Here is a 72,089-nt window from a genome sequence, read left to right on the forward strand (position 1 = left end):
GAATTCGATATCTACGTGTCCTACATTGGGTGCGTTCAGCCAATACTTTGCTAGCCTAGCAATCGTGAGCAGTTGCTCGTTTTCGCTCGTTTCCTCTCTTTTGACCTACTGAATTAAAAAGAAAGGAAACGAGCAAAAACGAACGACTGCTAGGCTAGCGGAGTATTGGCTAAACGCACCCATTCAGATTTAAAATTATTAATACACCTAGACACCAAAAACTATGAAGCGCACTATGTGGATCTCGTCATCAGCAACCTGGGACACCTAGACATCAATTTCAAGGTATTAATACACGTAGACACCGAAAACTACGGAGCGCAATATGTGGACTTCGTCATCGGCAACCTGGGACACCTAAACATTGAATTCAACATATTATTACACCTCGACACCGAAAACTACAAAGCACATTATGTGGACCTCGTCATCGGCAACCTGGGACACCTAGACATCAAATTCAACGTACGATTACACCTGGACACCGGAAACTATGAAGCGCACTATCGGGATCCCGTCATCGGCAACCTGGGATACATGGACATCGAATTCAAAATATTGATACACGTAGACACCGAAAACTACGGAGCGCGATATCTGGACCTCGTCATCGGCAACCTGGGACACGTAGACATCGCATTCAACGTATTATTACACCTGGACACCGAAAACTACGAAGCGCACTATGTGGACCTCGTCATCGGCAACCTGGAACACGTGGACATCGAATTCAAGGTATTAATACACGTAGACACCGAAAACTACGGAGCGCACTATGTGGACCTCGTCATCGGCAACCTGGGACACCTAGACATCGAATTCAACGTACGATTACACCTGGACACCGAAAACTATGAAGCGCACTATCTGGATCCCGTCATCGGCAACCTGGAACACGTGGACATCGAATTCAAGATATTAATACACGTAGACACCGAAAACTACGGAGCGCACTATGTGGACCTCGTCATCGGCAACCTGGGACACGTAGACATCGAATTCAACGTATTATTACACCTGGACACCGAAAACTATAAAGCGCACTATCTGGACCTTGTCATCGGCAACATGGGATACATAGACATCAAATTCAAGCTTGTTTCATAAGAATCGACTTAAAAATTCCCTAGCGGCACTTTCTGCCAAGCGTAGAGAACCTTCTTTTCCGTTAACTCAATACACCTGAACACCGAAAACTATGAAGCGCATTATCTGAATCCCGTCATCGGCAACCTGGGACACGTGGACATCGAATTCAAGATATTAATACACGTAGACACCGAAAACTACGGAGCGCACTATGTAGACCTCGTCATCGGCAACCTCGGATACGTAGACATCGAATTCAATGTATTATTACACCTGGACACCGAAAACTATAAAGCGCACTATCTGGACCTCGTCATCGGCAACCTGGGATACGTGGATATCGAATTCAAAATATTAATACACGTAGACACCGAAAACTACGGAGCGCACTATGTGGACCTTGTCATCGGCAACCTGGGACACCTAGACATCAAATTCAACGTACAATTACACCTGGACACCGAAAACTATGAAGCGCACTATCTGGATTTCGTCATCGGCAACCTGGGACACGTGAACATCGAATTCGAGATATTATTACACTTAGACACCGAAAACTACGGAGCGCGATATCTGGACCTCGTTATCGGCAACCTGGGACACGTGGACATCGAATTCAAGGTATTAATACACGTAGACACCGAAAACAACGGAGCGCACTGTGTGGACCTCGTCATCGGCAACCTGGGACACGTAGACATCGAATTCAACGTATTATTACACCTGGACACCGAAAACTATGAAGCGTACTATCTGGACCTCGTCATCGGCAACCTGGGATACGTGAACATCGAATTCAACGTATTAATACACGTAGACACCGAAAACTACAGAGCGCACTGTGTGGACCTCGTCATCGGCAACCTGGGACACGTAGACATCGCATTCAACGTATTATTACACCTGGACACCGAAAACTACGAAGCGCACTATGTGGACCTCGTCATCGGCAACCTAGGACACGTGGACATCGAATTCAAGGTATTAATACACGTATACACCGAAAACTACGGAGCGCACTATGTGGACCTCGTCATCGGCAACCTGGGACACCTAGACATCGCATTCAACGTACGATTACACCTGGACACCGAAAACTATGAAGCGCACTATCTGGATCCCGTCATCGGCAACCTGGGACACGTGAACATCGAATTCAAGGTATTAATACACGTAGACACCGAAAACTACGGAGCGCACTATGTGGACCTTGTCATCGGCAACCTGGGACACCTAGACATCGCATTCAACGTACGATTACACCTGGACACCGAAAACTATAAAGCGCACTATCTGGACCTCGTCATCGGCAACCTGGGATACGTGGATATCGAATTCAAAATATTAATACACGTAGACACCGAAAACTACGGAGCGCACTATGTGGACCTTGTCATCGGCAACCTGGGACACCTAGACATCAAATTCAACTTGTTTCATATAGAATCGACTTAAAAATTCCCTAGCGGCACTTTCTGCCAAGCGTAGAGAACCTTCTTTTCCGTTGACTAAATATTTATTATATATATACCTAATTTACACCTAAATAGAAATCTTCCTCCTGACCGATAAGTCTATCGACCTAATTTCGAAATACGCGCGCGATATCGAAACTGGCGATACCTGCGCCGCCAGCGTCGAAAAAGTGAAAGTAACGTTTCTGATTATGACGTCATCATATTGTGCGGAATCCGCACCCTAAGGGCACCCTTAACGCTATTCGTGCACTACCTCTTTGGCAAGAGCGTCGGTAGCGCGAATTATGACGTCAAAACGCTACCGACAGTGACGTCACGATGGCGTTGGTTGGATTGGTAGCGTGCTCCCCGAACACCGATAGTGCCGAATAGCGCTAATAGCGAGCTCCCCGAACGCACCAAAATTTTCGCATTTGGACTTTGCGTCGCAATATCTCCGCTCGTAGGGCACGTAGCGGAATATTATGAGAGAAACCCCCCCCCCCCCTAATTGGACCCCAAGCTATCGATCAAGCCTACTTAGAACTTGATTCGTTCACTCGTTATCAAGATCTCAACATCTCGGTACTCGCAACCCGTCGCGTCGCGTAAAAGAGTCACGGGTCGGTCTCGCTCCGCGTGTACTTGGCGCGAGACACTACCGTGTCTCTTGATTTAAATGTGAAAAGAAATTAAATTATTTCAATGAGTTCTCGAATCGTCCCCAATCAGAAATAGATATAGTCACGTAGAAACGGATTTTCTAATTCGTCTGAGTTATTCGATACAAATGTTCTAGTTTAAATGTGACACTACTTTGTAAAATGTTAAGTTATTGTTTCTCTACTCTACGATCAATATAGCAATCTTTATAAATTTCTTTCTTTCTAAATATAAATATTCTACACAATCGGAAAACTATTTTACAACATGAGTAAAAAACGAAGTCAAAAAGCGAAATAATTAATTTTGACGCGATTAAAAGGGATCATCAATGGCGATTTGTATTAAACTCTAATCTGTACTGACTAAGAATCACGGATTTTGCGTAAAAATTGTAGAGTTTCTTGACAACTCTTATGGGGAGGGCTCCGGTTGCCTACAAGACGATTGCCTACAGCTTCATTTGCACACACCCATTGCACACAATCTCGATAGCACACATTTCAATTTACCCACAGAGCGATTGCCTACAGGCATTATTGCGCACATATCTCTTTGTCACACGACCGTATTGCACACAGCGCATTGCACACACGACCGTATTGCACACAGCGCATTGCACACATGGCTGTTATTGCACACCCGACCGTATTGTACACAGTGCATTGCAAACACGGCTGTATTGCACACAGCGTATTGCACGCAGCGCATTGCACACATGGCTGTATTGCACACAGCGCATTGCACACACGACCGTATTGCTCACAGCGCATTGCGCACACGACCGTATTGCACACACGGCTGTGTTGCATACACGACCGTATTACACACACGGCCGTGTTGCACACATGGCCGTATTGCACACACGGTTGTATTGCACACACGGCCGTGTTGCACACACGGCCGTATTGCATACACGGCCGTATTGCACACACGGCCGTGTTGCACACAACGGCCGTATTGCATACAGCGTATTGCGCACACGGCCGTATTCCATATGTACATACACGGGAGAGGGTCCCGTTTGACCAGGTTGCGATTAATCAAGAGACACGGTAGTGTCTCGCGCCAAGTACACGCGGAGCGAGACCGACCGTGACTCTTTTACGCGACGCGACGGGTTGCGAGTACCCGAGATGTTGAGATCTCGATAACGAGTGAACGAATCAAGTTCTAAGTAGGCTTGATCGATAGCTTGGGATCCAATTAGGGGAGGGTTTCTCTCATAATATTCCGCTACGTGCCCTACGAGCGGAGATATTGCGACGCAAAGTCCAAATGTGAAAATTTATTTGTAAGATACGAATACTTCTACGTCGACCGTCTTTCATCTCAATATTATTATGATTATCAGAGAAACGTCACTTTTACTTTTTCGACACTGGCGGCTAACGGCGTTAGGCGTTAGTATTGGTTAGTATCGCAGTGCAGTGCAGTGTAGACAGTGCGTTCGTTTAGCGCGCTGTCAGTCAGTTCCTATTCATGCTCGAGAGCACTCGAGAGACACGGTAAGTACGAAGTACGCGCGGAGCGAGACCGACCGTGACTTTTTACGCGACGCGACGATTAATTACTATTATACTTATTTTATTTACTGTTTATTATTACGTTTACGAGAGTGTTTATACATACAGGTTATTAACCTATTTACTGTTTACTACGTTTACGTGAGTGTTTATACATACAGGTTATAACCTATTATATTATTTTTTATTTTTATATTGACGGCAGAGAACTGAGGATACTGAGATCAAGGAGCCTGTTCACACAAAGCGTTTCTGCCGCGCGATTGCGGCCGCGCGTGAATAACGTTTGCACGAGCCGCACGCGCGTACGCGAAACGGCAGTAACACCGTATAATTGTGCCGGCGATATACTGAATTTGAATTGCTTCGTGCTCTTATCTGGAGATTTCGTATCCCTACATCGTGTTACCATTGCACCGCTGCCGGAACAGAAGGTTCTCTACGCTTGGCAGAAAGTGACGACTGACACGTTCGATCACGACTTCGTTGATCGCAGAAGAGCTGGACTCGAGGTACGTTTCCGATTTGCAATTAAGATAAATATCGTGCGATGAATGTTGTACCCAATTATAACCTCAAATAAAGTTGTGCACGTTGCTAGTAACGCTGTCTAAAAATTTGCGTGAAAGATGATATATAATCATATTAACATATTACATAATTTTTAGACGTAGCTGTGATGAAAGAGAATAGTGACTTAATTTTGGGAGATATAGGTCAAGGATTGCCATTTAAAGCTGGTACGTTTGATGGGGCTGTCAGTATTTCTGCGCTTCAGTGGTTGTGCTATGCAAGCAAAACTTTGCACAATCCTACAAAACGTTTATATCGTTTCTTCTCAACGTTGTATGCATGCCTGTCAAGAAGCGCAAGAGCAGTGTTACAATTTTATCCAGAGAACGGTGAACAGGTTGAATTAATCACGGCACAAGCCACAAAACCTGGCTTTATATATAACATGATTTTGCAACATTTTGTTATATCGTGATATAACGAAACAGTTACTCAACTCATTTATATTAAGAACAAGGTATGTTTATTATCTCTATATAGAATAGAATTTATAAATATTAAATAATATATATAAAATATGTATATAAAATATATAGATAAGTAATATCAAATTTTTATTATTACATTGGATTAGTATAGCGTCTACATTATCACAAGACAGCTTGCTGCGTTCTTAAGAAATTTGACGTTATTCCTATTTCTTATACATCTTATACTTTTAACTACACGATCTCCATAAATAGATACCAAAAATAATACTTTATATTATTACAGATAGAAATAAATAAAAATATACAGGAACTCAGTATGGATGAGAGGGAAGTGTATGAATTGTCATCTAGAGAGGTAATTTTTCTCTTCAAATATGATATACTATTGGAATCATATTTACATACATACATACAGAAACATAAGAATTTAATTGATTATACATAATGATCCTTGAAGTTATTTTCTTTAATCAACCGAATTACAATATAGTATAGGTATATAGTTCTATAAAATTACGTAACAATTTTTTTGTTAAATAAATTTCTTATTTTTAAGTAATATTATATTCTTGTGATTGTACAAAATACAATATTTATTTTATCAACAATGTATTTTTAACACTGTACAAAATACAATATTTGTTTTATCAACAACGTATAAAACCGATAATGCTTTTAGATTTCTTATCGAATTTTCAAGCCGTCTCTCTTTCTCTTTTCTTTATTGATTCTTTCAAACATATTCTCTTACATCATCGTCATTCAAATGATTAATGATGTTGCATTGTAAAACAAATTGCTTGTTTCTTTAACCGCAACTGATGAAGATTTTAATATACTAGACACTACAGACGCGCGCTTCGCGCGCGCTATTTAGCTTTAACATTATGCTATTACTATGACACTATTAACCCTTGATACACACAACTGTCAAAATATACAAGAGAACCAATCGGCATCGCGGAAAAGTGACAACAATACCTACGCCATGCCCTTTTTAGAAAGGGATTTATTGATAATTTCCAGAACGGTGCGAGAATTGTATTTGCTACTAATGATTATTTCGGTGTGGCCAAAAATTTACTTAAGGTAAGTGGTGTTGATAGCAAGAAGTATGCGCACAATATTAATATATTCATTATTGTTTATTTTTTATTTTAGGAAGAAGAACCTGTGCAACAGGAGGGCTTTACGAATTTTGGTAAAGGAATTATGGATGGATGGGTAACCAAAAGTAGACACGAAAAAAAACTTGATTTTGCGATTATCGAGTTCACAGCTGACGTTAAAATAGATTTTATTTGCATAGACACGGCTTTCTTTACAAACAATTTTCCGATCCAGTTTTCCATACAAAGCGCTAGGAGAGATTGTTTATTTGAGATAACTTTTTAGAATTTCATGTATTTAGAGAAATTGATATTAATTTCTACATATTACAATTAATTTATTACGCAGCTATACCTGTTCATATTCAAAACCGGACTGATAGATTAGGCCAAAACGCTACCTTGCCTGAGATGAAACGTATCAATCAAATTCATTTAGAGGTAGGCATCTAAAAAAATACAACTATATTATAAAATCTGTATTATTGAAATTTTTATTTTTTTGCAATTTTAATTTTTATGAAATTAACTTCTAAATTAATGTCTGTGTGTTTAATTGAAAATATTGAATATAAATGAAGAAACACATATTTAAATTATTTTTACAATTTAATTATTTTATTCTGTTATATATATATATATATATATATATATATATATATATTTCTACAATCTATCACCTTTGCAGTCTGCAATATTCTAGCAGTTTATTTTCAAAACTGATCTTTACAAGAGAAGTAACTTCTCCTACGTATAAAAAATGCGTTCCCTTTGCTTTGTTTTCGTCGCATATGATAAATACAATTTCAGGCCTGGCCAGATTTGCTCACGACGACAAATCTAGAACCCGGTTATCCGTCAGTTAGTAAAAAATTCTTTGTCAAATGTAATACGAATTGGCCAAGTGTTACTCATTTGCGGCTCAACATCTTCCCCAACGGTGGTGTCGCCAGACTACGCGTTTATGGAAAGACAGTGCATGGACTTTACCAGCAACCAGACTCTGTGCGATTTGATCTGATCTCCAGGATTTATAATGGTCGTTGTGTATCCTACAGTAGCAAACACTCCGGGCATCCCAATAACTTACTGAAACCTGGAAGCCCCATAAACTCGGATGATGGATGGGAAACTGCGAAAAATATGCCAAATATGAAAAATATACCACTCATGGCACAAAAATCTGAACAATCCGTAGTGGGAAAGGCTAGAGATGATGTGGTACGCAAGAAAAAATGCACTAATCGTAAAATTGTAACAAATGGTCTGAAAATTATTTTCTTTCAGTACTTCGTACAATGTACATTAATTTTAACGTGTTCGTTAGATTGCATAGAATAATTATTTCCCCAAAATATTATCTTTTTCTAATATTTTTGTGCCATCTCTCTCTCAATAGTAGCAATTACAAAATAATTTATTATCAATTTTTGATTCAGGAATGGGCTATATTTATGTTGGGGCATATTGGTAAAGTCCATTACGTTATAATCGATACCACATATGTTAAAGGAAATGCTCCAAGCTTTGTACATGTCGAGGGATTATCATTTCCTGCAATGACTTGGCTGACTCTTATACCAGAAACCAAGGTAAAGTTCGATTGAATTTTTGAATTTAGGACTTACTTAATTTATGAAATTACACTATTATTTTTTATTCAGAAGTTATAGCCAAAAAATGAAAATTTGGTCAATTTTTTCGAAGGATGATTTCACCTTTTAAACACTTGCTTGCCAATAAAAAATACATATCGAATATTTCAACTCTCTACGAAGCTATCAAGTTTCATTAAAATTGAGAGAGGGACGCCTGGGAGCTTTTTCTTGATTTGTCCTCTTTGCTTCGATTGTTCACTTTTTTTATTTGTTGTCTTGTATTATTTCAATAAAGTGTATCACTTTATAAAAATAATGTATTTTTTTTGCAAGTGCAAAAAATTTACTAACAAATGCATTAACGTGAGTAGGAATTCTAATTAGAGGGATATTTCTTATAATTCGTATAATTTTTATACAGGTAATAGAGGGCACTGAGCAAATTATTCTTACGTTAGAAAATACAGATGTTTGTGACTGAAGTAAAACTAACAATTAAGCCGAGCGCCAGTATAAACAGATTTCGAGCTTTTGGAACATGTCTATTTCATGAGACTGAACAATCTTGTGCAAATTGACGATGGTGCTTTTCAGACAATCGCGTTCATCAAGACGAGAAGATACTTGTTATTGATACTTCAATGATCAACCTTTTTTATTTCTTGAGCGAGTTAACTTTGAAAAAAAAAAAATTATTTTTTGTTCATTTTCTATGACGATTAGCGTTTTACTGATATTACATATGTTAAAAAAGTTTACAAAAAAATCACTCGCTACAGGCTTATTAAACTCGCTTTCGCAAAAAACTTGGCGCTGCTAGACCTCAAAATTAGGTCAGCCTGGTGCGTGTGCGTGTGCGTGTGCGTGTGCGTGCGTGCGTGCGTGCGTGCGTGCGTGTGCGTGTGCGTGTGCGTGTGCGTGTGCGTGCGCGTGCGCGTGCGCGTGCGCGTGCGTGTGTGTGTGTGTGTGTGTGTGTGTGTGTGTGTGTGTGTGTGTGTGTCAAAACAACTCTCTTACCGTATTCCTTTTCGAGAGTGTAGATGTGTAGCCTAGTGTCAGTCGCATATATCGGTTCTTATGAACAACCAATAGGTTGTTTCGTATAGCTGACAGCGCCGACCTGCAGTCTGACATGATGATAACATGATCATCCTTATACTCTCGTTGAGCTATCATAAGTTTTAAAATAGCATTTATTGCAAAAACTTCCGCCGTGTACGATGAACATTGCTTAGGCAGGCTGATTTTATATGCAGTGTTCTGGTTTTCAATAACCAAGCTAGCCCCTGTGGCGCAGCAATCTGGGTCGTACGATCTATCCGTGCATATGACCTCTGAGGTCTCATTCAACTCGTATTTGGATATTATATCATTAACCATTGCTTCATCCGTGTATTTGTTGTCCGACTTTCTGATCATCCCGAAAGAAAAATCTATTGTGGGGACAAAAGTGTGAGCCTCAAACGGTCCCCTAAATATCTCATGCCTTCTCGGTGGGCCAATAAACGGCCTAACGGTGGTACTGTTCTTCCAAACTTGAGACACCAAGGACATCACATACGTCGCCAGACGATATCGCACAAGGCCTCGCAGTCATACGTCCTCTGTAGCCTGTCATATAGTCCGGTGGTGTTGTAAGCGATAGATCTATATATAAAATTTCTGGCCAGCATCTCCGCACGATCCTTCAACAGTCTAACCTTTGCCTCGGCAATAATGACGTTGTTCGGGGTGCTGCTCCTATAGCCCAGGGCAGTCCTAATGCCCTTGTATTGCGTCCTTTCCAATTTAAGTTGCGAGGATGCGTCTCTAGGATGATAAACAAAGCTGCCATAGTCAGTAACAGATCTTACAAGACTCGTGATACAACATAAGAGCCGTATTGACGTCCAAACCTTTCGATATTCTATATAAGTATTTTACAACAACATTGGCTCTATCTTTACCTCTCACCTCCTGAATCTGGCGAGAGAATTTCAGCCCATTGTCGATCCAAATGCCCAGAAACTTTGACTCCTCGCTATTGAAAACCTCGCAGCCCTGGACCATTATACTCTGAGATTTGTCACATAGGCCATATTTGCTAAACTCCACCAGAACAGTCTTTTGAGACGCTATATCCAATCCAATGGCACGCAGTCTTTCCGCGATCAAATTAACGGCTTGTTGAAGCAAGGCCCGATTGCGCTGTCTGTTAGGGCCAGACACATACAGGCCGACATCATCGGCAAACTCACAGGAAAGCACACCCTTCGGCAAGTCAGAACACAAGTTCCTCGTGTAGAGGGAGTACAAAGCTGGGCTGAGGACAGCGCCCTGCGGGAGTTCCACGTAGACGAGACGTTCAATGAATTCCTGCGAATTTACAAATAAATCTGACAATACCTGTGGAACAATCAAGCGCTATCAGAGTATCAATCATGATGCGAAAGTCTACGATGTCATACGCTGATGACACGTCGAGAAACGCAGCAAGCGTGTATTCCCTTAAGCACATTGTAGGATACGCGACTTGAGAACACTGTGTAATACGCAACGTTGAGAACACCGTAATACAGGACTTTCCGAACACACCGATTTGGTTCCGCCTAGTAACAGAGGCGCTGTAGTAATTCTTCTTCTTCTTCCGGTAGGCTTCCCGTGCGCAAGCAGTCTTCCGCTGTATGGCGTTAAGAACACGTGTATACGTCTTGCAGAATAAAGAGTCAGTCGTGATTAAATACGCGTGTCTTTCCTTGCCTCCCGCAATCCCGATAATCCCCAAAGAAAGAACCGTATATCCAACAGTGGTGTCAGAAGTGGGATTAGCGGAATCAAAGCAAGTGAAGTGCATGAGCGGAAGCCAGTATAATCGCAGCACGAGAAGATGGCTCAGCCGCCGACAAATATCTCGCCAGAACTGCTGCAGGCGATATCCGCCATGATGGCTAACGCCATCCAAGCATCGGTCTGGCGAATCTGGGCGCCGAACAGTCTGGGAACGGACCCGCGACGACGATTCAACAACGACCGCCATCGTTCGCGATATCGGAATACCGCTCGTCTAATAACACGACGATAGCCGACTACTTTGAGAGATTTCAATGGGCGCTCGAGCTCAGTAAAATTCCGGGAAACCAGCACGCCAATTACGCACGCGTCCACATGGGCGCGGAACTGAATAACGCGCTGAAATACTTAATCAGCCCGCGAGTGCCGGAAGACCTCTCGTACGAGGAAGTGAAAACAACGCTGGTCTCACATTTCGACAGAGCCCGGAATAAATACGCGGAAAGCATCAGATTCCGCCATATTACTCAGCAAAGTGGGGAAACGATCGCCAGTTTCGCCTTACGTCTACGGCAAGGGGCAGCACATTGTGAGTACAAGGAATTTCTGGACAGGATGTTAACGGAGCAGCTACTCTAGGGGCTGGAATCCCGCGAGATGTGCGACGAAATCGTGGCAAAGAAACCGGCGACATTCGCGGAGGTTTACGAGATCGCGAGCACGCTCGAGGCAACACAGAAGACGACGAATGAAGTGAAGGAATCCGGCTCGTCGACTCAAGAAAATACGCACAAGTTAGGCTATGGTCCGCCCAAGTTTAAGAGAGAAAAAAGGCTACCGCGTCAGCGTTCGTCATCGCGGGGACGTAAGCAACAATCGAGTTATCACGATTCATCGAATCGACAGGACTCGAAAGAACAAAGTGACGGTAGTGTATGTAACGGCTGCGGGGGTAAACACGCGCGGAGCCAGTGTCGTTTTCGTGACGCTGTGTGTCACTCGTGTAGTAAAAAAGGGCATGTCGCGAAGGTATGTAGATCGAAAGAACCGCGTACCGAGACGCGAACAGTAGCGGCGCTGCAGCCCGCCGAAAATATTGACACGATTCGAGTTATCGACAGAGTGAACGCGATGAACGCGCATAGCAAACACATGATTGACGTTATCATAGACGGTAACATGCTACCAATGGAAGTAGATTCGGGCGCACCGTGCGGCATCGTGAGTGTAAATACGCTGCGTAAAATCAAACCGCGGTTCGCATTAGAAAAGACGAACAGACAGTTTGTTAGTTATACCGGGCACCAGATCCTGTGTATTGGCCGCCTTCCCGTAAAGGTTACTATCGGACAAACCACTCGTGAACTTAACCTATTTGTGGTGAAAAGTCCTTTTGACGCGCTATTCGGTAGAGAATGGATCGCGCATTTTGTACACGAAATCGACTTTAAAAAACTCTTTTCCGCGCCGGAAACAATGCATGCGATCAGTACCGCCGCGCCAAGTTTAACGCAAAGTCAGAAAGCGCAGTTAGAGCAACTTTTAGCAAAATATAAAGATATTTTCAGCTCAACAGCAGGAACTCTTACGGGTCCACCCATATCGTTACACCTGAAGCCAGGCACAACACCAGTATTCGCAAAAGCTAGAGAGATACCAATCGCACTCCGGAACGCGTACGCTAAAGAATTAGATAAGAAAATAGCGTCGGGTTTTTATAAAAGAGTAGAATCGTCTGAATGGGCTTCTACGACGCACGTGGTCGTCAAGAAAAATGGTCAGTTACGCATCACAGGGAACTACAAGCCAATTGTCAACCCTCGCTTAATTATAGACGAGCACCCTATCCCAAGAACCGAGCATATATTCAGTCAACTAAAGGGGGCAAAATTCTTCTGTCATCTCGACATTACGGATGCGTATTCTCATCTCGTCCTTGATGAAGAATCTAGTCATGTACTAACACTAAATACGACGCATGGACTAATCCGCCCAGCCAGAGCAGTTTATGGTGCCGCCAGCATCCCTGCTATATGGCAACGCAAGATAGAAGCTGTCTTACAAGGTCTCGAAAACGTTAAGAATTTTTTGACGATCTGGTTCTTTACGCAGAAGATTTCAAAAGTCTACAAAAAATTCTGGATCTAGTTCTACAAAGACTCAGAGAGCATGGCCTACATCTCAATAAGGATAAATGTGTATTCGCGACATCAGCGATCAAATTTTTAGGACACAAAGTAGACTCGCAGGGAATACACAAATCGGAGAAGCACGTGCAAGCTATCAGAAGCGCACCAAAGCCAAGCACGCCAGATGAACTGCAATTGTTCCTCGGGAAAGCAACGTATTACAGCTCTTTTATCCCAGATCTATCAACAAGGGATAGAAACATGCTACTCGTCAAGCCATTCAAATGGACTCCAACGGCTGAGAAAGCATTTGACGACATCAAAAACATCTTAGTTTCTCCACAAGTTTTGATGCCATATGATCCAACGCGACCACTACTACTCGCAACAGACGCCAGCAAGACAGGATTAGGCGCTGTTTTGTCTCATAGACTCGACAACAGTCAGGAACGACCAATCGCATATGCAAGCAGAACGATGAGCGCGACAGAGCAACGTTATCCGCAAATAAATAAAGAAGCATTGGCAATAGTCTGGGCTGTTCAAAAGTTCTTTTATTACCTGTATGCCCGACACTTCACGATTATAACGGATCATAAACCGTTGACGCAGATCCTGCATCCAGAAAAATCGTTGCCAACCCTTTGCATCAGTCGCATGGCCAACTATGCCGACTATCTGTCACATTTTGATTTCGACGTCATATTTAAACCAACGAAGGCAAATATCAACGCTGATTATTGCTCGAGAATACCGGTGTCCCCAACGAAGACCGTTACGCATCAAGTGACACTAGAAGAGAGAGAAGAGATAGAGTACGATGGATTCGACCATTTTGTGCTACATCAGATAAAGCAACTTCCGGTGGACGCTGAGAGAATCGCACGTGAAACGCGTAAAGACCCTCACTTGGGAAAGATTCTGCAGCAATTGGAAGCAGGTCAAGAATTAGCTCGTTCCGGTTACAAAGCACCTGAGGCTAATTATAGACTAGGAAGCAACTGCTTAGTCTTAGAGCATCGAGTTGTCATTCCACCAGTGTTCAGAGAGACGATACTGAAGGAACTGCATACTGCGCACTTAGGGATTGTTAAAATGAAAGGTCTGGCAAGATCCTTTGTTTTTTGGCCCGGCATCGACTCCGACATCGAGGGAGAAACCAAAACGTGTTCTGAGTGTGCAAGGAACGCGCATGAACCGCCGAGGTACCGTAGTCATCATTGGGAGTACCTCAAGAGCCCTTGGGAAAGAATTCATATTGACTACGCTGGACCCGTAGCGGGAAAAATGCTACTCATTATCGTCGACGCCTATAGCAAGTGGCTCAAAGTAAAAGTTACCAGCTTTACAACTGCATCAGCAACGATTGCCATCATGGAGGAATTGTTTGCTGCCTACGGAACTTCAGTCACCATCGTATCAGACAATGGTCCGCAGTTTGCAGCCATTGAGTTCAAATCATTTCTGCAAGGAAACGGTGTTAAATTTCATAAATTCATAGCACCGTATCACCCGGCTACGAATGGTCAAGCCGAGCGCTGTGTCCAGGCAGTAAAGGACGCATTAAAGACAATGGCGACGACACCAGGATCGCTACAACACAATTTTAACAAATTCTTGTGTCAGTATAGGAAAGCACCTCATGCTACAACAAGCCAATCTCCAGCACAACTTTTCTTAGGACGCACTATACGGACTAGACTGGATCTAGTAAGGGCAGACGAAGTAGACGTGAAGGCCACGCAGAAGCGGCAAGCTGTAGCTGATTCAACGTTCTGTGAATTCCATCCCACCCAAAAGGTATACTTCCTATCAGGCAATCCTCGCATGGATAAGTGGATACCAGGTACAATTGTCACACGCCTGGGAGATCTTCACTATGAGATCGACTATTAAGGTAAACGATTCAGACGATATGTAGACCAGATGAGACCACGCTGGATTAAAAAAGATCATCAGCGAGGGATCAATTCGCAAGATCAAGGGGCTGATCGCACCGGCCCTCGCCGAATTCGTTTCTATGGGGATTCTGAAGCTAAATCAACAGCGTCCCCAACATCAACACGAGACTCCTTGTCAAGCAGCAGTTCGGATCCGTCTAACTATAATATGGGACACTTTTTATCATTGTCAAACAGCAGTTCGGATCCGTCTTGTGTCACACTCTCGTTCGGATCAGACACTCCTCCAGCCAGCCCTCCGCAGAAACGGAAAAGAACAACCGCCACCGCCTGCACCTCGAAGGACAACTCGCGTAACTCGCGCGCCTCAAAGATTTGTACCGGAAAGGAATCGCCGTCGTGAAAGGAGAGAGGAAATGTAGGATACGCGACTTGAAAACACTGTGTAATACGCAACGTTGAGAACACCGTAATACAGGACTTTCCGAACACACCGATTTGGTTCCGCCTAGTAACAGAAGCGCTGTAGTAATTCTTCTTCTTCCGGTAGGCTTCCCGTGCGCAAGCAGTCTTCCGCTGTATGGCGCCAGAGAGAAGAATGAGAGACGACACGGCCCGGTTTTAGGTGATCCGCGAACGCGATACGCCCTCTGGGATCGACGTAAAACGTGTACATGAACTACGTAGCCACCGTCCACGTTTGGGCCACGGGGTAACACATACGTGCACGATTTAGGTTGCGTTCCGTGCTAATGTCGGTAACGCAAAGTTATTGATTTTTCGTTATGTGAGCGAGCGAGAAGGTATAAGAGTGAGCGAGATGACAATAAGAGCGAGCGAGACAGTAATTGGAGTGAGCGAGATGAGAATAACACATGCAGAAGGCTCGGGGGTGGGGATCTGATCGAGGATCGAGCATCGAGTCTTTTCCTTGCGCGCCGTTGTTCTTATCTGGCTCACTCCTGTTACTGTCCTACTCGCTCTTATTAACGAATTAATTACGAACTTATTACTTCTTATAGTACTACTGTGACACTTATATATTATACTGTTTATATGTTGCATCCAGTCGTCCACCGGTCATACTTTTTCTAACGCGACGATGTATGTACACGCATTTTTTTTTTTTTTTTTTTTTTAAGCAGGGAGGGGAAAATGCCTGACGCACACCCGCGTCGGCCGTCCGGCGGGGTAGTGTGGGGCTTGCACCCACTAAAAACCCCTTTCTTTCATTCTATACCAAAGGGAATTTTATATATAGATTAGGATTAGGATTATGTCCGAAAGGTTTAGAATGACAAATATATGTTTGTATTACATCATATCAAATATATTATAATAAAACAAATATATAAAAGTTTATGAATAAAAATAATAATTAATATTTCCTCGTCCTCTTCCTCTTCCATCTTGTCCTCTTCCTCTTCCATTTTGTCCTCTTCTTTTCCCACCTCGCCCTCGTCCTCGTCCTCGCCCTCTCCTACCTCTTTGAGAGGCAGCTATTGCCTTGGCAATTATTGTACCTAATTGTTCGCTCTGAAACATTAACAATAAGAAAAATAATGAAACAGCATGTTCATGATATTTATGATATGAGTATAACAAATATAACTTTATAATTATAACTGCACTGAGTTATACACAAAAAAAATAATTTAACTCAACAAAATGTATATATAAATTTAACATTTGTTGAGCCAAATAATTTCTTTTTTCAGTGCACAGATATAAGTATTTATCTAACTAATGCTTGATTTCTTCACCTCTAGATGAGTTCTCGATAACTTTATCCAACAGATATCTTTCAGAATTGGTTTTCTTATTGATCGATTCTGGGATATAGGTGTGTTGGATAAAGTCATCGAGAGGTGAAGAAATTGGGTATAAATAAAGGACTTAATTTTTTAAATTACAGGTGCTTTCTAGCAACGATACTGTGTAACACAGAGTATTATATTTTATTTTTTAACAACAAACAACAAAGATGAAACGATTTCACTGTGTTTCACAGTGTCGTTTCTGTAAAGCACCCATGTAATTAAAAATTTAACACTTACATTTAATTGGAAAACGTCTGCTGCTGGCGTCATCAACGCCGTAGACGCGGTCGTCGTCGTTGCCGTCGGCGCCGTGGTCGTCGTCGTTGCCGTCGGCGCCGCGGTCGTCGTCGTTGCCGTCGACGCCGCGGTCGTCGTCGTTGCCGTCGACGTTGCGGTCGTCGTCGTTACCGTCGACGCCGCGCTTGTCGTCGACGCCGCCGTCGTTGTGGACATCGTCGTCTTCTTCGGCGTCTTGGGAATATAACTGAAAAAGAAAAATTATTGAAAATTAATACATATGAATTAGAGCTTATTACAGTAATGATGTAATACATAATTATTCACTTACGGCTTCGTAAAATGCGGACCTGCGGAGACGATGTTGGCACACACGACGCGCGACGTGGCGAACAATATGACGAACTGCGACGTCTGGACTCACTTGTTGATATCGCGAGTCACGACGCGCTGCCGCGCGCCACTCCTCCGTCTTACCCCCTTCTGAGGGAGCCATGCGATTCGCTTAAAAACACTTTCTTTATTGTTTTGAAAAGATTCTCTCTATTTCGCGATAGACAACAGTGGAGTCTTTTCATTCGAAGCATTTGCCAGAGCTGGTACTATTTGCTGCGATCAGTATATTTTATTCGTACACTAGTCGAAATATTAAACTGATTTTTCATTGTCTAAGACGCTGTCTCGAGTGAATTCAGTTGACATTAATTGTTCACACAACAATTAATAGATTATCGGCTAGATTACGTTAATTTTGTGCACATTTTGTGCGCAACAAACTAAGTTTATTTTTATTTTTTAATATTTTATTTCTTGAAGCGTACGTATTAATATTTTGTTTCTTTTTTTCGTTTCATTTTACTTTTTATTTTTTTATTTTTCTGCATTTTAAAACGTGTAGTAATTTTAATCCAGAAAAATACAGAAGAAGTTATTTCTTATTAAGGACTCTTTTACGAATACGAGCATAAATTAATTAATTGCAAAATAAGTGATCAGTATTTAGAAAGTGTATATGAAAAATGTGCGTTTAAAAATTGTCGCAATGGTGTTTTTTCCACGGGGTCGCATTTATTTCGATTTCCATCAAGTACAGATGCAAGACACAAATTATGGATACGTAATAGTGGTAAGTTTTTTACACTATTAGACGCACATGCATGCATAAATATACGTAATACATACATACGTACGTACATACATATACATATACATACATACATACATACATATATATATATATATATATAGATATTGACAAAATTATAGGCATCCGAATTTTCATCGAAATTTTACTCAATTTTAAATTAGTAACTCCGCGTAACTCCGCGAAAAATGATCATATTAAAAAAAATTTCTTCTATTTTAAAGGGTAAAGTCTGAAATTGAATTTATCCTTTCCCCATTCCAGTATCTTTTCTAAAGTAAGAACGTATTTAATCTCCCAAAAAATGCAATTTTTGATGCACTCTACGGGGTGAAATAAATTTTTTGCGCAATTGCCATCATAACTATCGTCAACTTTGAACTTTTCCCTGTAAATAAAAGAAAATAAACTTCGCACGATTTTTTTTCTTGGCGTTACGCTTATTTGAAATTGTGTAACATTTCGATAACAATTAGAATGTCTAATAATTTTTTCAATGACTGTATATGTACATATGTTTATATATTTTTTATCGATATATTTGGAAAAATAAATCAACATATCCAATGTGTGACAATGGCTGTATTACTGCTTTTAAAAGAAAAGGTTATTTATTTAATTATATAATTATTTAATGCAGTTACTACTGCAGAGAGAAGAATTCTCTCTGCTACTGGTCACAACCATCTTATATGTCTGACGTATCTTTATGGCGCATCACTGCAAGTAGTATAGTTCAGTTACTGTGCGTCATGCCGCAATGGCATTAATAACTTACTTTTAATTTTATTTACTGTCGTTTATAATTAACTTAATATGTTTCGGTATTTTCAAAAAACGTATATAATACATTGCATTTGCAAGTAAAAATAAGAAAAGTTTGCGTTGAAAAAATGTTATAAATGTAGAAACGCATATAAAGTTGCGGTAGTGAAAAATCTTTAAAATGCTAATACTAACTGCTAGTTTACATGGTTTCCAATACCGCGGAACATTGTGCGTATTTGTATACATACATACTTTTATAACATTTTTTTAACACAAACATTTTTTGTTTCTCTTGCAAATATATTATATTATATTATACTCGCTTCTTAAAAATACTCATACATGTTAAATTTATTATTACCAGCACTGAATTATAAAATAAATTATTAGTGCCGACACGGCCCTGATATGTTAGTACTCTTGCAGTGATATATTGACGCCATAATAATATGTTAGACACATTAGTGGCAACAATTTCATTGAATAAGTAGCTTCTTCTTTAAAGTACCTGTACTTATAATCGTTGTCACAGATTGGATAATTTGATCTATTTCGACAAGTTTGGAGAGATAAAAAATATTTGAACTTTTTTAATAACTTTGACGTTATGATGGGCTCGGGAGCAGAACAGGTTCTTGTATGTTTCAAATTCTCTTTAATCCCAAAATTATACGTTTACAAACGTTTCGATCTTCATTGGGACCATTTTCAATATGTTAACAATAAAAGCCGGATAAATATGTGGAGTTAAATCCTAACTGAAACTTTGTTACATAATGTTAAAAACCAAATTTTTACCGGTTTGTCAAAGAGTAAAATAAGTAAAATAAAATAAGTAAAATAAAACGGATGCCTGGTCATCTGTACAGTAAAACTGTTTTTAAATTCAAACCGACACACTTCTCGAGTTTTTTATAAAAATAAAAGTTCTGCATTTGTTATATGGAAAAAACAAAAATGAAAAAATTTGTGAATTTTGCGACTCTAGCACGACGCTTTCCCTCTCTAAAGTACAAGAATACAATAAATATTACAACTTTTAACAGTTCCAGATTCCAGGTTGGGTAGTACTATTCGAGTTCCACCAATATGTGTAATTTCAAACATAAATGTAAACAATAACCATTTTTGTTTTACTATTTTGATATTAAACGCGGCACGATAACTCGAGAACTGTGAAAATATAAAAAAGTACTACTGGAACTGTAATTCTTATTTTGATATTAATAGAATGTCAGCTTCACATATCTCTATTATAGTAGGTTCTCTTCTAAAGAATTAAATATCCCGAAAGATTTCTTAAGAGAAAATTTACTAGTAATATTTTGCATTTATTCTATTTCAGGAAATACTCGTTTGGAAAAGTGGTCTGCCAGTTCTATTCGTCGTGCCGGTTTGTGTGCAGATCACTTCAGTGAAAATTCTTTCAAGGGAGAAGGTAAGAAAAAATTAAAACGCGGCGCAGTTCCTCTTTCTTTCAGGAATATAATTTTACCTGAAGAAAGCAATGATGGAGACAATGATATGACAATGATGGATACAAATATGATGGAGAGCATGCCTATACCAGTAAAGGTGACTGAAAATGAAAATGTACTAAATGAAACAGAAACAAGAGAAAATAATGAAAACGCTACAAGGCCAACATCAGCGAATGTTGAAAAAGATAAAAATGAAATAACGAAGGATTTAGTTCAACGGCCACCATTGCGAACCTACCAGACACCGAAACTATATTTTAATATATCAGAAGAAGAAGATAATATTGAATGGATACATGAAGAACCGCCAATGTACGAAAAAGTTTCGGCGCACACAAAGATCATAGAAAAGGAAATTACAGAAAAGGAAAAAAAGATAAGGACAGTAATGCACAAATAATAATTAAATCTTTAACAAATGAAAATATGCGTCTACGCCAGACAATAAAAACGTTAAAATTACGTTTACAAAGATGCAATCGACGAATGCCCGTAAAACGTACAAATAAGAAAAGCCAAAATAAAATCATACAAGAAGTGATGGCAAAGAAAAAATTGCATCCCGTTGCGAAAACAATGATAAATTTGCAATTACATACGCCAAACGCGCCATATACAGAAGAAGAAAAAAATATTTCAAAGCAACTGTATTATTATTCAGCTTCTGCACTGCGTGGTTTACGAAAGGCAGGCTGCAATTTTCCTGCGGAAAAAACAATTCAAAGATGGAACGAAGAATATAATATGATACCAGGATTTTGCGATTTTATATTTCGTAAATTGGAGGAGAAAATTTCCAAGATACCTATAGAAGAAAGAGTATGTGCTTTGAAGTGGGATGAAATGTCCATAAAATTGTTTCAAGAATATTCACCCTATTTAGATCAAATAGAAGGACTTAAAGACCTAGGGCCTTTAGGAAGAACACATGAGGATGCAAAACACGTATTCGTATTTTGTTTGGACAGCATAAACGCACGTCATCCATGGCGTCAACCATTAGCATATTTTCTTCCTGGTATAGGTATGAAAGCCGAAGAAATAATATCATTATTAAAAGAATGTTTAGATAAACTGATTAAAACGGGTGCTGATGTGCAACTCGTTACATGCGATCAAGGTTCAAGTAATCAGAGTGCTTATGTAAAACTTGGCGTAAACTCGGATAAACCATTTTTTATTCATAATGGAAAAAAATATTACGCACTGTTTGATTTTCCACATTTAGTAAAAAGATTGGCGAGCTATCTGAGGAAACGCAAGTATTTGTATCGCGATGGAAAAGTAATCGCATCATTCGACGATTTCGAAATTACATGGACCATTGATAATGCCAATAAAGGAGGTTCCAATTTATTGTCTCATATCACAAAAGCACATATTCGCCCCAATGCTTTTGAAACAATGAATGTGAAAAGAGCCTTTCAATTATTCAGTCATACGTTTGCATCCACAATAAAAACTGCTGGTAATGCTAAAATATTGCGGACAGATACGTGGGATGCAACGGCTGATTTTACAGAAAATCTGAATAAAGTAATAGATGCTTGCAATTCTTACAGTCTAAAAGTTACACATGGCGGAAAACGACCATTGTCTCACAAAAATCCTGACGTTGAATTGTTATTAACAGATTTTCTGAAATGTTGCTCAACATGGTCTACATCGCGGGACAAAGTATCAAAAATTCCTTGTTTAAAAGGCTTTATTATAACTGTACAAGCTATACTTGAAGTATATAAAGAACTCACAAGGCGATATGAAAATTTTGAACTTGCAGCAGGATTATGTAACCAAGACTCGGTTGAACATTTATTCTCTAAATTAAGACAACGCGGAGGATTTAATCCCAACCCCACAGCAAGAATGATCCGACTTTCTCTGAGACATATAATATCTACGGGATATATTCCAACAACTGATAAAGGCAATGTTCAATGCCTTGAAGCTGAGTCTCTTATTAACTCACCGAGTCATCTTGTTAAAACGTTAGAAAATTCATTGAATGCAAATCATACTGTCATACAATGTGACGATAGTTCTGAAGATGAAACATTTATGGAAGATTTGCAACTTCTTGCAGAATACGATAATGTGGAAAATGCAGAAAACGTTGAAACACTAAATATATATGATCAAAATGCTGTTGCATTTTTTGCTGGATATATAGCGCGACGAAGCGTAGGAAAAACGAAATGCGATAATTGTCGTCATTGCATGATGAAAACGCCAATGGAAAACGCAACGGAACATGAGATGTACATAGAATTTCAAGAATATCCAAATGCAGACGAAGATGCTCCTGCAGTAACGAAATTGATACGACCGACAGATCTTTTTACAAAAGTGGTCCAAACGCAATTAATGACATTCAATCGTATATGGCTACATTATTGGCCATCAAAGCAAGTTCTAGAAAAGATAACGAATGAATGTATAAATGCAACAAATGAAACTGTGAATGGCTAGACAAAAATAATGCGTGCTACAATCATCGACTGCAAGCGTTGCGATTTATGACGAAGGTAAAATTGTACTTTCGCACGAGATATAACAATCGTGCTATAAGAACAAGCAATACCCGCAGAAAAATGAGTAATTTGTTAAACAAATAAGAAATAATTACAAGATTGTAGCAAGATAGAATAAAAATAACTGCAATATATAAGCGTAAAAAAGTAAGCAATAAAATAACATATATATATATATAGAACGCAGAATTATTTTAAAATATAATGTAAATAATGCTTTTTACATATTAATTTTGTACAAAATATGAAATACAATACTTTTTTAAATCTATTATTGTTTTATTGCATCTTATCGTTCCGTCATTGTGGACAGAAATACTTTCTACATTGTATCATGACATTGCATCCATTATGTCTCAATAGAGGCATATATGTTTGCAAGTTATGTTACTTTGCAACGAGTATGAATTTCCAGTAATGAGAAAAATAAGCATAAATTTTTCAATTTCATATAGAAGACCGCAATCACAATTGAAATAATTGCATAAATCGTAGACTAGCAGGTCTTGTCACGGAATATATAAAAAGTTGTAATATGTGATCATGCTACGAAATTGTAAAATCATGCATTTTCTTGTTATCAATGATGCGTAATAAGATGCAAATTATAATAAAGATTTAAAAAAGTACATTTAGATTTATTATATGCTGCTATTAACATAAGCATATTAAGTGTTGCGCACGTTATTCTACAACTATAATAACTAAACTATTAAAAGTATTACTACTAAAAGTACTACTAAAACTAAAAAGTAACATAACACACGTACTATATATCAATGATTTTCATAAATCATTCGCAATAACAAACGTCGTAAAATATAAATATGAGAAATAAAAGACGTCAAAAATACAACTGATATTTTTATTAAAGGAAACCTACATTTATGTATATTTCCCCGTGATGAAACCTGTTAGTCGACGATTTATGCAATTATTTCAACTGTGATTGTGGTCTTTACGTCATGCTCATTAACAGCAACACAAAGTATTGAAATAAAACTTCTAAGTTCAAATCTTTTTTCTGCTTTTTTTGATAAATTTTTTTTAAAAATGCGTTCTATGTTCAAATTGCGCATCAGCTAAATATAAATAGTTTATATAGCATAGCCTTAAAAAATTAGTTATTTCCAAATAATATACATATATATATATTTTTTTTGCAAAGATATTAATGTATTAACTATTTATATTCACGTGATGTGTCATGCCTCGAGTAGTTCCGCGTGTGGCAACTGTAGTCTAGCGTGCTGTGTTTCAAGGAGAGGGGTTTTTAGTGGGTGCAAGCCCCACACCACGGTCTTACATACAGGTCTTGAAACGAAGGTGGTGGGGGGAGTTCATCTGACGACCCATAAATTATTTTGACTTGTATCCATAAGGGCGGCGCTGCGATCTACAGAAGTGGCAGACGCAAGCGTATTACAATTAATCTAAATTTTAATATTGCAAACACTTGAGGAAGAAAAATATGAAATAAAATAAATATTTGAGTGAAACATTGAATAAATAATAGAAAATAGAACAGAGAAGTGATTGTATGTGTATAGAAGATCCTGTTGGGTAGCGGTCGAAGTAGTTGCGACACTTTGTTTTTTAATAAGTTTAGAAAAATAAGTTATAGTTGTACTTAAGTTATATTTATAGCTTTTTAAAAATAAGTTTAGTTTTTTTAAGTGTTGCAACTACTCCTTACCGCGACTATACGTGTATAAAGGACCAAGGGTAAAAACATAGAACTGCATTGAAAAAAGTAAAGTATATTTTAAGTTTTGGTCCATTTAGAATTTTTTTTTTACGAGATTGTGTTTTGGCATTTTTAAGTTTTCTTGGTGCGCATTTTGCCTCATTCTTAACCGAATGTAATACAATATAGAATATGACAAAATTTCGGATGCATGCTCCATGCAAGGAAAAGTAAACTTGTACGTAGAAAACATTTCATCCAGCGTAAGATTGAAAACATCTTTGCAAGATGCATATTTCACAAAGCATGTTTCTACGTGAGAAATCAGTTTAAAAAATCGTAAATTTGAGTGTATTAGTCCACCTTTTGATTTAATGTCGACCAATTGTGACACAGAAGATTCATGCAAAGAATCTGATCTTATAGCTTCTACGCAAGTAGTGCAAGAATTGTAAACATTTAATACCTGCTTGCATAAATAACCTGGGAAAATCATAAACAATGTGTTAGCAAACAATATAGTAGCTTCCCATTTACACCAAAACTCAGTTAATTTTCACTTATGACGTCATAAAGGTGCCATTTCATGTTGACTCTTGACGCTCATTTTCAGCGCGCAAAAAACAGAAATAATATTTTTTATTTATATAGATATATAAATTTATTTATATATATATATAACTATATATATATATATAAATATTATTTTTAGGCTCACGTGGCTTCGCTTTGACGCTGGCGTCAAGAAATCAAGTTGAAGAAATGAATTTATTCAACATCCAGCGTTGACGCTAAATCGTCGTTGATCGTCCCAGTACAATCAAAAATGGACTTCAAAATACGTAAAATATTAATTATTACAATACACCCTTTCGTCATAATAACAATTATAGATGAATAAAGATGAACACACGTGGCACAGAAACACACGTCATAAACACGTACGAAGCTCGAGAGAAACTGCCGCAACTACGCTGTGATTGGCTGATTGTGCTACATCTGTCGATGGCTGCGCCGCATAGTGGCGATGCCAAGTCCTAAAACCGGGGACAATAAGCGAGACATCCCCACCCTCGAAATTTGATCCCGTTTCAAGACCTGTATGTAAGACCGTGCCCCACACTACCCCGCCGGACGGCCGACGCGGGTGTGCGTCAGGCATTTTCCCCTCCCTGCTTAAAAAAAAAAAAAAAAAAAAAATGCGTGTACATACATCGTCGCGTTAGAAAAAGTATGACCGGTGGACGACTGGATGCAACATATAAACAGTATAATATATAAGTGTCACAGTAGTACTATAAGAAGTAATAAGTTCGTAATTAATTCGTTAATAAGAGCGAGTAGGACAGTAACAGGAGTGAGCCAGATAAGAACAACGGCGCGCAAGGAAAAGACTCGATGCTCGATCTTCGATCAGATTCCCACCCCCGAGCCTTCTGCATGTGTTATTCTCATCTCGCTCACTCCAATTACTGTCTCGCTCGCTCTTATTGTCATCTCGCTCACTCTTATACCTTCTTGCTCGCTCACATAACGAAAAATCAATAACTTTGCGTTACCGACATTAGCACGGAACGCAACCTAAATCGTGCACGTATGTGTTACCCCGTGGCCCAAACGTGGACGGTGGCTACGTAGTTCATGTGCACGTTTTACGTTGATCCCAGAGGGCGTATCACCTAAAACCGGGCCGTGTCGTCTCTCATTCTTCTCTCTGATGGCGCTAAGAACACGTGTATACGTCTCGCAGAATAAAGAGTCAGTCGTGATTAAATACGCGTGTCTTTCCTTGCCTCCCGCAATCCCGATAATCACCAAAGAAAGAACCGCATATCCAACACACATGGAAGCACGTATATCTGACGTAATCTTGATCAAGTTGTCGGTGCAAAACTTGCCCCTGCGGAAGCCATTCTGAGAGGCACTGTACTTATCTTCACTCTCGGCCCACCATGTAAGACGCTCATTAATCATCCGCTCACACAGTTTACCCACGCAGGAGGACAACAAAATCAGGCGGACTTTTTCTTTACCAGGCTTGTCGATAAAGACAACCTGATATAGCGACCACTCCTTTGGCAGTGAATCCGAAAACCAGATCCCATTAATAATTCAAGCAGGCAAACGAGGCCGAATTCTGGCAACTCCTTTATCATTCTGTTCTCGATGCCATCAAGACCCGAGGCTGAATTCCTCTTGTGGAGTTAGCAGATCGGTCGACGGAAAAGAGAGAGACTGCGCTTGCGCGATCAGAAAAAGACGAAAGAGTGAGCGTGCGTGATTGGTCGCTTGAGATGCAACAGTCGCCGAGTGTATGTGACTGGTCGCTTGAGATGCGACAGTCGCTGTGTGTGTGTGCGCGTAAGGGTCGAGCAGAGAGAGAGTCGAGTCAGAGACGTGCAAGTGCAAGCATGCGAGTGTGTTGTAACGACCAAGAGAGACTTGTATTATTAATATAAAAGAATATATATTTGTTTGTGAACTATTTTGTGTGCTGTTCGGTGTCCCATCTAACATTCTCGGAATTGTCAATCCTACAATTGGGGGCTCAGCCGGGATTACAGCAAGCAACAGGAACGACCCGAGAAAGGCTAGATGGAAGACATCTTGGATACCGACGAGAGTCGTCGTGTCGAGGAAATGAAACCGTTGGACGAGTGCAACGTTACAAGACCCTGCTGAAAGAGAAAAACTTGGCTGTGGCAGGAACGAAGGCGAAGCTGCTGCTTCGTTTGCGAAAGGCAAACATTACTGAAAAAACAGTAATGGTGTCGCGAGAAAATACCGATGCCGAGGGCGGCCGTGAGCGAGAGCGTCCCAGTTGCGCACAGAATAAATCGGACACAGCAGGTTGAATGAATCGGACACAGTGTCGATCGGACACAGTAGGAAACGGACACAGTGCGGATCGGACACAGTGCGGATCGGACACAGTGTCGATCGGATACAGTAGAAAACGGACACACGGTGGTTGCAATCGGACACAGTGCAGATCGGACACAGTGCGGATCGAACACAGTGTCGATCGGACACAGTGTCGATCGGACACACGGTGGTTGCAATCGGACACAGTGCAGATCGGACACAGTGCGGATCGGACACAGTGCGGATCGGACACAGTGTCGATCGGACACAGTAGGAAACGGACACACGGTCGTTGCAATCGGACACAGTGCAGATTGGACACGGTGTCGATCGGACACACGGTGGTTGCAATCGGACACAGTGCAGATCGGACACAGTGCCGATCGGACACAGTGTCGATCGGACACAGTAGCAATCGGACACAGTGCGGATCGGACACAGTGCGGATCAGACACAGTGCCGATCGGACACAGTGGCGATAAGAAGTAATCTAATATATGTAAATCCTTTATTCAAGTAATCTATGTAACCCTTTATTCAACTATTCAATTAACTAAATTTTTACAATATGTGTTAAATTTTAAGTAAGTGTATTTATGTCACTTTGATACATTGATAATATAAACTTATTCCGTGACAGTTTTTCTAACCTCAATATAATATATATGTGATCAAATATGTGCGTGTGCGTGTGTGTGTGTGTGTGTGTGTGTGTGTGTGTGTGTGTGTGTGTGTGTGTGTGTGTGTGTGTGTGTGTGTGTGTGCGTGTGCGCGTGTGTGCGTGTGTGTGCGCGTGTGTGCGCGTGTGTGTGCGTATGTGTGTGTGTGTGTGTGATTCGATTATAATGACTTTTATATAATTAGGGTAAACGATACAGTAATTGACAGCATAAGGTGATTGACACTGTTATATTTGTACCCATAATAGATGAATTGTTCATCGCGCGATTAATTGTAAGATACTGAAGACGACAGTTCTTTTTGATTACTTTACATAAGTACTTTATGATTCATTGTGCGAGTAGTTTGTCTTCTACGGTACAAATATGTCATGTAAGTGTCAATCACTGTACCCTTGTCAATTACTGTACCGTTTACCCTACATAATGCCTATCGAATTATTTAAACATAATTGCTGTCACATATAGTACTAGAGTTGTTTAGGTTTATTTACTATATGTTTCAGGTGCCAAGGAAGGACATGTCTTGTGGATCACTCGCAGTTCATAGAAGATTCAGTTTAGTTCAACAAAAATTGATAAATCCATTTGCAAAATATGAGATTCTTTTAAGCGACGATTTATTTTTACTGTCTTCGCTACTATAACCTTGTATAATGTTATGGAGTTTCTTCAAATTTATTGCAGCCTAATTCCTTTAATGTTCATAAATTCTATAAAAAATTATAAATATTACGCTTATTCAGAATTAAATTACATAAAATAAAGTCCAAACGTTACAATGTGGACTATAATATTAACGGTGAAACCATATTTGCTATTTACATCTTTCTCCTGTCTCTAACATAGATTTAATATACTTTCACACGCATAGGTATACGCACGTGCACGCACACACATGTAAACAGTAAAAATGATTTTATCGTTAACATTATGTGTAATATCAATATTATTAATATTTACGTTACGCATATAATATTAATATTATATGCATAATGTTTGCACTTTACTGTGTAATTTAATTCTAAAACGTAGTTTAGAGCAATTTTATAGAGCGCGTGTGTGTATAAAACTAGATTAATCAATAATCAAACTATTAAATTTTTACACAATACTCGAATTGTATTGTAAGCAGGATTGAAAGTCAAAATACAAGTAATTTATTCACAAAACATAAGTAATTTATTCACAAAACAATTAAAACTATATTGCAACTTATATTGCACAATAAAATAAACCTTAATTCTATATCCTTTAGAGTACGAGAATGAAACAAAACTTATTTTTTTAAACATAGCTCACATTTGAAAAGCAGTACGTACGCCCGTTCTTTCTTGTTTAAAACAAAACATAAAATAAAATCCTATTATTAATTAACGTAAAATACACTTATAAGAAAAAATTATTTTGGTATGATTGCACTCTACCTTACAACATTGTGAAAAACTAACAATAGTTTCAGATTAGCTTGCATGGAGTCTTTTATACGTAGTACATAATGCTTAACATATACATATAATACCGTTACATTAAAAACGAATCTTTCAAAGTATGGCCGACAAATGTCTCCGATTGAATATTAAAAGTTATAGGCAATCCTAAATTGTTTACGACATATATACTTTGTAGACCGTTGAAATTTCTTCTTTGCAAATCGGACATTTTTTAACATTATCATTCTCGCGCATAATGTGATTAGCACATTCTTCACAACAACAGATATGACCGCACGGTATGAAAACTTGATTCGCTTCAGCATCAATGCAAGCAGTGCACGTACGGTCAGATCTCTTCGTTTCTCGATTTTCTTCGCACGTTTCCAGAGAAAGTCTTTCGACTTTGTGATAGGGTACACAGTCGCTTTCTAAGGTACTTTCTTGATCTTCGTACCAATATCCAAAATCATCTTCTGGAATGTTATAAATGCGTTCTGAAAAATTTCGAAACGATGTGTTATACTTTATAACAATCAAACTACATTTTTAGTGTTCTTACTGTTTACTAAAAATATGTCATATATCTAACTTATACCTTCGTCAAATTCATTATTAGATTGTGATAAATTGGAAATGTTATTTGTATTTTGTGTGTCTTCCGTTGTAATTATCGGATTAGCTGAAATAAAATTTGTTGTGTTGTTGATTGTGACATCCATATCAGTTGCATTTTCGGAAGTGAATTGTTCGTCTTGTAACTGCTCATTTTCAACAGAATCTTGTCTTTGCACTAATGTAAGTAAATCTCCGGAAATATTTGCATTTATATTACTGTTAGCAATTTTCAGAGCTACAAAATTGTTTTAAAAGATACGAATTAATAATAGAGTAATATATAAATATAATACTCGTGATGTAATATTAATTAAAATACATACGTTCCTCCGATGTAGAATTGCAACTTTCTGACAGAAAATCGGTACAAATTTCATAATTATCGTTTTCACTGGTTATAATTTCTGTAATGCAAGAGTCTTGGTTAAAAAATCCAATTGAATTAGATGAAAAAAGTCAATATATAATCATATCGCTTTTAAAAATAAAAAATATATTAAAATCACAAATATCAGATTGTTCTGTTTTATAAAATATTCTAGGTAAGTTTATTGTAAGTTATCGCTTTAATAAATCATATTTCTATTCATAAGAATGTATATGTATTTAGTTCGTTAATATTTTGTTTATAAAGTTACTAATATACTACATAATTTTTATAGAAAAGTATATATATTTTAAAAAATATGTAATTTTTTAAGTACGACTAGTACTAACATACATATAATAAAGATAAAAAAAATAGAATACTTTTGCGTCAGTAGAAACGTATACCTCTGATTAATGTGATAGTTTTTTTTTACAATAAACTTATATTTTATTGAGGATATAAAATGATATTTATTAGTAAAAATATTTGAATGCTTTAACTTCTTTTTGTGTGATTCTATCGAACATCAAAATCACAAAAATTTATGTTTTATACACGTTTGTAATATATTTCTGAATTTCAAAAAATAATTACCTTCGTCAATCTCTCATGTCCAAATTATATAAATAAGTTTCATGAAAGTGACTAAATGATTCTAAAAACTCTAACAGTAGGAATCTGTAAGAAATAAATAATTATTTTTAGATATTAGCATTAACATACAATTAACTGTAGAAACTAATTTTCCATAGATTTAGTTGCAATTTTCTGTAACTGATATATTACCTATTTTCTACAAGATCCTTCTGTTTCTGCAGTATTATGTTATTTCTTTCTTTATTAGCTCGAGTTTGAGGTCTACGTGCCTGAAGATTATTTTGTAAGCGACGAAGATCAATTTCTTGATCAATAATTACTTTTTTCAAATTTTCTGTAACATAAAGTAAATAAAATAGATATATTATTTCTAATTTACTACTATTATAACATAAAATACTCACCAATAAATATCCATACATTTGGATGTCTACTCCCGAATTTCTTTGAAATCGTGTTATGAAAACTCTCAACAATATTATTTGTACGAACAAGACAGCCATATACAGAGACTTTATTTGCTACGGGCAACCATGTTTTACGTAAATAAGACATAAATTGTAATATCATAGGGTAGTCACCAAATATGATATCAGCTATATATTGTAATAGTGTAAAGCTTTGTTCAAATAAACTGGCTGGTATTAATGGTATAGACATAACCATCGTTATTAATCTTCTTGGGGCATTTTTCAAACCAAGTTGCCGCCATTTGCGATAAATAAACCTAAACAACTCTAGTACTATATGTGACAGCAATTATGTTTAAATAATTCGATAGGCATTATGTAGGGTAAACGGTACAGTAATTGACAAAGGTACAGTGATTGACACTTACATGACATATTTGTACCGTAGAAGACAAACTACTCGCACAATGAATCATAAAGTACTTATGTAAAGTAATCAAAAAGAACTGTCGTCTTCAGTATCTTACAATTAATCGCGCGATGAACAGTTCATCTATTATGGGTACAAATATAACAGTGTCAATCACCTTATGCTGTCAATTACTGTATCGTTTACCCTAATTATATAAAAGTCATTGTAATCGAATCACAACACACACACACACACACAACACACTCACACACACACACACACACACACACACACACACATACACACACACACACACACACACACACACACACACACACACACACACACACACACACACACACAGCCACACACACACACACACACACACACACACACACACACACACACACACACCACTACACACCCACACACACAACACCCCCCACACACACACACACACACACACCAGACACACACACACACACACACACACACACACACACACACACACACACACACACACACACACACACACACACACACACACACACACACACACACACACACACACACACACACACACACACACACACACACACACACACACACACACACACACACCTACACACACACACACACACACACACACACACACACACACACACACACACACACACACACACACACACACACACACACACACACACACACACACACACACACACACACACACACACACACACACACACACACACACACACACACACACACACACACACACACACACACACACACACACACACACACACACACACACACACACACACACACACACACACACACACACACACACACACACACACACACACACACACACACACACACACACACACACACACACACACACACACACACACACACACACACACACACACACACACACACACACACACACACACACACACACACACACACACACACACACACACACACACACACACACACACACACACACACACACACACACACACACACACACACACACACACACACACACACACACACACACACACACACACACACACACACACACACACACACACACACACACACACACACACACACACACACACACACACACACACACACACACACACACACACACACACACACACACACACACACACACACACACACACACACACACACACACACACACACACACACACACACACACACACACACACACACACACACACACACACACACACACACACACACACACACACACACACACACACACACACACACACACACACACACACACACACACACACACACACACACACACACACACACACACACACACACACACACACACACACACACACACACACACACACACACACACACACACACACACACACACACACACACACACACACACACACACACACACACACACACACACACACACACACACACACACACACACACACACACACACACACACACACACACACACACACACACACACACACACACACACACACACACACACACACACACACACACACACACACACACACACACACACACACACACACACACACACACACACACACACACACACACACACACACACACACACACACACACACACACACACACACACACACACACACACACACACACACACACACACACACACACACACACACACACACACACACACACACACACACACACACACACACACACACACACACACACACACACACACACACACACACACACACACACACACACACACACACACACACACACACACACACACACACACACACACACACACACACACACACACACACACACACACACACACACACACACACACACACACACACACACACACACACACACACACACACACACACACACACACACACACACACACACACACACACACACACACACACACACACACACACACACACACACACACACACACACACACACACACACACACACACACACACACACACACACACACACACACACACACACACACACACACACACACACACACACACACACACACACACACACACACACACACACACACACACACACACACACACACACACACACACACACACACACACACACACACACACACACACACACACACACACACACACACACACACACACACACACACACACACACACACACACACACACACACACACACACACACACACACACACACACACACACACACACACACACACACACACACACACACACACACACACACACACACACACACACACACACACACACACACACACACACACACACACACACACACACACACACACACACACACACACACACACACACACACACACACACACACACACACACACACACACACACACACACACACACACACACACACACACACACACACACACACACACACACACACACACGCACACGCACATATTTGATCACATATATATTATATTGAGGTTAGAAAAACTGTCACAGAATAAGTTTATATTATCAATGTATCAAAGTGACATAAATACACTTACCTAAAATTTAACACATATTGTAAAAATTTAGTTAATTGAATAGTTGAATAAAGGGTTACATAGATTACTTGAATAAAGGATTTACATATATTAGATTACTTCTTATCGCCACTGTGTCCGATCCGCACTGTGTCCGATTGCTACTGTGTCCGATCGACACTGTGTCCGATCGGCACTGTGTCCGATCTGCACTGTGTCCGATTGCAACCACCGTGTGTCCGATCGACACTGTGTCCGATCCGCACTGTGTCCGATCTGCACTGTGTCCAATTGCAACCACCGTGTGTCCGTTTTCTACTGTGTCCGATCGACACTGTGTCCGATCCGCACTGTGTCCGTTTCCTACTGTGTCCGATCGACACTGTGTCCGATCCGCACTGTGTCCGATCCGCACTGTGTCCGATTGCAACCACCGTGTGTCCGTTTCCTACTGTGTCCGATCGACACTGTGTCCGATTCATTCAACCTGCTGTGTCCGATTTATTCTGTGCGCAACTGGGACTCACTCGCCGTGAGCAGTCAGAATAAATCGCAAGTAACGCAACGGGAGAAGTCGCGAGTGCAGCGAATACCAAAGCGACAAGCTTTACGACCACGAGTGCAGCTCAGAAAGAGACTGAGTTATATCGAAGGGAGAAAGAGCTCATTGCAAGAGAGTTGGCATTACCTAAGAGAGAGATCGAGTTACTATGACAGGTCCAGGCACGTAATAGCATTGGCGCGCAATGGGGAACCCAAGGCGGCCATGTTGCAGAGTTCGGTTACGGCGGAGTTGGCCATGTTGCAGAATTTGGTTACGGCGGAGTGTCGAGGTTTCAAGAAAGTGCTTGCATAGAGAGAGATACTGGCGTGTCGGTACAAGGATCGACGGTCGGTAACCAGTTCACGACGGCGAATAACCACACGCGAGGGGCTGTGAATACGCAGAGGATCAACGTAAACAGTATTGCGGAATTACTCAACACTTTCGATGGTACACCCAAAGACTTTGAGGAGAAGGACAAGCAAGACTATTGAGGGAGGCGTATTGCCTAGATGACAGCATGGCGAAGATCTTGGTAGGAATGCGACTTAAAGGAAGATCCAGCGAGTGGTTTTATTCTAAATCAGAGCACATTAGATTCAGTTTCGATGAACTTTTGAAAAAGTTAAGAAAAATGTTCCAGTACCACCAGAGTAAAGTGACATTACGCAACAAATTTGAAGAGCGGAAATGAAAACAATCCGAATTTATTTACGAGTACGTACACGACAAAATAAGTTTGGGCAACAAGATAGCCGTTCCAGATGAAGACATCTTAGAGTACATCGTCGAGGGGATACCTGATGTGCATTTGCGTGATCATGCACGCATGCAATCGTTCGGCAACATAGTATGACGACGGCGACGATGTCCCCACGGTCTCGCCGGCCGTGAAGGAGCGCGCCGTCGCTTTTCGCTAACTAAATATTTCTAAAATTGCGATAAGACTCTCAGAAACCCAGATGGTAGCTCGACTGAATAATTTCTCAAAATATTGGGCGCCAGGTGCGATTCCTCGCACCACGATACACAAGATACGCAATTTCAGATGTGAGTTTCTTCGATTAACCGCGGTTGGGAAGGGGAGATAGAGCGCAGCGCAATTAGCACACATAAATAACAAGAATAACAAATGTACCGTACTGTATTTGAAAGAAGGTTACTTCAAAATCAAGTTACGTCAGGATTTATCGGTGAATCACAAAAATTACTTTGGGACTCGGGATAATCGGCAAACTACAATTTGAACGAAAGTGTTACCTCAGAATAAATCGGCAAGTTACTTCAGACGGAATCGGTAAATTACAATTTGAAAGAAAAAATTACTTCAGAATAAATCGGTGAATTACAAGTTGTCTCTCAAATTTTTTGCTGCAGAACGCGGGATTTTACAAGATACGTTAACGCGGAAATTATTAACGCGGAGATTAACCTAGGAACGCAAATTTCCTTGACCGCTACGATTGATTGTCGCGGATTACACGGGCGCAATACACCAGACGCAAGAACACAAACGCAGTACGCAAGACGCAATTACACGAACGCGAGGCGCAAGACGCGGTTACCCGAACGCAATATACAAGACGCGATTACGCAAACGCAATACTTAATAACTACGCGCGACGACTTCCCAACTGCCCAAACGTTCCCAGTTGGTAGTCCCAAAAATGACCATTTGCGACGTCTCGCAAATAATCCCAAAATGGCTAGACGTGACTTAGACCGTCGTGAGACAGGTTAGTTTTACCCTACTGATGACCAGTCATTGCGATAGTAATCCTGCTCAGTACGAGAAGAACCGCAGGTTCGGACATTTGGTTCACGCACTCGGTCGAGCGGCCGGTTGTGCGAAGCTACCATCCGTGGGATTATGCCTGAACGCCTCTAAGGCCGTATCCTCTCTAGTCAAAGGTGGCAATGATATCTCTAGGAGTCTCGTGAGTCGAAAGGCTCAAAACAATGTGACACACTACTAGGCGGCCGGTCCCCCTTAAACGGGAGATTCGGTCGTCGCACGAGCCCGGTTTGCCCCGCAAAAAGCCCCGTAACCCAGGTGCCTCCCGCCTCGGGGATTTTGCGCGAACCGTACTCCCTCGTTCTGCGACAATAACCGTTAGCTGCGAAGGACACCTCGCTACATTCCACAATACCCAACACAGGTGCCTCACGCCCCGGGACCTGATTGCGCGAACCAGTACCCCCTGTTCGGCGACAATACTGTCCGTATCAGCGCGAAGGACACCTCGCCACATTACCGACAACGCGACTACACAAAACGCTATTACACGAAACGCTATTACACCAGACTCAACCACGCAAGACGCTAATACACAACGAATACTACAACGAATTACACGGTGACTGTCGGCCGCGTACGATTTTTCGGGCAGGGCAATCCCATATTACTCTGTTGGCCGGGCCCCTCCGCCAGTTCCACTCAATAATTACTCGGCAAGACTCATCTGCACAAAACGCGATTCTACAAAATACTTCTTGACACAGTACGCGATTCTATAAGCATCCTTCCCGCGACTCTACGCGACTCTCGGAAGGGCCCCGGCCGTCAGAACGATCTTACTTGTACCCAGATGTGGGTTACGGAGATGCTCGAGTAGTGACCTTACAATTTCCGCAAGCTCGGCTGCCGGTCCTCTCGGGATGTCGTCTCTCGCCACGCCGACACGACAGTGACGATCTTCTGACCCGGCGGGACCACATCGGGCGCGCGCCTGCGCGCTGTGCTTGCAAGCCCTCCTTGCCGATCAGCCCTACGCGAGCCGACCGCCTCCCGCTCTTGTCGGCGCCCCTCGCGGCTTCCTCGCTCGCCGGTGGCAGGTTTGAAAAGCCTATTCTCGAGTCCGGCTGACCGGGCCGCGACTTTGGTACCGGTGTGCGACGGCCAGGCTGGCCAGGCCATAGCTCCGTCGACCGGTAGGCAATGTTCCGTGGCGATCTCCCTCTTTAGCGATTCGGTAGGCTTTATCCCGGCGAACATCGGGGCTGATGCGCTCGCCCTGCGAGACGCTCCAAGCAACATCGGCTAATGGGCCCAATAGTGACCCGCCCGCCGGGCAGCTCCTCCGTAGAATGCCTCCCGTAAACTCCCACGGCGCGACTCAAGTCGTTAAAATTTTCTCCCAGCTATCTACTCGACACCTGAAATTCTCGGAAATAAAATAATGCCTACCGAATTCTAACGCTGTCGCCCCGCCCCGCTCCGGCGGAGACGACATCCCGGACTTTTCCCTCGGCCGAGCTACCGTCTGGATAGGGGACGCGACTATGTCACGTCACAATAGATACGTTGTTGCAAGCCTTCGAGAAGATCTCGTTATATAAGTGACAGAGCGAGCAGCGGTTTGACTAAACAAGGAAAGCGCAACTTTAACCAACAGACGACGGAGGGTCACCAGAAATCTACAGGAAGTCAGCACGGAAGTAACCAGAAGAAACCGTCAAAACGCTGTTTTAATTGGGGCGAACATTCTCACGTGGGAACAGAGTGTCCATCAAAGTCGGAAGGCGTAAAGTGCTTCAAGTGTGCGGAACGAGGCCATGTAGCATTTAGATATCCGAAAAAGAACGAGACTACCGGAAATGAAGCTGCGAAGAATGAAGTTGCTAAAAGCGGTTGTGCGAAGTCGCAAACAATAAATCAGATTTGTATTAAAGAGATTAAGTTAGGCGGTACTAAGGTATGTGCTTTTTCAGACACCGATAGCGACATTAGCTTGTTGAGCAAATCGAAGTACGACGAATTAAGTTTGCCTCCGTTAAACCAAAGTTCTATTGTTTTCCGTGGAGTCGGCGCTAAAGATAATAAAACGTTAGGCTCTGTTAAGACTATGCTAGAGGTTAATAATCATGTTTATACTGTGTGTGTGCATTTAATTCCAGATGACTTAGCGTTACATGATCTGTTACTAGAAACTGATTTTATCGGACAGGTGGAATTAAATATCAAAGGCGGCGACATACATGTTAATCCGATAGCGGAAGAGATATTGATGGTGTTAAATATACAGACCATAAGCGATACTCAGCTGGATTTTTCCACGCTGACGAAGCCTGAGTATAAAGAAAAAATAACGGAGTTGGTATCGAGTTATATTCCTAAGCAAGTATGTGAGTCTGATCTGAAAATGTCAATTGTAGTTAAGGACGATGAACTTGTCTACTAGAGGGCGAGGCGTTTGTCGATGTTTGAAAGAAAGTTAGTCAATAAGCAAATCGACGGGTGGATTAAAGATAGCATAGTGCAACCATCCATTTCGGAATATGTAAGTCCTATAGTCCTCGTAAAGAAAAAAAATGGATCTGTTCGAATTTGTGTCAACTACAGGAACATTAACAAAAAGATAGTGAAAGACCGTTACTCTCTCCCTCTGATAGAGGATCAGTTAGATGCGCTTCAGGGTGCTAAGGTATTTATAGTACACTTGATTTGGAAAATGGGTTCTTTCATGTGTTGGTGGAGGAGTCTAGTCGAAAATATACGGCATTTATTGTCCCAGACGGGATGTATGAGTTTCTTCGCGTATCATTTGACCTATGCAACTTGCCAGCCATATTTCAAAAGTATCTAAATATGATATTCAAAGATCTTATTAGGGAACGTGTAGTTCTGATATGCGTGTATGATTTCATTATTCCCGCGAATGATGTAGACAGCGGAATAAGCAAACTCGAGCGTGTATTTAAAGTTGCTAGTAAAGCGGGCTTACGAATAAATTGGAAAAAATGTGTGTTTTTACGACCAGAAGTCGAGTTCTTGGGACATGTAATCGTGAACGGTAATATCCAACCTTTTGATCGTAAAACCGAGGCAGTAAAATGTTTTTCTAAACCGACAAGCGTGATTCAGTTGCAAAGATTTATCGGATTGACTAGTTACTTCCGTAAATTTGTCCAAAACTATGCGAGCATTGCGCGTCCGTTAATTAACTTATTGCGAGCTAACGTAAAATTTCATTTCGGAAAAGCGGAGCGTAATGCATTTGTACAATTAAAGACGTTGTTGTGTGAAAAACCTGTATTAACTTTATATCGACATGAGGCAAAAACGGAACTTCATACGGACGCATCGAAATGGGGCTATGGAGCCATTCTACTGCAGCAATATCCCGAAGATCAAAAGTGGCATCCAGTCTACTATGCAAGTGGTAAAACCACTACTGCCGAGGAAAAATATCCCAGTTACGAGTTGGAGGTCTTAAAGTTGTTATAAAGACACTCTCAAAATTTCGCGTGTATCTGCTCGGGATCCCTTTCACAATCGTAACCGACTGCCGAGCATTCGCTCTTACTATGAGCAAGAAGAATCTTTGCGTACGAGTCGCGCGTTGGATTCTGCTGCTGGAGGAGTTTCAATATTCTGTCAAGCATCGCCCTGGGAAAAACATGGCGCACGTGGACGCCCTAAGTCGTCATCCACTCCCGGCCTGTCTTAATATTGAAGAGTGTAACGCGAAGGGATAAGGGATATTGGCGAGATTAAGAAAGGCGCAATCCGAAGATAAGGAGTCTCAAGAAATCTTTAAGGCAATTAAACAAGGTAAAACCGGAGACTATTCTGTACAAGGAAATTTATTATTCAGAGAAACAGATGGATATTCACGGTTAGTGATTCCAACTAAAATGCAGACTCAAATTGTTGGAAGTGCGCATGAGAAAGGACACTTTTCGGTCGCCAAGACGAAAGCATTGCTAAAGCAAGATTACTGGATGACTAACATGCAGAAAAAAGTAGAAAAAGTCATACAGAATTGTATATCCTGCATCCTAGCAGAGAAAAAGCAAGGCAAGCAAGAAGGGTTCTTGCATTCGATAGAAAAAGGTAGTGTCCCGTTGAATACATACCATGTAGACCATATGGGTCCTTTACCCACAACTCAGAAAAGATATCAACATTTGCTAGCGGCCATTGATGCTTTTACGAAATTCGTTTGGCTTTATCCTACGAAGACTACTGGTACTAGTGAAGTAATTGGACATTTGCAGAGACAAACGGTTACTTTCAGAAATCCCCGTCGCATCGTTTCAGACAGAGAAAGTGCGTTTACCTCCCATGAGTTTGAAGACTATTGCAAGCAAGAAAATATCCAGAGGCATTTGATAAGGCATCCCAAGAGCGAACGGTCAGGTCGAGAGAATAATCCGAACAATAATTCCATTGCTAACCAAGTTGGCAGTACCTAAACCACATGAATGGTTTAAGCATCTAACGCGAGCTCAGCAGTGCATTAATACTACGTGGAGCCGATCAACTGGAACTACACAATTTAAACTATCGTTTGGCGTTTGTCCACACTTGAGAGATGACACTGAACTTACCAAAATGTTATCAAGAGAACTTTCATGTGAGTTTGATAAGGAGAGGAATGATCTTCGAGAATGTGCACGCGAGAATCTCCAAAGGATTCAACGGGAAAACTGTAAAGAATACAACCGCAAACGAAAAGAAGCCAAAAGATACAAAGAAGGCGATCTAGTGGCTATTCGTCGAACTCAACGAAGACCAGGCCTCAAGTTAGCTATTTAGGACTTTATCAGATAATTCGCGTCTTGCGAAATGATCGTTACGTTGTGCGCAAAGTAGGAGAGCACGAGGGACCAACCGAAACATCTACGGCTACAGACTCTATTAAACATTGGCTAGAGTACTAGCGACCACACCGATTCGGGAGACGAATCAAACGGAGAAGAAGAGTCTACCGGCGAGGAACAAGATCCAGACATTCGGGGCGAATGTCAACGCAGAATGGCCGAGTGTGGAGTTGGCAGATCGGTCGACGGAAGAGAGAGGGACTGCGCTTGCGCGATCGGAAAGAGACGAGAGAGTGAGCGTGCGTGATTGGTCGCTTGAGATGCAACAGTCGCCGAGTGTATGTGATTGGTCGCTTGAGATGCGACAGTCGCTGTGTGTGTGTGCGCGTAAGGGTCTAAAGGGTCGAGCAGAGAGAATCGAGTCAGAGACGTGCAAGCATGCGAGTGTGTTGTAACGACCAAGAAAGACTTGTATTATTAATATAAAAAAATATATATCTGTTTGTGAACTATTTTGTGTGCTGTTCGGTGTCCCATCTAACATTCTCGGAATAGTCAATCCTACACTCTTGATCATGCTGATCGCTCTATGAAGTTCTGATCGTTGGAAAGGAGAGTTAAGCGGCGAATCATCCGGCCGAGCATCCAGCGGGCAAGCAGATGCCGCACCGACGAAGGGAGGAGCAAGGTTACAGATTGTTTTTCTGATTTCAGCCTCCCTGTTCTTCGTATGCCAGCAATTTCATTGGACGTTCTTTTTGGCGTCCTTGAATATTTTAATAGTATTCCATACGTAACTCAAGCTGGTAAATCGATTGATTCCCGCGCAGAAGTTCTTGAAACTCTCCCTCTTCTTACGGCTAATAATTTTCCTCGCTAGTGCACACAGACGCTTGTATTCCACCCATGTATAGATAGTCGTGTGCCGTTTAAAGGCAGCTAGTGCTCTTTTTCTGTCTTGTATGGCATGATCACACTCAGCGCCCCACCATCTATGGGAGGTCCTACGCCTAATAGGACATCGACTGGCCGTCTCCACACCGCTCCGTCTACCCGAAGCATAATCGACCGCGCTTCTAAGGATGCCTATGAATTTTTCATAATAGTTGTTAATATCCTCCTTGAACAGATCAATGTGTGGGAGCAGCTCCGACTTAACAGCGTGATCCACAGATTTCTGGAACAGCGACCAGTCTGTTTTTTCGTAGAGATTCTATTCGTGATTTTTTTATAAGGAAGAGTGCAATTATTAATCGAAAATGATATGGGGTAGTGGTCACTACCTTAAGTCTCCTCGAGTTGTTGGTATTCGACCCTATCCATTATACCTACCGACCCAAACACAAGGTCGAGGTTAGAATCTCGTTGCCCACGTTGGCCCACTCTCGACCTTGTATCAATATTAACACAAAGATAACCCACCCATATCCATCATCGCATTATGCAAACTCTCACCGCCAGGCATAGTGAGATCGCAGTTCCAGGCCGTACTGTGGGCGTTAAAATCTCCCAGTATGACAGTGTCTTCATAACCGTCCACATGATCGTATATGGTTTTCAAATTCCGCGACGTGATAGCGCCTCAAGGGTGTCTATACACCGCAAGAATGTTAAGATTGCTATCCAAATTCTTAGTTGATTCCCAAAGTGTCATACCCAACCGGGGCCGTCTCAGTGCCTGCAATGACTTCAAATTCGATGTTTGTACGGACGGAGATTGCAACTCCACCACTGTTTAGTAGATTCTTACTTTGCAGTGTATTAAAGCCTCGAAAGTATACACGGTTAATATCTGAGCATTTAGTTTCAGTTAAGACCACTATATCAAAATCCATAATATGTTTCGTTAACTCGTCTCTGTTACTCTTATATCTTCGGCAATTCCATAGTAGTAGCTTGAATGTTATTGCGAGGAAAGAGGCATTGACTTCTCACTGACAACTGGAGCATCCCGATAAAAAACGGGTACATAGGATTCCCTTGCATCATCATTTCTATCGTGTAAAGACTTACCCCTGTCCTGAAAGCAGTCGTTCGAAATAGCATTTAAAAGAAACATTAGCACCTCTGGGATCTTATGTAGTAAATAAAGGATGTCCGACACCGCATCTTTAATCCTGCGTCAGTCCTCACGGCGCTCCGGTAATGCGTGATCGGGGGACAGCACCCCCTCCGCTAAGTCAGCTGTCGCCACTCGCGACCAAGCGGCCCCATTACGGGCAGACGATAATAGAATGCCCTGGTTCTCCCTACTAATTTCACCAGCACGTAAATCAAATTGTTTGTAATAATCCTGAGTGTGTCTATCTGGGGTCTCTCGGGGTCTTCTGGGTCTAAAATCCACTTGTCGGTGACGGGAGGACCCACCCTCCTCAAATCGGGTCGAAGCAGCGTCTGCCGCACGATGCTCCCCAGCCGAATTACCAAGATTAACTGTTTCAGCATATGTGGCTCCTCCAGAGGCGGGCAAACTCGGCCAAGTCTCTGGACTAGTAAAAATAGAAGTTATGGGGGGCGGTTCCGCCCCTCCACAATACGTCTAGCACTGTAAAAAGATACATTTTTGTGAGCCATGACAATATTAATTTGCTTGTTCTTCTCGAAAATAAGGCAATTCTTAAAGGTGGACTTGTGTGAGCCCCCACAATTGCGGCATTTGACCGGTGTTGGCGTATCGCCTTATATAGTTGTAAATAATCGTTGAAAACTGTCATTAGTTTAGTTATCGTTTCTTGTAATTTTGCTTGAAACGTCGGCGGATCGCGACCAGTAGAATTATGCGACTCACTTGTCGGTGCTGCCATCGCCCATCCGCCGACGGCATCCACTCCCCCCGAAAAGGGAGCAACTACTCGCCCGCGGCGACATGTTCCAGGACCGCGGGGACACATTCATTAATAGTCCAGCTACTCCAGCCGTCCTACGGTACACACACACACACACACACACACACACACACACACACACACACACACACACACACACACACACACACGCACACACACGCACGCACACACACACACACACACACACACACACACGCACGCACACACGCACGCACGCACGCACACACACACACACACACACACGCACGCACGCACGCACGCACACACACACACACACACACACGCACACACGCACGCACGCACACACGCACGCACACACACACACGCACGCACGCACTCACGCACGCACGCACGCACGCACGCACACACGCACGCACACTCACGCACACACGCGCGCACGCACGCACGCACGCACGCACGCACGCACGCACGCACGCACGCACGCACGCACGCGCACGCACGCACGCACGCACACACACGCACGCACGCACGCACGCACGCACGCACGCACGCACGCACGCACGCACGCACACAGTCGAGCCGTCTTACGGCACACACGCACTCATCGCTAATGCCCGGTCTACAATCAGTCGTATGTCGGAGTCGGATGTCGGAACGTAGCCGATGATCCAAAAAAGAAAATTCGTTTCCGAAAAAAAAATACTCTCATTGGACCATCGGCTACGTTGCGACATCCGACTCCGACATATGACTGATTGTAGACCAGGCCTAAGAGATTTCGGGGGACACATCTACGGCCCGCGCCGACTCGAATCTCCGGAAAGCCACTCGATCCTCCTGGAGTGCGAATTCTTCCTGCTCTCTTACTTGCCTGTTTGCTGCCTCGCTTTGCCTGCTGCCTTGCTCACTGCTTGCTGCCTCGCTTTGCTTGCTGCCTTGCTTTACCTGCCTGCTGCCTTGCTTGCGGCCGCCTACCTGCTGTTCTGCTTGCTTGCTGCACATGCCTGTCGAGGAAGGAAGACATCCCTCCGGGAGACGGCCGACCGAATGGTGAGTCGCTTTCGCTTATTCGTTTTATCATTAGTCGTGAGGAAAATTTAACTACCCCTCTCTGGTCCTTCGAGCAAACTCGCTAAAATTGCAAATCTCGCCTCCGGGGCGAAACACCCCCGTTCAACCGACCTTTCGCACTGGCCGTGTGCCTTGTTACCGCAAACGACACAACAGGTCTCACTCTTACATGAGGTTTTAGTGTGACCGAACCTGATGTAGCAATTGAAGCACTGTCTAACTTGCGGAACGAAAGGTCTAACCTTAAGGCCAACATTATTAGCGAAAATCTTCAGATCTCTAATGCCGACTCCCTTGAAAGTGACTATAATATTATCCGTTTCCGATAAAACCGTTTTCTTCTCTCTATTATCCCACTTCTGTCGGTACATGCGTTTGAGGCCAGCGATACCCGATTTATTCTGGATTACCGACCATAAGTCCTCAATCGACGAAGGCCAGTCCGAAACAACACCTCTACTTATGATTGATCACTGCTCCATGAAAGCTTTTAATTTATTAGGAATTTTCCCGATCGTTTCCAAAGCCAGCTTAGCATCCACATAATCTTTGAATTCAGCCTCAGCGGAAAAATGATTGAGCATTTCTACTGTCGTAAGGCAGATCCAATTAGCCGTCAAAATCATCCATATTTTAATTAAGTTCTTACCTTTTCTAGCAGAGGTTTGATCAGGGGGGAGTTTTATTGTAATTTTAGCCTTGCCGCGAAAGCTATTGTTATATCTTGTGACCGTGGGACGAGCGTGCTGTTGTGTACATTTTTTTAGATCGTCGGAAACATACTGTGTATATTTCCTTGTCTTTGTCCGTGAGAGCAGTGGTCACGGGCGAGACACGTGAATGAGAGTCAGATATGTTGTTGTCACGATTAATATCTAGGTGTGCTGGTACACTGTCGTCAATTATGCTACTACTATCTTCCAGGGCAGTTTGTTTTATTAAAAGATTGCTTTCTTGGGCGTCATTGTTATTAACTATATTGTTACTATCTACCTCCATATCGTCACACAGAAAGTTCTCACTCTGAGAAGGGGAAATATTACGTCTCTTATTGAGTTCCTTGTCCTTCTGTTTGTTAGTCACCGAATTCCTTCGACTTCTCATCGTACGCTACTCAGAGTCCACCGTATGGTCCTTTTCCATTATCTGCTTAATGGTCGTGTCAAATAGTTGTTCCGAGACATCATTCCTCATCCTCTTGTGCGACTTCCTCAGTGCCTCATCGTCAGCAGCTCACGGGTTACCGAGCTTCGATTGCGGATCCACAGGATTCGCCATAAAACGCAGTTAAATAAGCGATGAATCAAAGGTCCCCCTCCGAGAGGGGAGCGCAAAAGATTGTTAATTACAAAAAAGGCCCCCGAAGGAGAGACAATTTCAAGCACCCGAGATTATTTTATTCTATGCACCGCAGCAGGAAATGAAAGGATCAGAGCACTAAGCAGGACAAGAGCAAGGAACACGTACGTCCGACACGTATGACGGCTAGGACCAGACTAAAAAAAAAAAAACGGCGAGCTAAGAAATTGTTAGGTTAACTGCAGGTATATAATATATCATACCGTTCCGTATTGCTTGGTAACTACAATCAAACTTTATAATTACTACAACCAAATGAGTAACCAAATAATATTGTTTAGTTAACTCCAAAAATTTACCAAATTTTGTTTGCTTGGTCAACCAAAAAATTATTACATTTTGCTATCGTAACAAAATTATTTATTATCTGTGAACAACTATATTTTTTTGTTACTATTAGTATAACTTTTCTCTCAGTGTAATTCTCAGATCTCAAGACGAATATAAACTCTAGCAAAGGCCCTTGTACTTTTTTTTACTAATGTCTTGCAACGCTTTTTCACCCGGTCTCGCAATCCGGTGGAGGGCTATCGTGGATTGGCAGCACGCGCAACTAATTCCGACACCAAAGATTGGGCGCCAGGTGCGACGAATCGCACCACCGTACACTATTATATCTAACGCGATATTCCCGGCAATACCTCAGGGCGTAGGGCTCGGTCAGGGAATTCGGAGAGAGGCGTCACGCAATCAATCACACACAAAAGAATAAATAATAATAACATATAATATATTTAGTCAGGTAATGTCAATAGGTGTAGGTACAATCGGTCTGAGCCTCTCGTATTACCGCAAACATGTCGGATAGGCTGACGCACGAATGCCGCATAAATACCGCAATAAGTGCACGCGGTAATGTCGAATTAAACCCTGTAGATTAACGCACGCGAAGTTAGATCAACGCAACAGATAAACGCCGACGAACACACGAAAGCTTAACATAAGAAACAATTACGATTCAGGTATCGCGGTACCTGGCTTCGAACTCACAACGAACTTACGCCACGAGGGCGACTAACCGACTCGCCGCACCTTCGGTTGCTCCTTCAACGCGCACCCGGGCCACCTCGATTCCGCACGACGCAAAATTTATGGGCGATCTCGCTGTGTCGACCACGCTGGCCGGCGGTTGCCCCCGAACACGAAATAAGAACTCGTATCGCGGACGATCCCGCGGCTTGCCACGCGAATCCCGAATTCTCTCGCAAGCACGGAGATTCCGCGGCCCCGCGCCGATCCCGTCGATCCCTCCGTCCCGCCAAACACAATATTCGCCGTCCTCGAGGGCCCGGATACGTTACTCAGATACGAGGGCGAGTGCCCTTCAAATTACATAAGGTAAAAGTACCAATAACGGGCCATGTCCCATTACTTGGCCATTGATGGACATTTTGTTTTTTATTAAGCTATATACATAAAGTAAGAAAAATATTTTTACTGATTTATGTTATTTGGTTATTCAATGTCTTATATAAAAAATTATGCCACTAAACATTTTGTTTAAAATATTTAAAAAATTGTTTGAATTATCGTAGTCAAATGCACCGTGAGTCTTCATAGATTTTTTAAGATATGGTTAAGGAAAGTGTGATTCTTGCTAAGATGATAATAATCATAATATTAGATATTTCTGCATAAATAAAAAGTTTCTACATATAATCTTAAGAATATAATAAATAAAAAATAAAAAATTGCTTATTTAAATTGTTTTTTTAATAAAAATTTACATGGCTATGAATCAGTACGTGACAATCTTGCCTGCCCGAAAACTAGCCGGCTGTCCAGTTATAGGGCGAATCGTCATCTCAAGTGCTTACTTGTGTGTCCTAGTATCTAGCCGCAACACGCGTTCGAGTTTTTGTGCTTTGTTTTTAAGTTTTCTGTACAAAATTTGTAAGTATATTTATTGTAAACATTATTTGTAATGATAGTGTACTAAACTATATTATGTTTTTTCTGTTTTATGCATTTCTTTCGTTCATTTTTATTGACATGTAGTATATAACCTCAAATTGTAAATTCTTTGTCTGTCTGTTTTTGGAATCAAGAAAAGAGAATTTTCATCTAACAAATACTCTGACAGATGGATGTCTAGTAGATTTAACTTTTGTAAATGTTCTTTCACTTTTCTGAACTAATTCTTTAAAACATCTTAATTCTGTTGCTGATGCTGAATTTATTGTCAAATTTTGAGCAATTCTTGGAGTCACATCTGGATGTCTAACGACAAAAACTTTTCCTATCAGTATCTATCTGGTTTATTATCCTTGAAAGGAGACTCAGCGATCAGTTTCTGCACTGCACACTGAAGATATTGAGATTTTGTTACAGGGAAATCTTTTTGGCTGCAATAGAAAATCCAGTCAACATCTTCAATGTCTGCAGAAACTTATCACTGAGTCCTTTTTAAAGGATATAATAAACCAGGCAGGCACTCGTGGAAAAGTTTTTGTCGTAGACATCCAGATGTGACTCCAAGAATCGCAATAAATTTGACAATGAATTGAGCATCAGCAACAGAAGATATTTTAAAGAATTAATTCAGAGAAGTGAAAGAACATTTACAAAAGTTACACCTACTGGACATCCATCTGTCAAGAGTATTTGTTAGATGAAAGTTCTTTTTTCTTAGTTCCAAAGGCAGACAGTGTATTAATGGTTCGTAAAGGATCAAAGTCTTTATAAAATTGTACATGTGCATGGTGATGAGAAAGAAAGCACAACTGTTTTGTTCACAGTAAATGCTAAAGGTACTATATTAACACTTATTTTACCACTTATGATCCTTTTCTGATATAAAAAGACACCAACAACTATTATAAACAGTCTGTTAAAATGTGTTGTATTGAAGTTTTAAGTGATTTAAATCTAATTATTAAATTAGTAGTAAAAATAAATTATTTATTAGATTGTAAAACCATTTTTTAATTAATAATAAATAAATTTATTTATTTAAAACATTAATAATAAAAATAAATTATTTATTAGACTGTAAAAACTTTTTTTAAGACTATATATTTTCTAACCTCTTAAGGTTAGAAACACAAGGTGGTCTAACCTCATTTCTTTATCCAATATTTTTATATTTTTAACTTTTTTAATGTTTTTTTATTAACTTATTTATTATTTTCTTCTTGTTTTTACTCTGCGAAAAAAATCCTTTCATTAAAATTATTTTAATACACTTCAAAAGTCATGGCTAGTTACTAAGACCTCATAATTTGGACGCTGGGACAAGCGCATTTTGGCTGGTTATGTATAGGTACATCGATGTCTACTACATTTTTATTTAATTTAAATAAAATACCGCAAAAAATATCACTTTTTTTACTCGTTTAAATAGAAAATAATTATAACTTCTTAAATAAAAAAGTTTTTTGTAGCATAAAATTAATTTTATGTATTAGATTTAAGATTTATTTTCTTCGTATGCTTAAGTGGCCAGTTATTGGTACTTTTACCTTAACCACTCGCGGTTCGCCGTTACCCGCACAACTCGCTCCTGTTATCGCCACGCAAGGCATCACTCTCATATGGCCAAGACGCGACACGATTACGAACATAGACTCGAACACCATGAAACGCGACACGATTACTTACATTAACGTAACGAGACGCTACACAATTCGACCCGATTAATCCGACTCACATATTCCACGCCACGCGACTGTCGGCCGTGGCGGTGCTCGCGGGGAGGGCACGATTGGTCTCTACGCACTAGAGAGCTCACTCTCGGCAAGGCCCTAGCACGATTTTCACCTGACTCTATCTTAATGCGAGCGCAAGGTACCGCACGCGCTCATCTCGCAGTCCACAGGTAATCCTGCGGCGCTCAGGTAACCGATGCGTGCCATGGGCCAGTGCCTCGAGCGAACCCCCTTTTCCTTAACGCGGGGACGCCAGAGTCAGTATATACAGTAGCGCAACTCTTCTGATTTCTTGTTGTCTAAAATGGAGTGCGCATGCGCGAAATAAGTAAGCGCCCATTAACACCATCTGAATGTCGTTCTCTGAACTTCTTTCTCAATTGCTCTTCCTTTCTCCGTTCTGCTCTGCTCTGCTCTGCTCCCTCTCAGAATTTAAATGGTCAGTTCAGTAAATGCCTATCTGTATTGGAACAGAAATTTGGAGAGAATTAGCTCAATTACCCACTGAATGCTATTGAGAGCTGTTAGAAGTGTTTGAAAAACTCTGAATAACTACGTTTGTGATGAAAGTAAAAAGAGTTTAGGAGTATAAAGTGGTTATACAAACCTCAGAAGGTAGGATAATTATTCATAATCATTGTACTTAAAATCAGTCATGCTTAAATTAAGAATATCGTTTATCTATTTATCTTGTGAAACTAACTCTGTGATACTCTAATATCTAGAAAAAATTGCTGCTTGATTCTACGTTATCTACGAACGGTTACATTTCTAAAATACTTATTAAAATGCAAATTTCTGGCTGAAACAGACGTCAGATAATTCAGATATCGATTTCACAAAAGATAGTGGTGTCGATTTTGAAATGTCCAGCATGCATTCCACAATACAATACAATTTTTAAGTTATCATATAACAGCGTTTCATGATTTAATTCAGAATTTATATTAAAAGTAATGATTTTTTTTTGTAGGGAAGGCTCATGGTTGAAACTATAATACTTCCACCGTTTAAATTTTTAGTAAATTGCGGAAAGATAACATATTCTCTCCGCAACATATTTATCTAAAAAGATACAAGTACGTATTATACCATCTTACTTACAAAAAATTAATACGTCATTTAATATTATAATGTGGCATATTATTAAATATTTTATTTTAATTAATATTGTTGCGGAATTTTATAGATATCTCGTTTCGATATAACAATAACAGCTAGTGCTCGGCGATGCACAAAATCTAAACGCAATACCGAGCGAGAAGGGTTTCAAAATTTATATGATAGAAACAATTAAAGCATGGAGATCCACATCCACAGACACGGGTATTCCACCTTCTTTTGCGACAATAAAATATGAAATGATTCTAGGCAAAAACCGCCAGTTTTTCATTGAAATGGGACGACCGACGAAAGTACATTATTTCTCTTTATCCCGGCTCAATCAACTTTATAACATACGGAATAAGGTAACTGAACAAAAAATGTATAACATATTCGTATATATTTTCAACAGTTCTAAATTATATCAATGTTCTAGGTATTATCGTGTTTTATTGATGACGACGTGCAAGTACCTACAGAGAAGAATGAAACTACGGATATGGATTCGCAAAATATAGCAGTGCCGACAAAATCGAGGAAATTCAGTGTACCTGATTTACATTTTAATACAAGACAGGTTGTATTATCCTTGAAGACTGACACCGGAGCAGAAATTATTACCAGTTTAGCATCGTTAAACGGAAACCTATCGACACTAGCTTTTAAGACTAGACAGAATATATTCAAATCTATATAGATTCTTTCATTGTATCTGCTATCTTAAATAAGAATATCAAAGTGCTATTAAATCCATGGTGTTGCAATTTTGTATGTGGATTTTTGTATGTGGACTTTTGCTTACTCGGATCAGAACGGCTCTTAGGAGAAATTTTATAAATTTATAAACGCAATGCTCAATCCGGCGTATGGGAATCATCGAGATAATATAATACATATGCCCATTATTCTATCCAGACACATTTTATATAAGCCATTTACTGCCAATTGATTGATGCATATCTATCGAAGTACATATAGACTCTCATTCGATGAAGCATTAACGGAACGCGCGGAAGCGCGTCCGAATTCCGAAATACAACGATCGTCGCTGCTTCTGCGAAGTAACAATATGGTTGTAGAATTTCGAATCGTTACTCGACCACTCTTTCGGGACACTTTTATATTTTTATAATATATCATATCAAGAGAGTCACGGTAGTGTCTCGCGCCAAGTACACGCGGAGCGAGACCGACCGTGACTCTTTTACGCGACGCGACGGGTTGCGGTTGCGAGTACCCGAGATGTTGAGATCTCGATAACGAGTGAACAGATCAAGTTCTAAGTAGGCTTGATCGATAGCTTGGGGTCCAAATAGAGGGGGTTTCTCTCATAATATTCCGCTACGTGCCCTACGAGCGGAGATATTGCGACGCAAAGTCCAAATGTGAAAATTTATTTTTAAGATACGTATACTACTTCTAACGCCGACGTCTGATATGATGACGTCATAATCAGAAACGTTACTTTCACTTTTTCGACGCTGGCGGCGCAGGTATCGCCAGTTTCGATATCGCGCGCGTATTTCGAAATTAGGTCGATAGACTTATCGGTCAAAAGGAAGATTTCTATTTAGGTAAATTAGGTATATATATATAAATAATATATATTGAGTTAACGGAAAAGAAGATTCTCTACGCTTGGCAGAAAATGCCGCTAGGGAATTTTTAAGTCGATTCTTATGAATTAAGCTTGAATTCGATGTCTAGGTATCCCAGGTTGCCGATGACGAGGTCCAGATAGTGCGCTTCATAGTTTTCGGTGTCCAGGTGTAATCGTACGCTGAATTCGATGTCTAGGTGTCCCAGGTTGCCGATGACAAGGTCCACATAGTGCGCTCCGTAGTTTTCGGTGTCTACGTGTATTAATACCTTGAATTCGATGTCCACGTGTCCCAGGTTGCCGATGACGGGATCCAGATAGTGCGCTTCAGAGTTTTCGGTGTCCATGTGTAATTGTACGTTGAATTCGATGTCTACGTGTTCCAGGATGCCGATGACGAGGTCTACATAGTGCGCTTCATAGTTTTTGGTGTCTAGGTGTATTAATACCTTGAATTTGATGTCCACGTGTCCCAGGTTGCCGATGACGGGATCCAGATAGTGCACTTCATAGTTTTCGGTGTCCAGGTGTAATCGTACGTTGAATTCGATGTCTAGGTGTCCGAGGTTGCCGATGACGAGGTCCACATAGTGCGCTTCGTAGTTTTCGGTGTCCAGGTGTAATAATACGTTGAATGCAATGTCTAGATGTTCCAGGTTGCCGATGATGATGTTTAGATAGTGAGTTCCGTAGTTTTCGGTGTCTACGTGTATTTATACCTTTAAAACAACCTAGCTTCCGAAGCGCGGATTTAGCTCGCGGCTGGTCAGGGTTCGGAGTAGGCGCGGAGGAAGACACAAGACTTGGTTAAAGTATAATACAACAAAATACGGTATTTATTCAGTTACGCGTGAATACATAGAGATGCTCGCGGGAGCGGTGAATATGTACAAAAGATCGCGGTCGTTGCTACGTGAATACATAGAGATGCTCGCGGGAGCAGTGAATATGTACAAAAGATCGCGGTCGTTGCTACGTGAATACATAGAGATGCTCGCGGGAGCGGTGAATATGTACAAAAGATCGCGGTCGTTGCGACGATGGCGACGGATTACAGCGATCGCGGAGTCGCTGGCTACGTGTGGTAAGTCGCGGACGCGGTTACAAGATACGCGTAATAGGTCGCGGACGCGGTTACAATATCGATATCGCAGAGCGTGCGGACGCCTGGTAAAGCGATGATGCACGGAGATCGCTGGGTTTCGCGGACCGGCGGGCGTGCGGGCTCGCGGAGGTATTTCGGCGCGGGTGACGCGGTATCGCAGGTTTGGATATCGCGATTGGGCGTGATATCGAGCGGCTAAGACCCTTAGCGGAGATAGAGAAGTACTCTCTATCCCCTGGCACCTCGATTCGTGTAGGCGGGAGGCGGCACCGGGTGGCCAAGACCCTTGGCGAGTAAGAGAAGAACTCTCTTACCCTGGTTCACTCCGGTGTCACAGGTGTTCGTATAGGATTTCGAGTCAACCGCCTAGATACTTCACTCGGCAGAGGCAGAGAGCTCTCTCTACCTCCGGGTTGTTCGACTGTGGGATTGGGATCCGTGAGCAGCGGAATCGGTCGGATCGGTTTGCTGGCTCACGGTGGAATCTCAAACTTAGCAACATTGCTCGGTTTATATATTCGCGGTGGCGCGTCGGCGTGGCGGGGGTATACGCGACGGCAATCGCGCGCGCCGGGATGGAGCGGTGGAGCGTTCGGGAAGTACGGCGCCCCGACGCCGCGATTGCGTTCGGTGGCTCTCGGCCGTTTTCGGCACCGCTCGGCGCTCCGAGTCGGTTGCCGCGCTAAGTCCGTTTGCGGACTGATACGCGAGATGATTAGTTTTAAAAAAGGGCACATCGTGCAAATCGTGCCTTGTCTCGCCCGGCGGGTGTTCGGCCGGGCGGCATCCGGCTGATGCTCGCCGGGAATGATGCGTTTTGAGGCGCATCGTTACACCTTGAATTCGATGTTTAGGTGTCCCAGGTTGCTGATGACGAGGTCCAGATATCGCGCTCCGTAGTTTTCGGTGTCTAGGTGTAATAATACCTCGAATTCGATGTTCACGTGTCCCAGGTTGCCGATGACGAGATCCAGATAGTGCGCTTCATAGTTTTCGGTGTCCAGGTGTAATCGTACGTCGAATTCGATGTCTAGGTGTCCCAGGTTGCCGATGACGAGGTCCACATAGTGCGCTCCGTAGTTTTCGGTGTCTACGTGTATTAATACCTTGAAATTTATGTCTAGGTGTCCCAGGTTGCTGATGACGAGGTCCAGATAGCGCGCTGTGTAGTTTTTGGTGTCTAGGTGTAATAATACCTCGAATTCGATGTCTACGTGTTCCAGGATGCCGATGACGAGGTCTACATAGTGCGCTTCATAGTTTTTGGTGTCTAGGTGTATTAATAACTTTAAATCTGAATGGGTGCGTTCAGCCGATACTCCGCTAGCCTAGCAATCGTGAGCAGTCGCTCGTTTTCGCTCGTTTCCTTTTCTTCTAATCCATTAGGTCAAAAGAGAGGAAACGAGCGAAAACGAGCGACTGCTCACGATTGCTAGGCTAGCGGAGTATCGGCTGAACGCACCCAATGTAGGACACGTAGATATTGAATTCGAGGTATTAATACATGTAGACACCGAAAACTACAAAGCGCACTATGTGGACCTCGTCATCGGCAACTTGGAACACGTGGTCATCGAATTCAAGGTATTAATACACCTGGACACCGAAAACTATAAAACGCACTATGTGGATCTCGTCATCGGCAACCTGGAACACGTAGACATCGAATTCAAAATATTATTACACCTAGACACCGAAAACTACGGAGCGCGCTATCTGGACCTCGTCATCAGCAACCTGGGACACCTAGACATCAATTTCAAGGTATTAATACACGTAGACACCGAAAACTACAGAGCGCACTATGTGGACTTCGTCATGGGACACCTAAACATCGAATTCAAGGTATTAATACACGTAGACACCGAAAACTACGGAGCTCACTATCTAGACATCGTCATCGGCAACCTGGGACACTTAGACATCGCATTCAACGTATTATTACACCTGGACACCGAAAACTATGAAGCGCACTATCTACATCCCGTCATCGGCAACCTGGGATACGTGGACATCGAATTCAAAGTATTAATACACGTAGACACCAAAAACTACGGAGCGCACTATGTGGACCTTGTCATCGGCAACCTGGGACACCTAGACATCGAATTCAACGTACGATTACACTTGGACACCGAAAACTATGAAACGCACTATCTGGATCTTGTCATCGGCAATCTGGGACACGTGAACATCGAATTCGAGGTATTATTACACCTAGACACCAAAAACTACGGAGCGCGATATCTGGATCTCGTCATCAGCAACCTGGGACACCTAGACACTAATTTCAAGGTATTAATACACGTAGACACCGAAAACTACGGAGCGCACTATGTGGACCTCGTCATCGGCAACCTGGGATACCTAAACATTGAATTCAAGGTATTAATACACGTAGACACCGAAAACTACAAAACTCACTATCTAGACATCGTCATCGGCAACCTGTGATACCTAGACATCGCATTAAACGTATTATCACAGTATATACAGTAGCGCAACTCTCGGTCGGCACTTTTGATGTTAGTGTTGGCCAAAATGGAGTGCGCATGCGCGAAATAAAGCAGTATTCTGTCTCACTTCTCTCTTCGTCATCTCTATCTTTCCTACTCGTTAGGGGGTTTTATCAGTTACATTCCTCGGATGAGGAAATAAGATGCCTTGTACCCTAAGGTAATTAGCACAAGCAATGTAGACCTAGTCATTCATTCATTCACACTACCACCGTGATACACACGTTCATAATCTTTTTGATCCTTTTTACGAATCTTAAATCTTGCAGATTGTGAATCCTTTCCGATTCCCAATCGTGCAGATCATTAATCCATAAGAATCTTAATCGGAAAAAACTTCTCAACAAAGCATATATGGGACGAAGGCCGGGTCGGATTCGAACCACGGACCTTGGTGTTACTAATCATTCGCGTAGGCACTGAGCCACGCGTCATCCCGCTTCCTACTCGTTAGCCCATATTGAGGTTAGTTTAACGCAGTTGCGCGAGATACAACTATGTTTGTTCTCAGCAAACACAGAATACACCTTTGATAGCAAATTGTCGCCAAGATGGCATTAAATTTGGAATTTGATGCCATTTTGGCGACAATTTGCTATCAAAGGTGTATTCTGTGTTTGTTGGGTTAGTTTCAATAAAAATTATGCAGAATTATTGTTAACGATGTACAATGTTAACAATGCGCGCAAAAAAATGAAAGAAATTAAAAAATATTAAAAAATATTACATAAATAATAGATGAATTGTTAATGATGCAAAATAATGGAATATAAATACTAATATATGAAATATTATACTAATAATAATAGTATATATGTTATATATAAATATATATTATATAAAATAAGTCAGGAATAAATGTATATAAAATAAGTATATAACACATAATATATATAGATTTTCCGAGATTTCGTTTTCCGAATTTCTGACTGCCATGTGACGGAACCCTGAGTTAAATTCATCGTAATCCCGGCATTACGCCATACGTAAGCCAAAGGTACGGCAACGCACATAGAAAAACGTAACGTAACATATCATACGAATCCGATTCGCGAAAACGCGCATAGTGTAGCCCCCAGCCTTACGCCGTACCTGATACGTTTTTTGTGCGTTGATCCACATTACGTTACGCTATGTTACCATACGAGAGTCTTGTGCGGAAACTCTAACGCTTCGTTCTCGAAAACCGATTCACTTGGCGCTCCAAACGCTCTTCGAAACATTTCATCCTTGTTGTTTATCAAATGTTAAACAAGGACCAAATGATGCTCTAAAGCGTTTGAACGTGCCGTACCCGTACCGTATCCGTATATACCGTACACGGACAAAAACATTATAGACAAGGATTCCTATTGTCTCCATCCTGTGTCTAAATCGACCTTTATATTGGCGTCGACAAAAGACGGTAGCTCATCGGCCTAGCTCGCGCCAAATATTGTGGGTGTTTCCGACAAGTAGTCGGATTTCTAATCGGCTCGAGTAGTGGTACTCAATCAGTTCATTTCGAAAAATCCCCTAGACTAATCTTTGCTGTCTCAGCACTCGGATTACGGATTACTGCGTTGCGTTGTGAGGAGCAAGTCGCAATTGTTCTTTCTGAAAGTTGAGTTCGTTGAGTTTTAATCAAAGCAGAGAAATAGGTACGTATTATTGTTCTAATGATTAACACTTTATTTTCTTTGAAATATACATTAAATAATAGAAGTATATGTACATACACGTTTCACTGACAGAAATCCCGAAAAACGAATTGTTAACCTCACTAACCTCTAACTTCACTTAACCTCATTACATTGATTGTTAATATGTAATTTAATTAAAGCAATATTTTTTTTAAGCAACTTGAAGACTTACAAGTCTTTTGAAATGGATGCGAGTGAGGACAGATCCATTGTGAGCAGGACTTTTTGGTAGGTATATTATAAAATTGAAAAATTTTTTTGTGTCTGGGAAGGTTTATTAAATATATATTTTTTGCTGTTATATATTATATTGTACACATGTTTAGAATTAAAGGAACATATATTATTATATTATTTCAATAAATATATTTTTTTTTACAGAAAACTGTAAATGTTAGCTGGCTGTTGACAGACATCAACGTCTGTATCGAGACAAGTTAACGCATTCACTGTAAATATTGTTCATCATCACTTGGATGTATCAAAAACCTGCAAGTGAGGACAGGTCCATTGAGCAGGATATTTTTGGTAGGTATATTATAAAATTGAAAAATCTTTGTGTTAGGAAGGTTAATTAAATATATATATTTTTTTGCTATTATGTTATTGTATGTACACATGTTTAGAATGAGGAACATATATTATTATATTACTTCAATAAATATATTCCTTTACAGAAAACTAGATTTTAGCGGGCTGTTGACAGACATCGACAATTAAAGTCTGTATCGAGGCATGTTAACGCATTCACTGTAAAATATCTCCTTCAAGGTAAATTCAAAATGTAATTCATATTGTTCCTTATCACTTGGATGTATCAAAAACCGCAATAAATTATTTACATTCTATTACATGTCTATTGAAATTGTTGCTGAACATAGGGATCATACAAAGATGGATATATTTCTTTTATGGAATGTTTTTTTTTAATAACGATGAGGACAATGAAGCTATTTGGCAAATGCACCACGTTAGAGAACCGCATTTCAAAATTAGTAATTATTTTGTGTGTGTGTGTGTGTGTGTGTGTGTGTGTGTGTGTGTGTGTGTGTGTGTGTGTGTGTGTGTCTGTGTCTGTGTCTGTGTCTGTGTCTGTGTCTGTGTCTGTGTCTGTGTCTGTGTCTGTGTCTGTGTCTGTGTCTGTGTCTGTGTCTGTGTCTGTGTCTGTGTCTGTGTCTGTGTCTGTGTCTGTGTCTGTGTCTGTGTCTGTGTCTGTGTCTGTGTCTGTGTCTGTGTCTGTGTCTGTGTCTGTGTCTGTGTCTGTGTCTGTGTCTGTGTCTGTGTCTGTGTCTGTGTCTGTGTCTGTGTCTGTGTCTGTGTCTGTGTCTGTGTCTGTGTCTGTGTCTGTGTCTGTGTCTGTGTCTGTGTCTGTGTCTGTGTCTGTGTCTGTGTCTGTGTCTGTGTCTGTGTCTGTGTCTGTGTCTGTGTCTGTGTCTGTGTCTGTGTCTGTGTCTGTGTCTGTGTCTGTGTCTGTGTCTGTGTCTGTGTCTGTGTCTGTGTCTGTGTCTGTGTCTGTGTCTGTGTCTGTGTCTGTGTCTGTGTCTGTGTCTGTGTCTGTGTCTGTGTCTGTGTCTGTGTCTGTGTCTGTGTCTGTGTCTGTGTCTGTGTCTGTGTCTGTGTCTGTGTCTGTGTCTGTGTCTGTGTCTGTGTCTGTGTCTGTGTCTGTGTCTGTGTCTGTGTCTGTGTCTGTGTCTGTGTCTGTGTCTGTGTCTGTGTCTGTGTCTGTGTCTGTGTCTGTGTCTGTGTCTGTGTCTGTGTCTGTGTCTGTGTCTGTGTCTGTGTCTGTGTCTGTGTCTGTGTCTGTGTCTGTGTCTGTGTCTGTGTCTGTGTCTGTGTCTGTGTCTGTGTCTGTGTCTGTGTCTGTGTCTGTGTCTGTGTCTGTGTGTGTGTGTGTGTGTGTGTGTGTGTGTGTGTGTGTGTGTGTGTGTGTGTGTGTGTGTGTGTGTAGTATTAAACCCAATTTTTTAATGATAAATTTTTACAAATAATGGAATACATATTATTGAAAACTTTACTGATAATGCTAAGCTATTGCACAAAAAAAATTGCATGGCTTATTAATATTAAAAACTAAATATATAATTCGCGCATTGTAATACTAATAATAATACACAAACTCCTTCAGCTTCTTTTCACCAACCTCTCTCATCTATTCGTATCTCAGCTACTCGATCCACCTCGATACAAATCGAAAAAAGAGACAGACAAAAAGCAAAAATAAAATATAATAATAGTAATAATGAATATAAATATAAGAATATATAATTACATAAATACTTATAAAAACAAGGCTAGATACAGATATAAAAAGTGAAGATCAAAAAAGTTTTTTTTATAAATGTAGAATATTTATAAGTTTTCTATTTTTCCTCTTACTTTCTTTCTTCTTACATGATTTGTTATGTTCTGATAATGTATAATAAATACGCATACGCAAAAATAATTTGATAAGAAATATTTTAGGAAAATGCGGACACGGCGGTTCAAAAATTATATTTTGCACAAGCTGAAATAAGTAACTGCCAATATTTTTCTGAAAACAATTTTTTTCAAAATTTGTCACAAATATTTCTTCTAACTTATGTATATATAAACAGAAATCATCGCTTGCTACATTTAAGTTCCCGAACATGTTTGTTTCATTGTTTTCATAAGCTCGAAATGAAGAATATAACGTTGTATCATCAAAAGTAGTCTTGCTTTTATTTACATAGTTTATACATGTATCACATGAATGTATTTCTAAACATTTTCTTGTTAGGTACCCACATACATATTTAAATGCATTTTCTTCTGGCAGATCCATTGTATAATATAATCATGATTTGGGATGTCTAAAATTATACGCGTTGAAAATGGAACAGATTCAGGTACGGTAGATGAAGTAGAATTTGGTGTCCCAATTAGACTTAACATATCATCTCCATCTGGAGCACAATTTTGCGTATTTGGATGTTTCAGAAATGTTATACTGAACAGTTCTTTGAAAGCGCGTGAAAATTGTATAAGTGTTGGATTTAAAGAATTACCACCTTGTTGTCTAATCGAACCAAAAAATTTTTGAGACAATCTTGATTAATCCTACGTGTTTTCAAGTATGGAAAATTGTAACATTTTAATTTTTCCCAAAATTTTATTATACTTTTAATCGTTATCTGCCAGCATTTAAAACATCTTACTTTTACATTAGTACCCTTTTTATCAATGACTTTAATACTTTTCAAAAAACATATCATTTCTTCTAAAAACTGTTGTTGTATTTTGTTTCCGGTAAAAATTTTACCATATTTTTTAGGGCTACTTGCAGTAAAAGAATTCAAAATATCAAATAATTTATCGAAATGGTCTATTAAATCAATGGTTCCAACTGCTTTCCTTGGAAGTAAACCGTGAGACATTTGTGTACGCATGCCTGCAGCGCAACGATTGCTAAATACTTGGCAAGCAAGTTTCACTTTCATTCTTTGAAAACCATTGGGTTCGATATGGCATTTCGTTAATTTAGGTGCCAATTTTATCCATTGTTTACTATCTTTCATATAAAATTGAACAATGTGAGTCCATGATGCTATTTTATTATTAAACTGAAAATCATGCTTTAGAAGATTATTACGTGTTGCTTTTAATAAATGAGGAGTATCAAAAATGTAAAGCACTTCTTCCTCCTCAACTAAAAAGATTGAGTTTTTTGTCGAAATTCCTAGCTCGCGAGATAAATGGATAAAATTAGATCCCATATCTGTTACTAATGCATGTACTGTTGCACCACTTATTCTTAATTTAATTATTGTTTCAAATATTATACTTTTTAAATCATGATTCCGACATGTACTTTCGACAAAACAATAACATAAAGGAAGTTTCCAATTTCTTGCAATGCTACGTGCCATTGTAACAAAAACGTTTTTTGCAGGTACAGATGATTTTTCCTTTCCATTATTTTCAAACCCAATAATTTCATCTCGCGATACATTATAAAATAAATGAGATTTTAAACTCATCTCATCCGCGCATAAAATACAATGTCTATCCATCGGAGGCAATGACTTTAATTTTAATGCTAAAGTATCAAAAATTTTATTATTTAAACCAGGTGCAATATTCCACGTTTGAGTCAATGATTGTAAACAACGTATTGAGGGTAATGGAATTGATTTCTTCAATTCTCTATAGTTTCGCGGACTTAAAAAATATAAACATAATGCAAATTTTTTAAATTCAGGATCGTACCTTCTACCACGACTACGTTTTACTTGCGCATCAATTTATGCCGACAACAATCTCGCAAACCTTACAGGTAATAACTTACTTCCTAATGTACGCAGAGTCTCAAACTGATCCGCATCCTCTGCATTTGCTGCTTTTTTTTGGAGTTAGGCACTTTACCTTTTCGTAACTGTCTAATCGTTTCTCGCAGACTTTTAACTTGCGCTTTCAACTTCTTATTCTTCAATCTCAGTTTCGTCTTTCGAGGAGAATTGTCAGAAGACATATTTGCTTGCTGGGTCTTCGTACATGTGCCAGATGTGCTCCTGCGCACATAAAATATTTACATTTCTTACAGATTGCAAAAACAGATGATAAATTAATACAGTAAAGCCCGTATCAGACTACGGATTGGGATTGAGATTGGATTGAAATTTTATCAGAGCAAAGTTTACTAAACTTGAGATCAGTTTTCTCTGTTCTGATTGATTAAATTTTAATCCAATCTCAATCCCAATCCGTAGTCTGATATACGGGCTAAAGAGATATATAGATTGAAGTAAAATAAATAAAACTTACGGTCCAGCAATTTCAGCATCATTATTCATTACACGTTCAGGTTCAGGTAATTGCAAGTTACTGCAAAAAGTATAATTAAAAGAATGTTATTTTTATTACAATATTCAAATATTCTCCAAACATTGAAAAAAAATTATTATATATATTGTTTTTGGTAAGTGTTTTTTGAAAATAATTACTGGTCTTTTATTATTACCTGTTATTTTCTTCTCTGCTTGTTGATGGAGTTGCAATCTGTACATCCAGATCCATCTCAAACGTTCCAACGTTGAAACATGTATTGCTACAAAAAAATCGAGTTAAATGAGCTATTACAATTTTGGTTTTAATATTTGTATATAAAATGTGTGGTAATTGTGACGATTATTAAACATAAAATTATATTTCACGTCGGACAAAATCACTTGTAAAAATAACTTCAAATAATTAATCGAATATTTGAAGATAGAAATGATACGTAAAATCGATATTATTCAATGTTATTAAAAGAGCAACGCGCGTAATCCACATTCCATATATCTAAACCGATCGATTTTAGTTTTCAAACTCAAACTCAACACGTGCATATTTCGTACATCATATAAAAAAACTTTTCTAAGAAAAAAAGGCTATTGTCCTAGGTCCTTCTCTCCGTCCACCATAAAAAGAATTTATAGTGGAGGGGACAAGAGGCCACAAAAGCCCGCTAGGATTCTGTAAAATTTCAGTCTGCTTCAGTCTGCTAGTAGCAACCAAATGCAGAAGTTGTGTATACTGGTGACGATCACGTGTTTGTTTAAGCCAAGCGTTTCGTTTCGAGAGCGTTCGCGATGATCTGCAAAATGAACGAATTGTGGCGATGCTTCCAACGAACGTTTCGTGTGGATTACGGGACAATAATTTCGATGCCGGAACAGACATGTAGACCATTTTATACACATCATTAAAATAATTGAAAAAATATAAAAGAATTCATACATCTTCTTTGAAGTTAACTATGTTATAAAATATTATAAATTCAAAAATAGAAAAAAGAGTTGTAGATATTTCTTATATTTTTTTATATTTTAAATTCTTCATTGATTTGAGTATTTCTGCATTTGATTGCTACCAGCAGACTGAAGCAGACTGAAATTTTACAGGATGCTTGCGAACCCTTGTAGCCTCTTATCCCCTTCACTATAAATTCTTTTTATGATGGATGGAGAGAATTAAGGACCTAGGACAAGAGCTTTTTTTCCCTATATATATATATATATATATATATATATATATATATATATATCAACTTTTTTCCAGAAGCACAATAATGGACAACGATGAGGCTTTGAACATTGAACAACACATGTCAATGGACACTGTACAAGAAGAAACAACAAGGTGCGTCAAATAAAAAAAAAATAATATATATATAAAATATATATATATTTTTTTTATTTATATAAAATAAAAATATATATATATATATAAAATATATATATATATTTTTTTTATTTATATAAAATATATATATATTTTTTTTTTTATTTGACGCACCTTGTTTCTTCTTGTACAGTGTCCATTGACATGTGTTGTTCAATGTTCAAAGCCTCATCGTTGTCCATTATTGTGTTTCTGGAAAAAAGTTGATATTTGAGTTGTGTTAATTTAAATTTAATTTTTCTAATATTTTCATGATAAATGCAAAAATAGCTTACACATTATTGTTTTCATATTCCATTAATACTATTACATCCGTTGATACTGTAGAGGCTGTAGTACTGCTGTAAAAGAATATATTTTTAATTATTTTATATTACTATCAAAAATATTCTGAAGTATCACAAAACTATAGATTTTCCAAATAAAAAGTAATTAAAACTAATATATATGAAAACTTACTTATTATTAGTGAACTCTAAACATCTTGTTGGTACAGCATCTGAATGAAGGCGAGCTCGACTTTTGACCATTTTATATTTATCTTCCTCAAAATGTGTACATGTTGCGACAATTGCGGTGAGCATACTCGGGGCCTTTCGGTATTAAGTCTGATCTTCTGCATGCTTGAACCCATGCCAACCACCTGTATATGTCAGAATAATTAATTAAATTACGCAAATAATGAAATAATAATGTAAACAATTATTAAAGTAGTATTTGTAACTATCATGTTCTTTTGGAAAGAGGAAGAAATGTCGTTTTTCCACATTTATGGTGCTCATACATCCTGTCACTGCACACCAATGACTTTCTTGTTTAAAGTTTTTAATGGTTTTTTCCATTTTCTAGTTCTTTCTTGTAGCAAAAAATCTGAAACAAAGCTAAGATCAAAGTGCTCTCAAAAAAAAGAAAACCTGTATAAAATTTATACAAGTTAACTTTCCTTCCTATACTTCCAATACACAAATCACTTCACAATCACTTCACAAATCTCTTCACAATCACACACTTTACAATCACACACTTCACACAATTTTTTTCCGACTTTTATCAAATCAATCTACAGCTGTAAGAAGAAAAGAGACAGAGGTAGTGCTTTATTTCGCGCATGCGCAATCCGTTTTGGCCAACACGAAATCAAAGGAGTTTAGTCCTTTGGGTTCTAGCTCGCGGATGTACACGCCACTCTGACATGCTTGGCTCTAGAACACCGTGACCGCCGGGGCACGAAGCCCTCGGGGCACGCGCTCCGCCTAACCGAGTAAGTAAGGAAACGATGAAAGTAGTGGTATTTCACCGGCGATGTTGCCATCTCCCACTTATGCTACACCTCTCATGTCTCCTTACAGTGCCAGACTAGAGTCAAGCTCAACAGGGTCTTCTTTCATGTACGGTCCCCCTTGCCCGGACGCCGAGCATCCCGACTAGCGGTTAATCTGTACGACGGCTCGCGCCGCCACGGAAGCCTCGCAGCAAGGAAGATCCGCGGGAGGCCAAGGCACGTGACCGAGCTCGGATCCCCGGGACCGGCGCGAGAACGCCGATCGGTTCACCTCGCCCAGGCCCGGCACGTCAGCCAAACCCGCTTCCCGACCAAGCCCGACACGCCCCGCTTCTCAGAGCCAATCCTTATTCCGAAGTTACGGATCCAATTTGCCGACTTCCCTTACTTACATTAGTCTATCGACTAGAGGCTCTTTACCTTGGAGACCTGCTGCGGATATGGGTACGAACCGGCGCGACACCTCCACGTGGCCCTCTCCTGGATTTTCAAGGTCCGAGGGGAAGATCCGGACACCGCCGCAACTGCGGTGCTCTTCGCGTTCCAAACCCTATCTCCCTGCTAGAGGTTTCCAGGGAACTCGAACGCTTATACAGAAAAGAAAACTTCCCGGATCTCCCGACGGCGTCTCCAGGTTATTTTGGGTTACCCCGAATGGTCGAAACCTCTAGCAGGGAGAAGAGCACCGCAGTTGCGGCGGTGTCCGGATCTTCCCCTCGGACCTTGAAAATCCAGGAGAGGGCCACGTGGAGGTGTCGCGCCGGTTCGTACCCATATCTGCAGCAGGTCTCCAAGGTAAAGAGCCTCTAATCGATAGACTAATGTAGGTAAGGGAAATCGGCAAATTGGATCCGTAACTTCGGAATAAGGATTGGCTCTGAGGAACGGGGCGTGTCGGGCTTGGTCGGGAAGCGGGTTTGGCTGACGTGCCGGGCCTGAACAAGGAGAACCGATCGGCGTTCTCGCGCCGGTCCCGGGGATCCGAGCTCGGTCCCGTGCCTTGGCCTCCCGCGGATCTTCCTTGCTGCGAGGCTTCCGTGGCGGCGCGAGCCGTCGTGGTCGTCCTCTTCGGCCGCCATTCAACGCTCAGCTCAGAACTGGCACGGACTAGGGGAATCCGATTGTCTAATTAAAACAAAGCATTGCGATGGCCCTCGCGGGTGTTGACGCAATGTGATTTCTGCCCAGTGCTCTGAATGTCAACGTGAAGAAATTCAAGCAAGCGCGGGTAAACGGCGGGAGTAACTATGACTCTCTTAAGGTAGCCAAATGCCTCGTCATCTAATTAGTGACGCGCATGAATGGATTAACGAGATTCCCACTGTCCCTATCTACTGGTGAGAGTAGACATGACTTACGGGAAATAGCGCTTTCAGGGAACGGTGCTCACGATGGCAAAGCGCTTAGGCGCCCACGTGCTGAGAGAAGTAGAGAGATGCGGCGTGTTGCTGCTTATAAGTACAGGGATAACTGCTCGGGCGGCGGTTTAGGATCGGTTGGCACTCGCCTGTGTCACGATCTTGCCGGCCGCTCGTGAAATACGGACCGTCCTCTAGGCGTGCTCGCGATGCTGTCTGGTGATCCCGAAATGGGGTAAAAGGGCTCAGTGGAGCTCCTGGGTGTCTCTCCTGAGACGCAGCACACCCGGTGAGCTAGCTGGCCCGTCCCGACAGTGTTGCGAGTGAGAGGCGGTCTAAGGGCGTTGTGCTCTTCTGCTGTGCTGTGCTGCGCACGGTGGGAGAGTAGGGCGTCACAACACTTAGGTGTTGTTCGAATGGTGGGTGATAACCCTCAACAGGTTTTAGATTTAGAAAGCAACACGCCGCGGAATATCTGGTAGAATGAGTCGTCGCACTCAGTTCGGTTTAGTTGCGTTTGTAGAGCAACACGCCGGGAAAAACTTGGCATCGCGAGTCGTCGGACTCGGAGTGACGCGCCGCGGGCGAACTTTGTTTCCTCGTGGGTGTTGCCGTCGGCGGCGAATCTGCCGTCGGCGGAAGCAACATGCTGCGTGAGTGCCCACAAGGCAACGCGCCGCTGAGTGACCGTCGTCGGCGGAAGCAACACGCCGCGTGTTTGCCCGCAAAGCAACACGCGGCTGAGCTACTCGCCGCCGGAGGCAACGCGCCGCGGAAAACTTTGGGTCTGATTGCTAAACACCATCTAAGGCAACACGCGGCGCCGATCTTTTGAGGTCGGCGATCCTCGTCGGGTAGTATAAAGTCATGATCTACAGGATTGTTGAAGCGCAATACATGCTGTGCCGCAGCACTTAGCCTATCACGGTCAAGCCGAACTCCACCTCCATCGTGGTTCCCACCGGTAACTACGATTTGGCTCGGGCTTCGGCCTTAGCCGTCGTAGGCCAACGGAGTTAAGGCGATACGCGGGCTTCCCCCGGCTCGCGGGCCTTCGGGTTGCTACCGGCTCTTTCCGGAGGGGGTGCGGGGGTTTTGGGGGTGTGTGAGTGCGTGAGTGTCTATGTTCGTTTGCGTGTCCGTAATTGTAACAGTCGGGTGTCAGAGATGCGGCCGGGTGCCGATGAATATTTCCCGAAGACTAACCAAGTGGGGAGTAGTAGCCCCACGACCGTAGGATGCGGTCATGTTAGTACCTGACCTCTGCGGCGTAATAAATGGTAAGTTCTGGCCTAGCGCCTGTAAAATCCATGTGAAACCGCATGTTTAATGTGGAAGAACCGCTGTCCGTGTCCGGGCGGAGCCTATTCGGGAGTTGAAGTCGGCCCCCCGGGCGTATGTATGGAGGATTAGCTGATCACTATTTCCTCATATCCTGCTAGTGGGAAGATACACTGGCAACGTCTAGCCCGAACTTTGAGTGGGCGGTGTTTCGGAGCATACGTGCTCAATCAGTAGGGGTGACGTTGAACTTCTAGCATCAAATAACATAACCTTTTTATAGAGTCACGTCTGCATGAATAGGGCTGATCACCCGACAAGCTGCTTCTCAGCTTTCATGCAGTTTAACTAGGGCTTTGAAACGGCGGGGATAGATGCCCATATGCGTATGGGCTGCCATGATGGCCGAACCGTCGTAATAATTAAGTACATGCATTATGAAGAACTCTAAAAACGCCTCCAACCCGGACGGACAAAGAACTATTGACAAAAAGGCAAAAACAAAAATGGACAAGGCATCGGATACGGACAAGACTGAGACTAAGACGGTGTCTGGACAAAAAGTAATTACGAAGGCAGTGACGGTGGCACTGTCTAAAGTTGACGCGAAGGTCTCGGAGAAGACACCCACGCACGATCTAAAAAAGTGGGCAAACATACAGACGCTAGACGAGACAGGGACGGACGAGGAGAGCTTGGTGGGTGATCCACTACTCCAACGTACGTTCAAACGTAGTTGGAAGTTGAGGAGAAGCCCGCCTGGCTCTCACACTATTATGAGGGTCACGCAGAGCGAGTCGAACGAAGCGGTAGGAGGAGGTATGGCCGGAGGAACCGGCCAGCAACGGGCAAACTCGGCCCTGCCCACGTTGGGTGACAGCAGCGAGAGCGCGAATGACAGCGAGTCTGGCGACGACGACGTATTTGTTCGGGACGGTGCGGGGAAAAAAGAAATATTGGCTGCTGGGACGATGCATGACATCCGACTCAAGTTGGAGTGCATTTTGTCGGACCCCAATGCTAAATTCAGCAAGTTAGCGGCACAAAAGGTCTCTGCGCTGTTCAGCGAGACCAATAAGTTAGTCATGCAGTTGGGGTGCGAAAACACGTTCTTGAGGGGTCGTCTGGCGGAGAGGTCGGAGGCGAACAGACCACCGCCAGCCACGTTTGCCGATGTGGTCAATAGGCAGAAGAAGCCTCGTCGCAAGATCGAGGCGGGGGCTTCTGTGGTGCCGAAACCAAACAAGACAAGGGATTACTCGGTGGTCGTGGCCAGTAAGGCCGAAAAGAAATCGGTGGACGAGGTGAGAAAGACGCTGCTGGGGGCGATTGATCCGGTAGCGTCTAACATTAGAATTAGAAATGTTAGGAAGACTAGGGACGGCAGAGTAGTGGTACAGACACACTCGAAGGAGGATGTAGATAAGCTGGTAGCCAATCAGGCTATTAGAGAGAAGGGGCTTACGGCGGCTCTGCCGACGGCCAGAAGGCCCCGTATAATTTTATATGACGTGCCCAGGGTGTTAGAGGTCAATTCAGTCCCCCAAGCGATAGCTAGGCAGAACCCGGAGCTCCTCCAGGGGGTGGGAGAGAGAACCTATCTGGAGGAAGTCGTATTCCGATTTAGGATGGGCAAAGGTGACGAGGAAACTGTCAACTGGGTAGTAGAGGTAACGCCTGGCATGCGTGACAGGTTTAAGAAGGCGTCGCGTATTTATGTAGGATGGAGGAGCTGTAGGGTCGCGGACTTTACGTCGTTGACCAGATGCTATAGATGTCTGGATCTGGGCCGTGTCGCGAAATATTGTAAAGCGGCGAAGGATGCCTGTTCCCACTGTGGCCTCGACGGCCATCGACAGGACAAGTGTCCTAACGCGACAGGGCCGAAAGTATGCGCGGTCTGCCAAAGATGGTTACGGCCGGCGAGTCACGCGGTTAACGACGTGGGGTGTCCCTCGTATAAGATAGCCAGGGACAGGTATGCGGGCACCATTGACAATGGCTAGGCAGGACCCGCAGGATGTCTCGAGTATGAATGTGGTACAGTATAATTGTCAGAGAGCGTATGCGGTTATGTGTGATCTGGGTGAAATGTTGTGTGAACGTAGAGTGAGTGTGGCACTGCTGCAGGAACCGTGTGTGAAGGATGGAAGGGTAGTTGGACTCCCGCTACGAATGGATGTGATTGTGAGCATGATGTAAAAAGAAAGGTGTTTCATTCCCGAGATGCGCAGTGGTCTAAAATAATGGCTGCCTTCTGACCAATCAAAAAGCCTCCCCAAATGTAAAAAGCAACATGGCTACTTCCGTGATATGTAAGAGGTTAGATTGTTAGCCGCCGCATGAGCGGATTCTCGCTTAGATCCAACCGGCGATCCAACGACTCCGAGAACGTGACGAAGGCGTTGTCGCGCAGTATCAGATTCCTCAAATTCGGCAAGCCGGCCAGAGAACCGTCCTCCACAAACCGTCCTCCACCAATAGTTCGCAATTGGTTGTCGTTGAGATACCCAGAGTGTGCCCAACTTTTGAAACGCGCCTGGCTCCACCGTGCCTTCGGCCACAAGGGGAAGTGATCCGCGTAGTTTCTTGGGCCCAACGAATCTACGGCTACTACGATAAGAGGTTTGTCTTGACCATCTTGAAATGTGCCAAGTTATTATTAATAAGCTACATACTATATTTTGTTTACAGAAACTAGATTGTTAGCCGCCGCATGTGCCTTCAGCCTTCCTTTCTGTCTATGCTAAATGATAATGAGTTACGGGCTTTACTGGATGAAGCTATAACATACAAATGTCCGAAAGATCGGGAAGGAAAGTCTAATCTTTTTAAAGTACGTACGGGCTTTGAAATATTATGTATTGAACATAAAAATGCTATTGTGTTAAGATGTATAGATTGATATGTGTGCTTTGTAGGAACTTTTGCAAGAGGCAGAAGCGGACAAGACTGAGGAAGGCCGTAGAGTGATATCTAATTCACGCTGTCTTCCGGGTTCAAATCGCAGGAGGCATAAACGGGAGTCTGTGTCCGAGCGTTTGACACACGGCGGATCATTGCAGAATTATATATTATATATAACCGGTTATGTAGCTCATAGATTCCGAAATCGCTATACT

The 72,089-nt window shown here is 41.3% G+C and overlaps 3 protein-coding genes and 2 long non-coding RNA genes across 10 annotated transcripts; 3 read left to right on the forward strand and 2 right to left on the reverse strand.

Moving 5' to 3' along the window:
• The first annotated feature begins 4,497 nt into the window (after nt 1-4,497).
• On the forward strand, nt 4,498-30,983 carry LOC143903518 (putative inactive allantoicase). Of its 6 annotated transcripts, none has more exons than XM_077417162.1 (10): nt 4,498-4,717; nt 4,941-5,247; nt 5,404-5,765; nt 6,023-6,094; nt 6,741-6,828; nt 6,901-6,940; nt 7,198-7,289; nt 7,659-8,069; nt 8,288-8,440; nt 28,965-30,983. In XM_077417162.1, exons 4-10 carry the CDS (start codon nt 6,060-6,062, stop codon nt 29,103-29,105), a joined length of 960 nt encoding a protein of 319 aa, XP_077273288.1. In that variant the 5' UTR covers nt 4,498-4,717; nt 4,941-5,247; nt 5,404-5,765; nt 6,023-6,059; the 3' UTR covers nt 29,106-30,983. The 6 variants fall into 6 exon arrangements, with proteins under 6 accessions (XP_077273288.1, XP_077273291.1, XP_077273292.1 ...); XM_077417165.1 differs by having other exon boundaries at nt 4,499-4,717; nt 6,766-6,828; XM_077417166.1 differs by lacking the exon at nt 28,965-30,983 and adding an exon at nt 8,868-11,582 and having other exon boundaries at nt 4,502-4,717.
• LOC143903520 (uncharacterized) lies at nt 16,679-18,203 on the reverse strand. Its single transcript, XM_077417168.1, has 3 exons — nt 17,634-18,203; nt 17,303-17,549; nt 16,679-16,781 (listed from the first exon to the last, which is right to left on the reverse strand). Coding segments are annotated over exons 1-3 (414 nt in total). The 5' UTR covers nt 17,799-18,203; the 3' UTR covers nt 16,679-16,779.
• Nucleotides 30,984-58,615: 27,632 nt separating the features above from the next.
• On the forward strand, nt 58,616-59,350 carry LOC143903533 (uncharacterized). The gene is made up of 2 exons (XR_013258739.1): nt 58,616-59,088; nt 59,242-59,350. It is a non-coding gene; the product is annotated as an uncharacterized LOC143903533 (long non-coding RNA).
• Nucleotides 59,351-63,014: 3,664 nt separating this feature from the next.
• On the reverse strand, nt 63,015-64,011 carry LOC143903517 (uncharacterized). The gene is made up of 3 exons (XM_077417161.1): nt 63,842-64,011; nt 63,646-63,705; nt 63,015-63,392 (listed from the first exon to the last, which is right to left on the reverse strand). The coding sequence occupies exons 1-3, from the start codon at nt 63,895-63,897 to the stop codon at nt 63,173-63,175; spliced, it is 336 nt and encodes a 111-aa protein (XP_077273287.1). The 5' UTR covers nt 63,898-64,011; the 3' UTR covers nt 63,015-63,172.
• A 7,205-nt stretch (nt 64,012-71,216) lies between these two features.
• Nucleotides 71,217-72,022, forward strand: LOC143903527 (uncharacterized). The gene is made up of 3 exons (XR_013258737.1): nt 71,217-71,592; nt 71,662-71,803; nt 71,889-72,022. It is a non-coding gene; the product is annotated as an uncharacterized LOC143903527 (long non-coding RNA).
• The last annotated feature ends 67 nt before the right edge of the window (nt 72,023-72,089 follow it).

This window comes from Temnothorax americanus, unplaced genomic scaffold, assembly GCF_048541705.1.
Source record: "Temnothorax americanus isolate GAGA-0224 unplaced genomic scaffold, ASM4854170v1 Scaffold48, whole genome shotgun sequence".
In the NCBI taxonomy this organism is placed as follows: domain Eukaryota; kingdom Metazoa; phylum Arthropoda; class Insecta; order Hymenoptera; family Formicidae; genus Temnothorax; species Temnothorax americanus.

Excerpts from the sequence above, each read along its gene's own strand:
- LOC143903520 (XM_077417168.1), bottom strand. The coding sequence starts at position 17,798 with ATGGCTCCCTCAGAAGGGGGTAAGACGGAGGAGTGGCGCGCGGCAGCG. Across the intron at positions 17,550-17,633 it reads GGTCCGCATTTTACGAAGCC|TTATATTCCCAAGACGCCGA; the intron begins GTAAGTGAATAA and ends TTTCTTTTTCAG.
- LOC143903518 (XM_077417162.1), top strand. The coding sequence starts at position 6,060 with ATGAGAGGGAAGTGTATGAATTGTCATCTAGAGAG. Across the intron at positions 6,095-6,740 it reads ATGAATTGTCATCTAGAGAG|AAAGGGATTTATTGATAATT; the intron begins GTAATTTTTCTC and ends TGCCCTTTTTAG. Across the intron at positions 6,829-6,900 it reads TGGCCAAAAATTTACTTAAG|GAAGAAGAACCTGTGCAACA; the intron begins GTAAGTGGTGTT and ends TTTTTATTTTAG.
- LOC143903517 (XM_077417161.1), bottom strand. The coding sequence starts at position 63,897 with ATGGATCTGGATGTACAGATTGCAACTCCATCAACAAGCAGAGAAGAA. Across the intron at positions 63,706-63,841 it reads AGCAGAGAAGAAAATAACAG|TAACTTGCAATTACCTGAAC; the intron begins GTAATAATAAAA and ends TACTTTTTGCAG. Across the intron at positions 63,393-63,645 it reads GATGCTGAAATTGCTGGACC|GAGCACATCTGGCACATGTA; the intron begins GTAAGTTTTATT and ends TTATGTGCGCAG.